This window comes from Gadus morhua, chromosome 23, assembly GCF_902167405.1.
Source record: "Gadus morhua chromosome 23, gadMor3.0, whole genome shotgun sequence".
NCBI classification, from domain to species: domain Eukaryota; kingdom Metazoa; phylum Chordata; class Actinopteri; order Gadiformes; family Gadidae; genus Gadus; species Gadus morhua.
The window spans coordinates 21,532,431-21,601,215 of NC_044070.1; the positions used below are offsets into that span (position 1 = coordinate 21,532,431).

Below are 68,785 nucleotides of genomic sequence, written 5' to 3' on the forward strand. Positions count from 1 at the left end.
AAGTTGTCACTTCACATCGAGCGGCTTCCCGCTGTAAATAGGTCGTTCTCTGGAAGCCGTTGAATTGAAGTGCCGTTGGTCTCTTGGAAAGCCCGCGGATTGATGGAAAGCCGCTGGGCCATCCGTCCCTTTAACTCTCCGATCTATTTGTGTAACGGCCGTGGCGTCCCGTCCTGCTGGTAGCTCGGTCGAGACTTCGTCGGGGATGTGAGAGATGATGTCTCTCGCCGGTGGCTCAGAGATATTCATATCTGTACGGGCTGGAGCACCTTTTCAGGGTGCTCCCCCAGATGTTTGTCTCCACAAATGTGCAGGATCTGTGGGAAGGAAACAGGGGTCAACCTTGTGTTGGCTTTCATATTTTTGCCGATCATTTCTTCGGGGTTATGCATTATGCATCCTATCTGCTAATTATGAAGTGTCCTCAGCAATACTTTTGGAGGGAAACCCTCGCAAGGGAAAGCCCTGCACTGCACTGATGACTAGTGTCATAAGTGGAGTTATTTACCGGCGTTATTTTGATTTACAGTGCTTCCCCATAAATGGGAGAACAATATAGAATTATGATTAACAGTTTGATCCATTTACATTTAGGGCATTTAGCAGTCACTTTTATCCAAAGCTACATACAATAAGTACATTTGTCAGAAGAAGGGGATACAACATATCGCTGTCGGTACAGCAACGATGTTCATAGAAACAAGTGACAAGCGCTAACAATCGCTAGGTTAACCCATTCCCTGTTGTCAACAAAGATAGCTAGGATAAGATGTTAAGTACTTTAACTAAGTACTAAGTAAGATGCACAATAAGTGTGTACATTATGCGCCAGGACATACAACATACAATGTAGGAGGGTAGGAGGGTTTGGAGGGGTTGTCGATGCAGAGTCTGGGTGAACGCTGATCCAAAGGGAATCGCAGTTAATACAGATGCATGTCATTGGGGCGCAAGCAGGGCTGAAGGCATGTTGCTCTCTAGGTAGACGGTTGACAACGGCCATCGCGCCCCCCCCCCCCCCCCCCGACCCCGACACGACACTAACATATCACCATCCTGCCCTCTACCCTCATTATATTATTTTGTTTACGTTCGGTTGAACCACCATTTGCAATTCCCCACCGGATTGCCCAGAAGCAAAGCTCTGAGTAAACCCGTCCATGGAGAGGCAGTGAGAGCTAGCGGCCAACCGCTGCCATTAAAAGATAAAGCCTCATGTTAGCCATCACAACCTCATTCTAACAGCGTGCGATAAGCCAGAGTGGACCGGCGGAAAAAAAGCAAGCCAAATTTCTCCAGACTATACATTAACTCACTGGAATGAGGCGGGGGAAGTGTTTATCTGTTTTTTGAATTTCCATGTCGGGATGGAGTGCTCCCATCATTGTGGAGCGCAGCGAATGGAGATGGAGGACCTGAGTGTGGAGCGATGTGATTGGCTGGGGAGATGGCGGACTGGTGGTAAAGGTTGACCTTGAGATAGGATGATCTCTGCCCCCAGTTCACATGAAACATGAATTGTGTTTTCTAGTTTTGTCATATTGCAGGGGACAGTGAGTGCACCTGGGTCAAATAAAACGATGGAAGGAAGCAGAAGGATTGCAGCGGTTATGTATTGTTTATTTGTCAAGGAAAACGTAACACGGTTCAAACCAGCAGATATGAGTGGAGGAGTGTGCCTTTTATTGTACAACAAACAGTGGTAAGGTTTATAAATCAGGAACGAAGAAATGTTCTGTCTGAGGCAAAGTCTGCTCTGTTCTCCCTTCTGTCGCGTGTAAAGTGTAAACAGGTGATTAGTTAATTCATTCAAATGCTTTCTAATCAGGTCCCAAGAGCCGCGCCCCTCCTACCTCCCTTGTATCTTCAGATAAGTAAGTGTGTGTGTGTGTGTGTGTGTGTGTGTGTGTGTGTGTGTGTGTGTGTGTGTGTGTGTGTGTGTGTGTGTGTGTGTGTGTGTGTGTGTGTGTGTCTGTGTGTTTTTGTGTTTTGTATTGTTTGTGTGTTTTGTAGTGTGTGTGTGTGTGTGTGTGTGTGTGTGTGTGTGTTTGTGTTTTGTATTGTGTATATGTGTGTGTTTGTGTGTCTTTGTTTTGTATTGTGTGTGTTTGTGTGTGTGTGTGTGTGGGGGGGGGGGGGGGGGAGGTGGTGTGTTTTTGTGTTTTGTATTGTGTGTGTGTTTTGTAATGTGTGTGTGTGTGTGTGTGTGTGTGTGTGTTTGTGTTTTGTATTATGTATATGTGCGTGTTTGTGTGTGTTTGTTTTGTATTGTGTGTGTGTGTGCGTGTGATTATAGCGTTATTCTAAGTGATGCATTGTGGGGGATGTCATTTCTTTGCAGGATGGGACATTTGCTTTTTATCTTGGAGTCATCATCTTGTGTGCTGTACTTCTGTGACCTCTAAAACCCATTTCACCGCTATGCTAGACTGGCAAAGGAGGAGGTAAGGTAAGCATTATGGACTGTTTGGCAGTTACTCCCAAAGGAGAGCCTTCTAGGACTTTCTATGAGGCCTCCTGCCAACTCATTTGACATCCTATATCTATCACTGGCGCTTTCTACCGCTCCATAGCAATAATCTCGCTTCTCGGGTGCCTATATTTAGCTTATTCAATGTCATGAAAGGACGGGCAAATATATGTTCTCCGAGTGTAAGCTAATGTAAGAGTCGATTCTTGACATTTAACATTGTGTTGCAATTCTTTTTTAAGTTGTATCGTGATGCAATGCACAATTAATCCGAATATCTTTCTTCATTTCCTCAGCCCATTACCAGTGTCATTATGAAGTCTTATCATATACGTGTGTTTTTTTTGCTTATTTAAATTCAAGCATATATTTTAATGTGCTTTTCAAATGACTATCCGGCACTTGGATATTCCAATTAGTGCTCACAAATAGAGGTAAATGCTAGATATTGTTATGACGCGCATGCAAATATTGATTGTGAAACTAAAGTCAAATCCCAACATGACTGTGCTGCCAGGCTGATGGCTCCAGCATCTAATACAAATGGATTTCACTTCAGAGAAATGAGTGCGGTTACAGTATGATAATTCATCATCATCCAGACTGATAAGGATATGACCTGTTGGTTAATTTTTCATATTTAATATATTCTTTCCATAACACATCATTTGTCAAAATGAAAGGTCCGCTCAAAGTGTATAAGAAACCACAGACTGAGTTTGACGGTTAAACACAAATCGACCGATCAACAGCGTCAATCCTACACTCCATTCACACTCTTTGAAAACAACACATGACATTGAATAATAAATCAACTTGAACAAGGTTGAAGATTCCTAATTGCACTTTAGTGTGGCGGTTTGCCTGCAGCCAATATCCTGGCTGGTAGTTTCATCCGCTTCCATGGCGGTAGAGGACTGCTGACTAATGTCTGCTTGTGCGTGTGGTCTAAACTGCAGCCGTCGTGCCTGCTTCATCCGGGCGGTTGGCTGATCTGAAGCCGTCTGGAAGTCCACCTTGTTGCGCTAAGGTGACATTCGGCTTCTTCACACCTGGCAGGAAGTCAGGATGTAAGAGATTAATTGGAAAAAGGGCCTTGTACTACTTCCTGTGACACAGTGGGGGACATAGGCTTTGGCGTTAAGAAAGAAAAAGCTAAAAGGGGATAAAGGATAAGTGAGGAAGGAGACACCCAAGCTAATACTTTCAAACAAGTGTTGGGTTTATGGGAGATTGTTCTGGAACTGGGTTGACCTCGCTAAATGTAAGCTTATCTGAGTGTTTAGTTCTCCGCAACAACAGCCTATACCGCGGTTCAAATGTTTATTTCAACAAGAAACTGTATTCCCCCTTAATTAGTTCCTGCTAATTATCTATTTGCTACTTTTATTGTACAGCCCATTTTCTTTTCTTTTTTAACCGATTTTCCACTGCTATGAGTCAGCAAAATCCGAAGATACAGGCCACAAGCCCGACTGTTAATGAGTCCGGGGTATGCCTGCTGCTGATTGGCTCTGCCTTTCTATTCCTCATTTCAGATAGAGGGGCCGTTATCAAGCGAAGTGAGTCACTGCACCACTGGGCTCTGCCATCAGATAAAACCTCACTGAAGGTTAATGACAGCGCGCTTTGAGGGGCACGCGAGAAGTGAAGAGCAGCACTGCTAAACACGCGCCACGTTATGTACCCCGACCACGTGTTCTCCTCGAGGGTGGAGTGGGGGGGGGGGGGGGGTTGAACCGGCCTTGGTCTTGGCTCCCTGTGGTGTTCTTTGCCTTGTGAACAGAAGGCACCAGATGCCCACTGTGTAACCTGCTACAACATCATTAATCAGGACAGGTGAAGATGTCGGGAGTTTAAGACGCTTGCTTGGAGATGCTGAGTTGCATTAACACGAGACAGGGATGGAATATTAACTCTGGGCTCGGCTTGATCCAGTCTGAGAGAGAGAGAGAGAGAGAGAGAGAGAGAGAGAGAGAGAGAGAGAGAGAGAGAGAGAGAGAGAGAGAGAGAGTGAGAGTGAGAGTGAGAGAGAGAGAGAGAGAGAGAGAGAGAGAGAGAGAGAATCAGACTGTATCAGAGCAATTGTTATTTTTCCTGCTTTGGTTTAAGACTTGAATCGTCGGCACAAAACTCTTTGCTTCTTTTTGAGGTGAGCAGTTCGGCCTTACATCTGGGTAATATGTTATATGTTTGAAACTCCCTTTATTTAAATGCTTTTGTTATTGGGCTAAGAGGAACCAAACGACAGCTAAGGAGTTTGAGGTCTCTTCTGCGACGAATACAAAAATCCCCCAAAAATAAAGAAATATTTTGCCGTAGGTTAATTGCTATGTTTGACAAGTCGGCCTCCTTTGCCAGTCTTGGCAGAAACCTTTCTACGTCTCCTGTGAGCGAAACATTAAAAGAGAAAAGAAAAGAAGGAAAGGTCTGAATCCTCCAGGGGTTGAAGGGGCCGACCGTCATTGTGGATGGCTTAGTGCCCAGTTTCAAAGGAGATTCTTTCATTTGCAGTCGGCTTTCCTCCCTACAGGGGGATTGACCCAGGATACGTGCTGGATTTTCCTGTATTACAACAGACAAAGCACTCTTTTTTTATATTTTATCAGGCCATTTTTTTAAAACCAGTGTTTTTCGTCTTTTTTTTTTACTTTGGAAACGCAACCAAATATGAAATGAAGGAATTGTTTGAATCATTCATTTTCGACATGTTTATTCTGACAATACAATCATAAAACACTTGCAAGAAGTAAGGCCTCACATGTGTCAGAACTGCCACGCTACTTTCAAACATGACTTTCAACAAAAGGGATTAAATTAAATTAAGCATTTTAAAAGAGATTTTACCATCTGCTGCATGCTTTTTTTTTGTATGCTTAAAAAATGCAGAGAATCCTTTCAGTTTGGTCTGGTTGGACAACATGGCAGAAGACATGCCTCTTTCTCGAGGGCACTGTGGCAGCCTCACAGACGGCCAAGTCTCCAACGGAGGCCCTGGGTTTAACCTTGTGGCCTGATTCTCAACTCGTAAAATAGTCATTTCTCACTGAATAAAAATTCAAAGAATGAATCAATTAAATATCTCAAGTGTTCCGCAGCCTGGTGAAGGCCTGGCGGTTTGCACTTGGCATCCCGGACGCAGCGGTACCGATCGAGGGATGGGTCTGTTTGGGATAAGACCTGCTGGCCGTGCGCCCTCTGAGGCAGGCCGGCTCAGACGGGCGTGCTCAGGAAACACGACATAACAGACGTTCGGCGGCAGATAGTTATTTCATTGTCGCCTTTTTGAATTCCTGCAGATAGTACGGTGGCATACGGCCGAGCGGTGCATAAATGATGATGACTTCTGCCTCGGCCCGGGTGATTAGTATTAATAGCTATTGGCTCCCGGTAGGATGGATCTCCTATCTCTGGCACCTGTAATCCAGAGCTGTGGATTAGGCCTATTGCCGATTGATTGCTTCATCGTCCCACTCGGTGTGACTCCCGTCTGTGATCCTGTCTTGCTGCTCTTCAATAGCACACACAGGAGGGCTGCGGGGTTTGTCTTCTCTCTAAGTTCCTGTCCTCTCCCCCCCCCCCCTTCTTCCCCAATTAGAAATGAATAATTTAGCGCCCCCTCCACGTTCCCCGTCGCCTCGCCAGCCCACACTACTCTCGTTGCCCTTTCGATGCCAGGCTCATCCGTTCGTTAGCTCAACGTTACCGAGTCCCCGGGACAGCCGGGTCGATGTCCCAGAAGACACCCAAAAGAACCCAGAGAGGCTCATGGGTAAGCGTTATGTCACACTTACTTCCTCCCTTGTTTCCTCCCCCCCCCCCCCCCCCCCCCCCCCCTCTTTCACAAAGAAATCGAGAGAGGCTCCTGAACAACCACCCCAGCGCGTCCGACCGGCCGCGTCCCAATGGAGCGCCTGAAAGGCCAGCCCCCACGCCCACAACCAGAAGTCCGGACCCAGAGGTACTGCGGCGGACAGAGCCGTCCTGTTCCATAATTCTGCTTGAGCTTTAACTAGGTTGGGTGTTAAAGGTGACATATTATGCCACCAGGCATGAGTCTCCGGTACAAGCCGTTTTGAAATTCTGCCTTCTTCCGACATCACAAGTGGGCGTGTCCACCTAGGCGTATGACGGATAGATGACCAACGGTTGCTACAGTCCACTGGGTAGGCCGGTGGACCGCTCTATCCAGCACACATCTAGGTGGACACGCCCACCTGTGATGTCAGAAGAGGAGGATTTTCAAAACTGCTTGTAACGCCCAATCACACTCACACCTGGTGGTATAATATTTATCCTTTCACTATCCTCAAGTGTCCTGGTATCACCGTGCTATTCCGTCGCGGGTAAATGTCAGGCTGGTGTTGAGTGGAGGGGGGGGGGGATGGTTCAGTGAGATAACGTTCAGGCAAAACGCATGAGACAACACACACAAACACCGCTAATGATTCATGGACATCTGACCTATTTAGCATACACGCTGTGTGCAATGAATGGTGTCAGTATTATATAACTTACTGTAACTCCAAGGGAGAGGATTGTCAACGGGTGTTGGCGTGTGCATAATGCATAATTGATTCAGTGCAATTATGTGGAATCAAGCGTACGATTCTGGGCCGCTTTTCGACTGGATGCGATATATCCTTTTGGGATGTTTCACCGGCTGTGCTGCAAATCTTGACTCAGTCACACTTTGCTCTTTGTCCGAGACTAATTATTCCTTCACATCTGTCTGTTTATTCTTTCGCTGCAACAAACGATGGTTTAAGTTGGTGCAAAGTCTGCTCCATTGCTGCATTGTGACGCTGCTTGTGATCAGTCTAGGGGAACCCTTACGGATAATAAAAAGTCTGCTGCACGCCAAGAAATGTCGATCCACGTTGATTATAAATGAAGGGCAAGGCAGTGATTCCCAATAAACCACAAAACCAAAAATGTCGGGAGACAGATATCCAAGGGATTGGCTCTGAACTAAGTCGTACATCAAAGCATATCTAGAAGGAAAGATAAAAGAAACACTTGACCCACTAGTGACCCTCACACAACAGACACATCAGAAGGGAGGGAGCCTTGCGCAACTAGAAACCAAAAAGCAATGCACAAAAACAAACATTAGGCCGTGACTCAACAATTCAGAGAGCGCCGTTTTATATATAAACCTTATTAACCTCAGAGTTTACTTCTTCTTAGAGATGGACCGCATGGATTATTGTTTTCAGCACAGTATGCATTTATGAATAAGGCAATAAACGCTGCTGTGTCGGTGTGTGCATCTACCGCTTGCACACGGCACAAGAACACAGTGCACGGCAAAACAATGTCACCGTGGTAACAGCTGACCCGGGGAAACTTTCCAGTCCTCCATCACCAGCGATAGCCAAGGACGGAGCGACAGAGTGTCGGCCCTGCAAGGCCCCAAAATAATTCTTCCACCCTTCTTCCATCTCCGTTCAAAGTTAGGTCGTCCTTCCCCTTCCTTCTGCTGCTACGTTTCCCCTCTGTGTGTGTGTTAATACGACACATCTGTGTGCGTGCGTGCGTGTGTGTGTGTGTGTGTGTGTGTGTTCGAGGGAGGGGGGGGAGGAGGGCAGCTAATGTCAACCTTGGAGAAACATACCTCAGCTCTCTAAACATACATCACCGGGGCCCGTTTAGTATAAATAGCTCCTCCCCGCCCGCGGTCACCGGGGGACAGAGCAGCGATGAGGCTGCCAGCGCAGCAGAGAGCGTCGACCGTAGGGGGGGGCTGAGGGGAGGGGGGGGGGGCTCTGGAGCTGAATGGAGAACAGCTGTGATGAGACTGCATCTGCATAGCCTCCGTCCTGACACCCCCACAACGCCCACACCCCTCATACGCACCTAATGTGTGTTGTACGTCCTGGCACTTAAAAACAGTACTTAGCATAGTGTAGCATCTTATCCTAGCTCTATTTAGTACTTAGCATAGTGTAGCATCTTATCCTAGCTCTATTTAGTACTTAGCATAGTGTAGCATCTTATCCTAGCTCTCTTTAGCACTTAGCATTGTGTAGCACCTTATGCTAGCTATCTCTGTTGTATAGAGGGAATGGGTCAACCTAGCGATTGTTGGTGCTTGGCACTTGGTTCTATGAACATCCTCGCTGTGATATATTGTTGTTTTTCTTTCGTCTGATAAATTGACTTATTGTAAGTCGCTTTCAACCCCTGAATTCACCATCTCTGACCGCCGCTCTTTTTGAATCTAGGTAAAGTTCAAGTGTACAAGGCTGAATGTCTTTATTATTACCAGTTTGTGGCAAAGGTGTACATTCAACACACAGCGAAACGTTGCATTGGTTCGCTGCTTATAGTTGGCGCGGAACATGTTGACCCCTCAAGGGAACCACCCAGAGTCCACTTACAGACAGACTGAGACCCCCGCTTTATAAGCGGGTCGATTTAGTGGTTTGACCCCACCCAGGCCTTTGATGAGACCTCAAACCCTCCCAAACACACACCGTACTAACGGGGAAACAGTCCAGGGTGGACGAAAAACAGACCAAACCACTCCAGTTTGAAAGCCCCCTTGGTCAGATCAGCACCATAAAGTGACTTTGGCAAATTATATTGTTAACGGACGTTCTTGGTAAAGCCAGAAGAAATAATAACAATGGTTTCATTACCAAGACCACTATTGTCCTGGTTTTAACTATGAATTAGCCTTAAAATTAAGTTGAGTCAGGTTCAACTAATTTCCACTTTTTTTGGAGTCTACATTTTAGATTACTGCATGTGTCGTATATCGTTAACATAAATAAAGCTTGAAAATAAAAGTATACTTTCTAATACACCATTTACATTAGTAGTAGTAGTCTAGTATATTTTTATCACACGTAAGTTTGCTATTTTCCCACCTTGGATGACTTACAGAAAATAGAGAATATCTAATGAATGAACTTCCTTTGACCTTTTCTAACTTTTCTCTGTAGTAAAAGTATGTCTGCAATTAGATGCACATCATGTACTCCCATGCATACTTTGTAGATGTACTCATCAGATCGTACAAAAACACTACGCACACACGGTGCAATTTCATGCCTTCCTCGTTTCCTCAGAAATCCCAATTAATTAGAAAGTGCTTGAGTGTGAACAATATAAATAACCTTATTACATGCTTCCATCCATCCATTCGCTCAACCTGTATTTCCCTGATCGGGGTTGAAGGGAATGCAGCATGTATTTACAAAAAGAATATTGTAATAAATGAAAGTCGTTGACCTCTTCGTTGGTATGGTGACGATAACTACAGAGAGGGTCAGAGGTGAAAACAACAGCCGGTTTCAATGTTGCTATGGTTTAAACGTCGACAGCAGACAGAAGCTGAACTGAATCAAACTGCAACGAAAAAAACACAGCGAACCCGGCGGCATTTTCCCTTTTAAAACCTGCTCTCCATAGGGCGCTCGGTTCTGCTGTCTTAAGTACCACCCGGTGACAAATAAATATGCAATCAATAGTCTGTGAGGCCATAATTGAGAAGTCTGAGTTCATTGGAGGAACCGTGCACGGACCTCCGGTGGGAAATCAAGGTTCCATCCCCACTGATTGTGCAGAGAAGCCGTCAGTCGAATCAGGACCACGGACAGAGCCTCCAGTCGCTCCGTAATATGACCGGGACACAGCCCAACACACAGCTTATACTTAACCACTGAGCAGCTATAGCCAGCCCAACATACACACACACACACACACGCGCGCACACACACACACACACACACACACACACACACACACACACACACACACACACACACACACACACACACACACACACACACACACACCACACATACCACACGCACACATATATTTATATATATATATATATATGTTTTTCTTCATACATTGAATTAGCTTATTGCCTCACATAAATCATTGGTGGATTTAGTGATGCACATGCAATTATGTGCAACTATTGGGTAAAAGTGTGTGCGTGTGGTCCCTAGGCACAGATCGGACTAGGCTGAAGATGAAGAGGCCTTTCCCCCCAATTCGATTCCATTAGTTTAGGTCACAATGTTAACTGGGTGGGTCCATGAATTATTTACCGATTGCAATGTTTAAGTGACTATGTTTAAATATTTCAGGGATTTAAATACAATACGCAAGTTTGCAGTTGAAGGATGGAGCAGCATTATAAAGAGCTGATCGAGTACTCAGTCACTTCATTGGTTTAAGCGGTTTCACAAACAGTCTCAGAAAAACGCCGTGCTTTGCGGCCAATGATGGTGAATGATGACTTCTATTAGCGGGCCAATTACAAGAGCATCAGAAGGGAAGGTGGTAGCACTCAGAACGCTATTCATCATTTGGAGCAACAGCAACTTAGGCGTAGGTAGTAATCCAAATAGTTGTTTGTCTTTGGAAGCCTTAAGGGACTGGCAATCTGTGTCAGGCCTGCTCCACCTGTCCTCAAGCCTGGCCCCATTGTTTCCGTCTGTGTTTTGTGTTGACAACGCGCCCAGACTCTAAACTCTTTAGGGTGTGTGGTGGTATTGTGTCGTTAACCGTGGTTTGTTCGTTCTGTTTGGCTTCACCTCCCTCCCTTGGTTTGACGGCATTCAAAGCACGCGGGTTTGACGTTCAAACTAAATGTACACTTCTTAATGAATAAATCAGTGTTATTTATATGCATGTCATGAGTTCTCATACAGAGAGAACTAATTTAGCTTTAACATGCAATGTTTTAAGCAAATATACCGTATTTTCCGGACTATACGTCGCTCCCGAGTATTAGTCGCATCAGTCAAAAAATGCTCCATGACGAGGAAAAAAACATATATACGTCGCATCGGTGTATAAGTCGCATTTATTTTTAAACATTTAAACAAGAACGTTTAGTCTGGAGAGACTGAATAAAATTGCAATAGCAATATAGGCTATATATAAACATAACAAGCCAAAAAGTTAATGAAGACATGAAGACATGAAGGCATGGAGACGCAACTGCACGGTTGATAAGCCCCGGCCAGCAGCACGCTGTTCAATGACCCATCTGTGGACTCGTTCCTCCAGCTCTGGCCATCGGGCTTTCAGCCCCCGGTTAGCTTTCTTTGTTTTTTTCATCGCAATTAGAGTTTCCTCGGCTTTTCGCCAGTCCCGGACAAGTTTTTCACTCACCCCAAACTTTCTTTCTGTTGCTCGATTGCCGTTTTCGGCTGCATACTTTATAATCTGCAGTTTAAATTGTGCAGTATAGCTTTTTCTTTTTGGCGGCATTTTATTTTGTGTTCTCTTTTGTTTTGTCTACGGTCTACTTTATGTATAATTTATTCGGTGGTGCAGTAGGCTTGCAGCGTTCAGTTGTAGGCCTAATGAATGGCGGTGCCATCTTGCGGCCGAAGATTATGTACGCACAATTTTGGCATATAAGTCGCTTCGAAATATAAGTCGCAGGGCAAGCCAAACTACAAAAAAACCGCGACTTATAGTCCGGAAAATACGATACACAGACGTACTGTAACAATATAATATAATAATTACAGTGCACCGTAACTGTGATGTGACCCACTTTGAATGCTACACCACAACCTATATTACTTATGAAAAAGTAATAACAGCCCAGGGGAAATGGAGGTGTTTGAATATCGGCAAATAATAACGGTCAACGGGAATTGACTATTAAAAATAAACATCGTGGCAGCGGTGGAAATAAAGTACACACTGGGAGCTCATGAGCAGAAGCCAGCAGGGTGCGTTGAGATAGAGAACCAGCAGAGTCCAAATTAATTCACCTAACCAGAGACATGCAGACGAGAGACAGTGGGGAGAAGATGGCAGGGAAGACAGAACGCTCCCCAGCCATGGAGAAACAGTTAAACAGCCGTCGGCACGCGCCCGGACGCCACTGCACAGTGAATGTTGTCCCTGCATGTGTGTGTGTGTGTGTGTGTGTGTGTGTGTTGGTGTGTGAATGCATCCTCTCATTCTGTTCATCGCGGGCCCAGTCGTTTTCCCACTGCTTCGCCGTCTGCGTGACTGTACTCTGTTTTCCTGCGGAAGCGAAAACAGGTACGCCAGCGCACGGTGAACGGAAAACACTAATCTTAAAAAGGCACAGCAGCCCCGAGTCAATTTGAGCTGGAGCCTCCTTCTTCGTTGGGTTTTAACTACAGCATCCACAGCCTATTCTTTGGGTTTTCCCTGCCGCTGAGACAAGGACAGTACTTTGGGGAGAATGCTGCTAAGCCGCCCCCCCCACCCCCCCACCCCCTTGTTATTTGAAAAACACATTACACCACCGCTAAGGAAAACACTTCTGTTTTTATGATCCTCTGCGCAGAAACCAGGAGAAAGACAGACGCAAAACATGCCCGGTTAAAACCCGAGCAGATGCCGTTGGGAATCCTGTTTATCTCAGTCGACACACACTTCGCACGGTGAGGTGCCTTTCATGCGCTCGTTGGAGTAACAGGAATTACCCGTCCTCCACCATATAACACTACTTCCAAGCGCATTTCATGAAAAGAAAACACACCCCCCCCCCCCCCCCCCCCCCCCCCGAAAAAAATAATGTTTTGCATCCCTAAATGGCAGTTGGGTTTCTATCTCCCCCAGTGCTTTCTGGGTAATAGGGCATGTTCCCGCCGACGGTCCCAGGGGCTCCTGCGAGTGACAGGAGACCAGTGTTCTCCGAGGCCGGCGGAGCGGCTCAGATGAACGAGGCCTGCTTGTTATTCATGAACTCACTAATTAGCCCTTCTTCCTCTTAACGACGCGGCCCTGAGACCGGAGACGGGACGGGGCGTGCGGACTCACGGGGACGCGAGCGCTCGCTCACCGAGGGGAGGGGGGAAGCGTGCGCGCTCAAAGAACACATCCACACAAACAGCGGCAGAGAAACAGAACAACCGAAGCCCGTTTTTGGCCGCGCTTCAATGGAATGGGAGTATGCTCCCGGAGGAGCCGGGCTGTGGAACTAGGAACGGGAAATGCTTGTGCGGCGGTCAGAGCGTTACACATCCCATAATGGATGGATTATGACTCGGGGTCATAGGCGGGAATGACAAAATACCAGTGTTTCTAAAAATACCGTTGCACACGTCTATGCGTTTCATTTAGCCAAGGAAGGTTCCAAAGGGATGTGGGGTAGGTTGGTGTAGTATGTAGATGGATATGAACACATGCAGTATTTGGAAATACAGAATCACACACACACATGCATGCGCACCCACACACACGTCACACACACACACACACACACACACACACACACACACACACACACACACACACACACACACACACACACTCTCTCTCTCTCTCTCTCTCTCTCTCTCTCTCTCTCTCTCTCTCTCTCTCTCTCTCTCTCTCTCTCTCTCTCTCTCTCTCTCTCTCTCTCTCTCTCTCTCTCTCTCTCTCTCTCTCTCTCACACACTTGCCTTGCAGAGGCACACGTACTCGATGCATAAAACAATGAATCACAAACATGTGAAGTTTCTTTGCATAAAGCTTCAAGCTTCACTTGCAAATGCGATTGCTTGTATGTGTTTGCATCTGTGAATGCATGGTTCTGTGTGGGAGAAAGACTGTGTGTGTGTGTGTGTGTGTGTGTGTGTGTGTGTGTGTGTGTGTGTGTGTGTGTGTGTGTGTGTGTGTGTGTGTGTGTGTGTGTGTGTGTGTGTGTGTGTGTGCCTTGCTGTAAGCAAACAGGACCGGCTTTTCAGCTCCTCCAAGCCAAGCCTTTCAATAATAAGGGAAGTGTCATCGATGGCATGCAGATTGCGAGCCCCTTCTGAGGCAAATGCCTAGGCTACATGAATCCCGATGCCCCCAAGTGTTGACGGACTAGATTGCTGCATAAAGACTGAACAAAGCTAAATAAATAGAAGTTAAAGGGAAATCATTCGGTGGAGGAGCAGAGCAGTGATGCAGAGAGTCGAGGAGATCTGCATTCTCCCTCTGCTGACACAAACATAAGACTTTCTGTTCCACAGAAATGACAAGTGCACTGCAAGCTGTCTCATGCACACCTTGCAGACCCACAGGCAGTCGCACACACACTGGCACACACACACATAATATGCACACACGCATATAAACACACGACACACAAATAATAACACAAACACACAGAAGCACACAAACCTAAAGATAACACACACACAGACAAACACAACACAGACTCAGGCTCACAAACACACACAAGCACACGCACGCACGCACGCACACACTCACACACACACACACGCACGCGCACACACGCATAGTCACACACACACTTAGACACACAGAGCCTTAATAGGCCTCCTATGGCAGGTCATTGTCCAGCAAGGCGATGGCCAGCTCCCTTCTCTCTCTGTCACCCGGTCCATAATGTGAGGCCGGCTCCTTCTTGCCCCTATAATCAACCATCCTTTACACGGCTGCCTGTCGCTGTCCACGCATAGCCCACCGCACAGAGCTGCAATACCTCATAGGATCCACTCCAAGCACGCACGCACATACACGCGCATGCACACAGTTATTTACTGTTCTCCATCTTGACATCCAATCTATTGACACACACACACACACAAACACACACACACACACACACACATGCACGTGTGCACATGTATGTACCGTTATTTACTGTTCTCTATCTTGCCATCCACCTTCTTGCCATATCCCACACACACAAACAGCCACACACATGCCCATACACACACACACACACACACACACACACACACACACACACGTGCACACACAAACAAAGACACACACGCACACACATACACAAGTATGTCTCTAAGGTACTGGAGGTGCCGGCTGCGGCTGGGACACGGATCACTAGCAAAACAAACATCCTGTTTACGGCAGGCGGGCCTGTCACCACACACACACACACACGCACACGCACACACGCACACACGCACACGCACACACACACACACACACACACAAAAATGCGCATCGAGGGACGGCTATAAACAAACAACATAAAAAACAACAACATGGCGCATACTTTTATGATTCTTCTTCTTCATGCGGAGATCACGCCATCACGCAGACACACCGTCCCTCTGACGGCTGCGATCGGAGACATGAGGCATCGGCGGGGGCTTCATCTACATGAGGAGTCAAGGGCATCTCCTGCCCATCTCCGCCCCGTCCTAACTCACGCCGCGCAGGGCGGCGTGATATATCGTACCGCAGCCCAACATGCGAATAATGGAAAACGCATTTTCCCCCTCGATGGGGGTGGGCTGTGGTGGTGTGGGTGGGGCTGTGGGGGGTGGTGGTGGTGGGTGTGGGGGTGTGGGCGTGGGTGGGTTTTGGTATTGCGGGGGTGTGGGTGTGAGCAGGATTGTGTGTGTGTGCACAGTCTCGCGCCGGCAATTCCCTTAAGAGAACTCGGCCGGTAATTGAAAGCGCGGCGGTCCAAATTACGCCACAGCCCCCCTTAGCGGGGGGGCTGTTGGCTGCGGCGTGGAGATTTGAGGGTGTGTGTGTGGGGGGGGGGGGGGGGGAGATTACAGAGGCGTTTGTGTTTCTCCTGAATCCAGCTCTGCTCTGTGGGTGGCCTTCACACCGACAGAATGAATCAATTATTCACGCACGCACACACACACACACACACACACACACACCACACACCACACACACACACACACAAACACACGTAGGCGTCAGCCCTCCTGTACATTGGGGCTGCGAGAGGTGAGCTGAACAGTGCATAATTGGAAGCGCATGTCTACACCCGCACACACGCACGCACGCAAACACACACATACACACAAAAGCAAACACACACACACATACATATACACAGACACACACACACAAGCAAACACACACACACGCACACAAACACAAGCAAACATTCACACACACACACACACACACACACACACACAAGCAAACACACGCACACGTTCGCCATGCTTGTCCTCCATCAAAGTCCCCATGTGACTGTCGCATCTTATACAAGCGGACAGCGTACTCCTTTCATGGCGTGAGGCTGAGCTCCCACTCTCTCTCTCTCTCTGAGAGCGTCACCGTGGCGACGGGCTCAACAAACACAATCCAATTGGATTGAAACGAATTAGAGCCCAACTGCTCGGAATTATTTAGAGGCCAGCATAGGGCCCGCAGCCCCTGACGGCTCTGACGCCGTGTGTACAGTCTCCAGCCCTGACCTAATTGGTCGAATCTCCGTCTCAACAACGCCCGGCACCGGCTCTGCGCAGTGTTCCAGCCCGCGGCCGTCGGCGTAGCGACGGTTCGACAGAGGGGAGCGGAGGGTGACGTCGCTTTAATTGCAGTTTTGCTCTGCTGTGGAGAACGTTCAGTCCCAGCTGGAGGGAGAGAGAGAGAGAGAGAGAGAGAGAGGGAGAGAGGGAGAGAGGGACAGAGAGAGGGAGAGAGGGACAGAGAGAGAGAGAGAGAGAGAGAGAGAGAGAGAGAGAGAGAGAGAGAGAGAGAGAGAGAGAGAGAGAGAGAGGGAGAGAGAGAGGGAGAGAGAGAGAGAGAGAGAGAGAGAGACAGAGAGAGAGAGAGAGAGAGAGAGAGGGAGAGATGGGGAGGATAGAGAACATTGAGCCCAGATTGTGAACGCGCTTTGTTTTATGTTGTACATTTCCAATGGGCTCAATGACCGGTTAGTTTGTCACTATGTGCAGCTATGGAAATTAATTGTGAAGTGTGAAGACAGACATCATGTGCACACAAACACACACAATTGTATACATAAATGCACACACATACGCCTGCGCACACATACCTACACTGTACACGCTCACACACAGGACATGCTGGTACGACAAAACAGCAAGCTGTCCGTTTGACGACTGCAGGTGAAGCAGATGCAGAAACGAAACAGTCAGCCCCCTCTGAACAACTGCCTCTGGAGAGAGAGAGAGAGAGAGAGAGAGAGAGAGAGAGAGAGAGAGAGAGAGAGAGAGAGAGAGAGAGAGAGAGAGAGAGAGAGAGAGAGAGAGAGAGAGAGAGAGAGAGAGAGAGAGAGAGAGAGAGAGGAGAGGGGGGAAGAGGAGAGGGGGGAAGAGGGAAGAGAGAGAGAGAGAGAGAGGAGAGGGGAAGAGAGGAGAGAGGAAGAGAGGGAGAGAGGAAGAGAAAGAGAGAGAATAGGGATGAAGAGAGAGAGAGTATTTAATGAGAGGGAGAAGGGGCGAGGGGATGGATAAAGAGAAAAAACAGAGAGAGAGAGGGGAAAGAGAAAGAGAGAGACAATGGGGAGAGAAAGTCAGAGGAAGAGAAAGAGAAGTAAAGGGAGATAGAGGAGGCGCTGTAAAGGGCATAGCTGGCTCAGCACTCTGCGACTCGTCTTTGTAACTGGTACAGCATGGTGCCTTTACACCGGCAGCCTCACTGCCCCTGACAGACACAGCCATCCCATCAGCGTTACCATGGCTACGTTGTCAGAGCTGTTGAGAGTTGAAAGGAAATCGTTTTATACTTTTAGCAGTTTAAAGAAGTGGATTCGTTTTTTCATTCCCCATATGTTTTTCGAACACTTTTTTTCGTTTGGGAGACAAACTTGGATGCTACACACATAAAACTATCTTTGAGAGTGTTATTTGTCCAAACACATTTGTTTTGAGACAAACTTGGGTTCTTCCTTGTTCGACCACAGAGATCTGCACGGAAATATTGTCACCTTCCGATGAAGTTTTTCAGTAGCCATATGTTGGTCCAGACACTTAATTTGCCATGTGGTCTGTTTTTTTTATCGCTCTAGCAGATGTTCTCGTGGCTATCATCAAAGAGATTTATGCAAGCTGATTCCAGCCAGAGTCACCAGATCTGAATAAATAATAGCCAAGACTGAATCGTATCAAGCCTATTTCAGCGGATAAATAAGCTACAAGGACCCATATTCAGACCTGAAATTCAGACCGATTGAGCAGCAGACCCCTCGTTGCTCACAGCCCACGCTCTGTGTTCGTTCTGTATGGGAAAATTGAATTACTGTTATGAGCTATCTTTTAATTATGTTTTACTATCTGTCTCTGGGCATCTTTTAGCCTTTATACATGTGAGTGTGTGCATGCGTGTGTTTGTTTCTTTGTATGTGTGGCTGTGAGTGTGTGTGTTTGTGTTTGTGTGTGTACATATATATGGTTTTGAGTGTGTGTGTGTGTGTGTGTGTGCGTGTGTGTGTGTGTGTGTGACTGTACTTGTGTCTCTGTGTGTATGAGTGGACGTGTGTGTATTTATGTGTGTGGGTAGATGTACCTATGTGTGATAAAGTCTGTGTGTGTGTGGGTGTGCTGTATGTATACGTGTACATGTGTGTGTGCTTGCACGCATGTCAAGGTCGGACTCTCTGATTGTGAATGGCTGATTGTGAATGGCAAGGTCAAAAGGCTCATGTGACGCATCGCCCTCGACCTTCGAGGCCCCGCTCCTCTCAAGGCCAGGGAATATACGTTGATGCGTTCTGCTGAACACACGCATTGACTCAGGAAGCTGGTCGTGGTAACCGCATGGATGCAAACAATATCCCGATAGACCTCTGGGGACCAGGCATGTGACCCTCTGTAGCCTATTCACTGGAACTAACTGGATCTGTTCATGCGTGGGTGATACCCATGTTTCATTTGATTTTTATGTTACATTTTCCGAAAGGATCGAAGCCATGACAGCGTAATCTACGGACAAATAACCTTTATGAACAAGGTTTTAATGTCCGGTCTAATCGATGATCTGCCGTTACTGGTTTCGTTGTGGTTCACCGGCCTCTCCTCTCCAGTATATTGCCTACCTTACCGTTTCAGCTCAGAATAATTTCTTCAAGGGATATATTCATCAAGGGAATGGAGTTTAGTTTTCCAAACTCCTGAGCATGGATACTTTTACGTAAGGTGTAGATACGTTTTCTACTTCTGCGATGCCTTCCTTGCGATTTTTAGGTTATTTTTTAAATCCAATCTCAGTACGGAGGCTATTTCTCCCCTGCATAGAAGCTCCTTTTGAGGTGTCTGAGTCCTGAGAGGATTGATTAAAACGCAGCGGTACGTGTCAAGGAGCACAATTAAAACCACACATTTTCAAGAGACGAATAAACCGAGATCGATGCGTGTCCGTTCACATTTGTTGCTATAATTCTTGGATTGATTCAAAGGGGTCGTGGTCTGATGAATCTTCCCCGTTGTACATCACAGCACCTCATCAGAAGTGAGAGAGATAGAGATAGATAGATAAATGGATAGCTGGATGGATGGATGGATTGCTCATGGTTAGTTAGGTAGAAGGAGCGGGTCTCAGAAATTGTGGATCGTATGAAGATGATATACTGTGAAAGTAGATTGAATAAAACACAGGGACGAGGTTGTGACGGTGATGAAGACGAAGTTCTTCCTCCATACATTATTTCAGACAACAATATTATCTCAAAGTCATGCTGTCCTCATTATTTCTCATTGGCACACTCACTATGCTCCTAGTTACAGTCAGGTCACATATTTTAACAAAAGCATACTACGACTATCAGTGAATACTGAAAGATACACATAAACATGTTAATAACCGGTGATTTTGTAGAACCTAATACATAGCTTAACAGTGGATACATCTTAAATAATATCCATACAAAGTAACCAAAATACTACAAGTGTCAAAATACTACAGGTGCGAGGAATGGTCGATAGATAGGGAAGATAGAGATAAAGATGGATCGATAAAGCTCCATATAGAAATGGATTGACAGAGTCAGACAGACTGATGGAAAGATGGATGTTATAGTTAGATATGGTGTTATAATTAATATAAATGAATTAATTAATAATTCTTGCTTATAATTAAAAACATCACCTTGCTGCCTCACCTTCTTCCGCGTCAGGCTCCTCCCTCCACCGCTCCCTTCAGCGTTCCTCCTCTCGTGCACTCCTCCTCTGTCGTTCAGTACCCTCCCCTTATCTCCCCTCCCTGCCCCCCCCCCCCTGCCGCCGCCCGGGCGCAGGCTAACACTGAGTTGTTCCACAGCTGCGCGGGCGAGATAATACCAAGAGTCACAACACTATCCCAACTAAAGTTATGGAACGCATCCTCGACTCTGGGAGCCGGCAGGAAGTGCTGCAAAAACCGACTCGCTTTTATTTTATCGATGAATTCCCACTCGGCCTTGGACCGACCGCTGGAGGTTAAGAAGAAGGCCGGCACCACTGCTGTAAACAGCCCCGCTACAAGGAACACAATCAGAGTCGATCTGATCAACGGCGTAGCTTCTAATAGTGCTGTTTCAGTTACACTTTGCAGTTTATGTTTTTCATATTTATGAGGAATCTCCTGACCTGATGGGGGTGATCACTCAGCAACATTAGAAAATAACACATATTTTGTTTTATTTGTTACCACAACAAATAGTACTTGTTTATGTTCCTCAGTATATTAATTATGAGATTATGGCAATGTTGCAAGAGGATCCCTCTGTTAATGAATAATTTAAGTGCCATATTGCACCATTTGGTCACACTCTTGTATCCATGATTCCATGTATTCCTAGGTTCTCACAAACAATTCCTTAATATCATTATTCATTAGATCTGTTTGCTGTTAAAACGTTCCCAAAGGATTTCATCTTTGGGCTTTGTTGTACTAATTTAATAAAGTTTTTATTTGATCTACTGATCAAGTTGATCTTCAAATAATCTCATGTCCCAAATATGCTATTGTCTGTTAGCATAGTGTAGTTTGAGAGGAACAGATCGTAACTCGTTCTTAACCATGATTAATGTGTATCCAGATTCGATTTGTATGCTTTAAAACAGAAGACAGACTGCTTCCACAGTGACATTCAGCTATTCACTTAATGAAGAGAGCTGCACTCTGCAGACATCCCGTCGCCACTTCCCCTCCAGATCGCACTGCAGGTGTTTACTGTTTCAGGAGTAGAAAAGTTTAACTTTTCCCCACAGACGCTTCAGGGCTACTGTACTTCCTGTGACATTTAAACTGAAAAAAAAAAAAACAGCCCACCAAACAGATTTCAACGGTTCTGCTGGTAATCTCAGTGATTGTGTTTGGGGGGTTTGGCCTGAGAGGAATGTACCGTGTTGCACTGCCAATCAGACGGCGGAGAGGGAGAAAACTCAGTCTGTTTAAGAGAGAGAGGATCTGAGAGAAACCGATCCAGCTCCACAAACAGAGAGGCTGGTGCAAAGGTCGGGAAGTACGCACGCACGCACGCACGCACGCACGCACGCACGCACGCACGCACGCACGCACGCACGCACGCACGCACGCACGCACGCACGCACACAAGTCACGCAGACACATGCAGGAACACACACTTGCACGCATGCATGCACACTCAGACACGTACGCTTGCACACGCACACACACACACACTTGCACACAGACACACACATTCTCCCTCCAACACACACATACACATGCAAGCATGCACACACACATTCACACTGGCCAAATTACTCAACAGACACACAGACACACACCCAGAATCTACAAACAGTCCGACATTTGAGCTTAAACTATCTCTCTCCTCTCTGCACCCTGGGACGTGCACTGGGCCTGCAGGACAAACACACTTCAATTGACCACTGCCAAGGTTATATAGACAGGACACAATAGAGAGAACTGTTCAGTGGTCGTACAGTATGCCTCTCAAACACACACATGCACGCACGCACGCACGCACGCATGCACTTGTGTGTATGCATAACATGTAATTTATTTTTCTGTTCTGTGTTGGACAGGAAAATGATGATGGAGTGTGACCACGCATGTTGTCCCAAACTCGTGTGCCTCGTATGGACTGACCCTGGCCGAACTGACTCCCCCGTCAGGGCGTTGGGATCCCGTGGAGTGACACTCTGACATGAGCCAATGACACCCCGGAGGGGGGGCGGAATCACACCCACCAAGTAGCCAATGAGGTCAAATGTTGAATATCATTCGGTTTCCCCCCGGAGATTTTGGGACTCAACACACACAGGCGGGCCGCCGTGTTCCTCGTCTTCCTCATCTGCCTCGTAGGGGCCTTAATAGAGGCAGAGCATACAAATGAAGGGTTTCAAACTGAAGTCGTGACTTCTGCAAATTAGTGATTTTAAAGGCCATGTTCTTTTTTTTTAACTGGATGATCCATCTGCAACTGCATGTCTATAGATCTCTCTATCCATCAATCTCTCTATCTCTCTAACCCTAACCCTATCCATCTATATAGCTATTTTCTAACCATCTACTGCCTAGTCAAAACATCCATCCATCCAGCTATCCAGCAATCTAACCATCTATCTACTGATCAATCTAACATCCAACATGATTCTACTCTCTCTCTCTCTCTCTCTCTCTCTCTCTCTCTCTCTCTCTCTCTCTCTCTCTCTCTCTCTCTCTCTCTCTCTCTCTCTCTCTCTCTCTCTCTCTCTCTCTCTCTCTCTTACCGGTGAAAAAGATCAGACAGAATGTGGCAAAGAAGAGTTGGAGAATAAATAAACATTGACATCCAAACTTTTCAGAAGAACAATAAAATGCTCTAAAACAAACCGCAAATAGACCTTAACCCCACTCAAACCTCACCCGCTGGGTATCGATGGGGTTGTTTAATGGCATTCCACGTCTTGGTAGGATAATTATAAAACTAGCAAAAGCTCCCCAGGCTGAACCGAGCCACAGGTATTTTTGTGCCGTATCATCTGATTCATTTATCCCTTTTATCTCTCTCTCTCTCTCTCTCTCTCTCTCTCTCTCTCTCTCTCTCTCTCTCTCTCTCTCTCTCTCTCTCTCTCTCTCTTCTCTTCTCTCCCGCTACCATTCTCCCACTTCCTCCCTTTCGCTCTCTCCCTTTATCCCTCAGTCATCTCTACCTCTCTCTCTCTCTCTACCTCTTTCTCTCTCTCTACCTCTTTCTCTCTACCTCTCTCCCTCTACCTCTTTTTCCTTCTCCCTATATCTCTATCCTCTCTCTGCCTCTCTTTCTACCTATGTATTTCTCTCTCTCTCTACCCCTCTCGTCTCCTCTCACTCTACCTCTCTCTCTCTCTTCATCTCTCTCTCTACCGCTCTCTCGCTCTCCCTGCTAGCTCCAGGTTTCCCTGAGATGAAGAGGAATCCAGAGTACTATGGAGTCTATCGGCAGAGAGCCAGACTGCAAACGTAGCATAGAGAGAGAGAGAGAGAGAAACAGAGAGAGTGAGAGAGAGAGCAGAGAGAGAGAGAGAGAGAGAGAGAGAGAGAGAGAGAGAGAGAGAGAGAGAGAGAGAGAGAGAGAGAGAGAGAGAGAGAGAGAGAGAGAGAGAGAGAGAGAGAGAGAGAGAGAGAGAGAGAGCAAGAGAGAGAGAGAGAGAGCAAGAGAGAGAGAGAGAGAGAGAGAGAGAGAGAGAGAGAGAGAGAGAGAGAGAGAGAGAGAGAGAGAGAGAGAGAGAGAGAGGGAGAGGCAAGAAGAGAGGAGAGAGAGAGAGAGAGGGAGAGAGAGAGAGCGAGAGAGAGAGAGAGAGAGAGAGGGAGGAAGCGCATCTCTCAAATATTTCTTCAAAGCTTTGGCACAACGCAGCAGCCCTGTGCGTTAACTTAACAGACCCCTTTTAATGTACGCCCAGGTGTCTTGTCACCACATGAATACGTTCCTTAAGAGATGATCATACCGCTGAACACGCGGCTGATGGGCTTCATTAGAGGGGTGCGGTACACTGGCAGGAGAAGACATTAAGAGTGTTTACATATACTGCTCTCTCTCTCTCTCTCTCTCTCTCTCTCTCTCTCTCTCTCTCTCTCTCTCTCTCTCTCTCTCTCTCTCTCTCTCTCTATCTCTCCCTCTCCCTCTCTCATTCTCTTTCTCTCTCTCTCTCCCTCATCTCTCTGATTGAGAAACAGTGGATGTGTCATCATCAGGATAACATAATCCTCAAATTGCCTATCTGCTACGAGACCAAATGAACGATTACATCGCGATTACACAAAAGTTGAGCTGTTGATTTAAAACCAGCCGATTTTATCAGGCCGGTGGTTTAAATGACGGACGGCTTCCTGAATGGCCCGTTTAAACCCGAGTGATTACATATTAGTAATTAAGGCGGAGGCCGCCCCATCATACATGCTTATCTCCGGCATTATGATGAACTCGCGTAATTAAAAGCGGGCCACTTTGAAAAGGATCCGTTGAACTGAATTACCTCTCTGAGACGCTCTCTGTGCAGGCAGTCAAAAGGACTCTCTTTACAAACGCCATGAGTTGTAATCGGGAGCTGCGCGACGCTGGATCCAGCGGGGCTACTGTTGCACAGTGGACCAGATAAGCCTCATTTGAATAATTCCCACACATCTCCCCGGCTTTATCTCTCAAGTTCACCCATGAGAAACGGGCGGCGCCGTGGAAACCAAGAATTCGTACCGCCGCCGTTAACCGCCAACACATACACGCAAAAAAAAAACCCGCTTTGAATGATTGATTTTCGGATGTATCTTATGGGAAGATTAAAATTCCATACCATGCTCGTGGAGGTTGGGACAGTGGTTTTTCCATTGTGGAAGACACTGGCATATGTTGTGGCGTTGTTCAACAATGCTATTGGTGCAGATTTGGCCGAGGTAAAGCATTCTGTCACACTGAACAATTCAGGATTCTCGTCTTCCGGGATCAGGTTTTAACTGCAGCTACGCTGGGATTCACCTCCCGTAAGCTGTGTGTGTGTGTGTGTGTGTGTGTGTGTGTGTGTGTGTGTGTGTGTGTGTGTGTGTGTGTGTGTGTGTGTGTGTGTGTGTGTGTGTGTGTGTGTGTGTGTGTGTGTGTGTGTGTGTGTGTGTGTGTGTGTGTGTGAGTGCATATGGCTGTGTGTATGTGTGTGTATGCTGGAATCGGCATACGTGCATGCTTGAATGTTTACATGCATACATATGTGTGTGTGTTTGTGTGTATGCATTTGACTGTGTGTGCATATGTTTGTATCTGTGTACGTGAATGTGTGAGTGTGTGTGCATGCATGCATACATACGTATGTGTGTGTTTTTACATGTGTGTGTATGTGTATGTTTGTGCGTGTAATGATGAGGTATCATAGATTTCATTTCAGCCTTAAAGCAGGTGGACTGAGGATGATTGAAGATGTCTCTTTTTGTTTTCCGTAAGGCAAGTCTCTGAGTTGAGAGAAGAAATGTGTTAATGGAACGATCACAGGCCCAATCAGCAGAAGTGAACCTCATTAAGGGGAGGATATTAGAGGCAATTGTCATTAGCAAAATACCTTTTATGGTGTTTGTTACAATGGCACAGCGAGGGATCGAGAGAGAGAGAGAGAGAGAGAGAGAGAGAGAGAGAGAGAGAGAGAGAGAGAGAGAGAGAGAGAGAGAGAGAGAGAGAGAGAGAGAGAGAGAGAGAGAGAGAGAGAGTCAGAGATAGATAGAACAAGAGAGAGAGAGAGAACAAGAGAGTACGAGAGAGAGAGAGAGAGAGAGAGAGAGAGAGAGAGAGAGAGAGAACAAGAGAGGGATAGAAAGAGAGCTACAGATGGAGAGAGATGACTTCCCAAGCTTTGATTCATTCAGCATCTTTCCCAGAAATAGCCATTGGAACGGGTCATCTCATAGACCCAGAGTGTTAGAGTGCTTCTGCGTACAGTACGTCTCATGCAGATCAGAGTCCACCAGTGAATGCTAACCAGTGGCATTAGCATGCGTGCAGAGTGCCGACTGGGCCCAGTGTGGACACGGCCCACTGCAGTGGGGTGTCTGAAGATGGATATTATACGCCTGCTGCCAACCCTATTTTGAGCAGCCGGGCAATCTGACTGGTCCCTGGGAAGGCACCAGCCTTCAGCCTCGACAGGTGTGACACCGGGACGCCTCAGTGTCCTCTCCTGTCTTGGTTTCCTACTGACTCTTGTCGTGACGTCTTGTTCCGTAGCGTCTTGTGTCCTAGAGACTTGTTTCCTGAATCCTGTCCTAACGTCTTGCTCCGTAGAATCTTGTTTCCTACTAACTAGTGACCTAACGTCTTATTCCGTAGAATCTTGTTTCCTACTAACTCGTGTCCTAATGTCTTGCGTCCTTCAGACTTGTTTACGAGCAAGTTGCGTCCTAGTGACTTGTTGCCTACTGACTCGTGTTCTAAGATCTTGTTCCCTAGCGCCTTGTGTCCTAACGTCTTGTTCCCTAGCGTCTTGTGTCCTAACGTCTTGTTCCCTAGCGTCCTGTGTCTTAGAGACTTGTTTCTTGTGGCTTGCCTCCTTCAGACTCATACCCTGATACCTTTTATCCCTACGTCTCATAGCCCATGGTCCCTTGTAGCCTAGCTGGCGAGCTGTAGCATGGGGTAGTTCACCTTATGTGGCGGTCCTTGTGCTGTATTTGAAATCTATCTGGTTTGCTTTTTTCCACCTCTCTCTCTCTTACTCCCCCCTAACTCTCTCTCTCTCTCTCTCTCTCTCTCTCTCTCTCTCTCTCTCTCTCTCTCTCTCTCTCTCTCTCTCTCTCTCTCTCTCTCTCTCTCTCTCTCTCTCTCTCTCTCTCTCTCTCTCTCTCTCTCTCTTTCCCTCCCTCTCCGTCTCTCTCCCTATACAGTATATGTCTCTCTCTCTCTCTCTCCCCCTCCCTATCTCTCCCTATATCTCTCCCTCTCTCTAGCTCCCCCCCCCCCTCTCTCTCTCTCTCTCTCTCTCTCTCTCTCTCTCTCTCTCTCTCTCTCTCTCTCTCTCTCTCTCTCTCTCTCTCTCTCTCTCTCTCTCTCTCTCTCTCGCTCCCTTGCTCTCCCCCTCTCTCTCTTTCCCTATATTTCATCCTCTCTGTCGCTGCCTTATTTTCTGCTTACCTTACATTTTCCGTCGCGCATTGACCACAGAGCGGTTGAATCCTGCGTTAAATCCTCGCAGACCACATTGTCGAGACGCACCGCTCCGTTGACTTTTTGTGCGACACTGCGTGAGTTCATTCCACCGTTGTTTTTAAAAAACATTTTTTTGTAAAGGAAGTTTTCATCGCTTTGGGAACATTACGCGGTTTCTTTGCGCAATGGACTGCTGTGTGGCAAACTCGTGTTGAATGAGCGACTAGCCTTTGGAGGAGGAGGAGGAGGAGGAGGAGGAGGAGGAGGGGGAGGAGGAAGATAACACATTAACTCCTGGTTGTTGAAGGAGCCGGGGAACCTTCAGTTTGCAGTAGACTGAAGAATGAAGAAGCTCTCGGAGCACCATCGAGCCATCAGAAATCATTGAGAGGGCGACGAGCAGCAGCGAAATGTGACTTGTTCACCCTTTGACAACCCATCGCCTCAGGCTCTGATTCATCCTTATTCACTCATCAGAAGAGTGGAGGAGAGGAGGAGACGGAACATGCATGCCGTGCTGTTTTACATGCGTTTGAATGCCCTAACCCTGTCCTTCTGCAAGGGCTGAAGAGGAATAAAGAAAAAGGCTATATCCAATCTTAGGACATAATATCCCAAAGGTGGAGCGATCAGGAAAGGCTGATGACGGGAGCATCATTCGTTTCCGTGCATCAGAAGCACCAAAGGGGATTGGAAACGTTTGGATGGAAATCGGGCGAGTGTTTAGACCTGTTTCTGGTTTTATATGAAACTAGTGGCGATTAGTACATTTTTTGTACATTTTCAATTCAACATTTTATCCCAAGGAGTACATTTGCCTTTTGCCTTTTCATTTTATTTTCTATTTATCCGGATCGCATCTCTCCAAAGGTCTTGCAGGAACTCTCATCTTCAATAGTTTTCTCCTGGAGCTTTCCTTCATCTAAATGGAATTAGTGGAGTCTGCAGCCCTCTGTGAAAGGAACAGACATGGTACATGGGAACAGCTTTCTTCACGGTAAGACATCCACCGGGATCCACTGTGTCGTGGGTGAGACCTCTTGTTGCTCTCTTATAATGTTCTGACGACAGGGGCCTGTCTAACCACCATGTCTCTCACTCCACTGTTGCACGGGCCTTTTTTTCCCATCTAATATGTGTGGGGATATCGATCGATATCCCCACAGTTATTAGAGAAAAAAAAAGCTGTGAGCTGTGAGGCTATTCTGACGAAACGAGTCGTCAGAATAGCCTCACAGCTTGAAGATAAAGTTAAAGATGAGCTTTGTAACCAAACGCACTAATTGGATAGTTTTACTTGATTATCTTTCAAAGAAAGAGCACGTGATCCATATCAATGCACTTCATCCACTGTGTGTGTCTGTGTGTGTATATGTGTGCGTGTTTGCTTGTGCTTGCGTGCGTGTATGTATGCGTGCGCATGTCTGTGTGCGCGCGCGCGCTTGTCTGCGTCCGTGTCTGTGTCTGTGTGTGTTTGTGTGCACGTTTCACAGTTGTTGCAAGTCTTCTCCTACTCGGATTGTCTGGGGCAACAAAGAAGGACACGGCAGGTAAACACGCACCACCTTATCACCCAGGTTTATCCCCCTAAGCCTCATATATTAGCCTCTTTGTCGAACTGATCTTTCACTTTGTTTCCTGACTCGATTTCAGGGAAAAACAACTCAGGCGTGAAGCCCGTGGGTCAGTGCGGTACCTGGGTGAAAGAGCCAGACGGAGGGGTCTTCACGTCACCCAATTACCCCAGCAAATACCCCCCCGAGACCGAGTGTGTTTACATCCTAGAAGGTGAGTGCCCACCTGCGGCAGAAGCAACAGTGGAGGAGAAATAAAACGTTTCCCCGTCACTGCTCCCCACTCCCGTTGTCTGATTGGTCGTAAGAGGAAGTGGGCGGGGTTTAGACGTTCCGTTTGGACACAGAGGACAGGTTATTGGATTCATCAGCGTGAAGGGATGAGGTTAACGCATAACAAGATGGCCCTCCATGGCACAACCTCAAATCTGTAGGCTCTTAGCGAACCCCAAGACACTGCATGTCAATACCAGCCGGCGGCTTATTGAATACGTTAAGAATACTGATTAAAAACACAAGCAGATCTGAGTGTTGATCAATGTCAGTGTGTGGGTGATTTACAACTCGGCCAATGACGTTTTGATCCCCGGTAATGGCTTTTTCATTCTTTATTGTTTCTCGCCACATTTCCCGCCCATCGCAGCCCCTCCAAGGCAGTGCATCGACCTCCATTTTGAGGAGAACTACTCCATCGAGTCCTCCTGGGAGTGTAAGTTTGACAACATCGAGGTGCGCGATGGGCCCTTTGGCTTCTCCCCCGTGATGGGCCGGTACTGCGGCCAGCACAGCCCCCCCGACATCAGGAGTAGCGGGCGCTATCTGTGGATAAAGTTTGTCACCGATGGGGAACTCGAGGCGGTGGGATTTTCGGCGCGCTACAACTTCACTGCAGGTAACAGACGATTTTTTTTTGTTTTTTTTCTGTTGTGTGGTGCTCTGATGTCCTGGGTTGAGATGTATGTGTCTGTAGGTAATGCCATAGATGAAGGAACACACCAAAAATAAATCATTCAATCTATAGTTTATCATTTGGCTTTGCAGGTTTTCTGTCAATACTGAAGATGCACTCCAGTAAGAAGCAGTTTGCTCCTAATGGATTGTATTGAAACTGTTATTGACCACATAGGGTTGTCATGCCTCCGTCGGATTGGCTTGTGGCACAGGATGGTCTTCAGTAGTGTATCGGGGTGTTTGGGTCCCAGCTGAAAGGGTTTCAAGGTTTCCATCCCCAATGTCCACCAGTCTACCTGTAGACCTTTGAGCAAGGCGCCCTCATTCCTCCGACTGCTCCTTAATGACCTGGATCTAAAACACCGTCAGGAGCTTCGGGTCCCAGATAGTACACAATAAATGGGTCTTTAGCAGCCGGGGATGGAGTACTGGCACAGCTAATCTCTCAGGTCAAACACAATTCTGGCAATCATGGCAGTAAGTGGAAGCCCTGAAACCTCATCATTTCCATCCCATTTGAGCCCGGATCCCATTAGGGCAGTGGGAGAGTGGGGGGGGCGGGGGTCTGACGGCCGAGGCACTGGGCCGTATCGTGAATCTTATGGTCCTTGGCCTCTCCTTGACCCAGTGTGGCAGGACTGTACGTTTTACTGGGGGGGGTTTGGAGGCTTTTAAGTCCGGGCTGCCAATAAAGCTGACAGGGGTTGTATACGGGAATTAATGGGAGCCCCGCTCATCTCCGGCTTCCACACAGCACCATTGTTTTGTGAAGATAGGAGCCCTTTGAGAGCCTTTATGGTCCCATTAGTCTACTGCGTCAAATAAGCATTACAGCAGCGAGGAACGAGAAGAGAAGGAAGGGGGGAAATATCTATGGTTGTTTTAAGAGCAACGGCAAAAAAAGAAAAGTCTTTGAATGCATATTTTAATATATTTAAGTAAGAGGAGATTAATAATACTGCATTAGAATGCTTAGGATGAAGACCATTTTCATTTAGTTTCTCAGGGATGAAATAAATACATAGGCCGTACTCTATGGCAATAGAGTTAGATAAATACATGGATTGAATATAATTTACATAGCTTACGGAGATAATAGTACCGAAGAATCAGGGGAGAGAGAGAGAGAGAGAGAGAGAGAGAGAGAGAGAGAGAGAGAGAGAGAGAGAGAGAGAGAGAGAGAGAGAGAGAGAGAGAGAGAGAGAGAGAGAGAGAGAGAGAGAGAGAGAGAGAGAGAGGGTCCACCAGTGATGATGTTGTCCTCTAAGGTCTGACGTCAGGGTGACTAACACCACCAGTGTGGTGGCAGCAGCAGGCAGTGAATGAATGAGCCGTGCTTAACCTGAGTCATGGCTTATTTACTATGAGTCTGTTGGGAAAACTCAGGTGCATGTTTTTAGCATTTGCGTCAGCAGCACTGGCGGGAAGTGGTGCCCGTATTGGTCACGAGGCGTACACATATCCAGTCACTAAGGGCGTATTCACACCTGCCTTGTTTGGTTCAAACAAAACCAAAAAGAACGCTGGTGCGGACCTTTTGGGCTGGTGTGAATCAGTGTTTCTGCTAGAAAAAAATATTGGTACTGGTCATGTGACCTGGGAGTTTCATTTTCAAGGCCGACACGACTCGAGCCCGTGCACGTTCTGTCGGAACTTTAATTATGAGCCCGAGCCCGATTTCAACCCAACATTTTTTTTGTGTAACTTTGCACACATTTGTTACTTAGGCCTACTCTGGTCAATACTTATGTAAGGAATAATGTATAGAACGCCGGTCATTATCGGGAAAATAAGCCCTGACAGGGCGAACAGTACACCGACGCGCAGCGGTGGTCTCTTGCTTCGCCCTGAAGCAAGACCTTATTTTCGATAATGACCGGCGACGTTCTATACATTATCCCGCTTATTACCCGGCTACTTGCCAAAACGAAAAAATAACTTCACATGGTGTGTCTTTTCATAATTTATTCGTTACCAGCATTCGTACCGTTGATCAGCAGTAAAATAGTCCGCCAAACTTCGTTGCCGTCGCTTAGCAACCGAAGACGCTGGGGTTGACAAGTTACCGGACTACTACCCATGCAAGTGAACGGAGCGTTCCACGGCATTGAGAAGACCCGTGTAATAAACTTCGCTTGAGATGTGACCGAAAGCGACCGCGCACGGTCCGACCCAGTTCTAAAAATATTATGCATTTTTGGACGCAACAGACTCCCATTGCTGCTTGTTTATTCATTCATATTGTTTGATTTGTGCGGTAAATTCAAAGATCAACGTCACGCAACATCAGACCGGCATCACGTTATCAGGCCAGTTAAAAATGAGCCGTGGCTCAACATGTAGCGAAGAGGAGACGAAATGTCACCAACAAAAAAATTTGCAATGTGAAAAGAAACCGCACCAAACCAAAAAATAATCATTGCGTTTTGGTCCGGACAAAAAGAGATCGAACTAAGGCCTTTCCTGGTGTGAATATGCCCTATGAGAGGATGTTGGTGGGGGTCCTGGGTTTGAATCCCTGGGGTTAGGGGCGAGGGGTCCGTTCCGTCGGGTGGGGAATGTGTACGTTTTCACCCCACGGTCATGTGGGTTGCATCCAGGCTGCTCCAGTGTCGTCCCACAGCAAAAGACGTACAGCTGAGGTTGATAGTTCTGCCCGTGCCCTTGAGCAAGGCACCGGCAGTAGACCTTGAGTTGCCGCTCCTGCTGATGGGTCAAATGCAGAGATCACATTTATCTGTGCGGTGCTCGTGCAATGACTTCTAAAGACTCTTCTTCTAAACGTGTGGCGAGCTCGGGGTTGTGGCGGCTCTACAAGCTCGTTGTTTTAAAGGCGGCTCCCACTCGGGGCACTCAAACAATAAAGAATATTAATTTGATGTAGGAGTTGCAAAAGTGAAAATCGAACCAAAACAAAGCAGAAAGCCAAGGGAGAGGTGTTGACCGGAGCTGTTTTTGTTCAGCATCACCAACAAGGACAGGGCTTTTTTAAACTTTGTACGATCCGTTTGTTTCAGAGTGTACCCTCTCATACACAAGGGAATGAAAGAATGTTTGTGTGTCTGTGTGTGTGTGTGTGTGTGCGCGCGTGAGTATGTGTGTCTATTCGTTTGTGCTACGTAGTTGTTGTTGTCGTGTTTTTCGATCATTCTGGGGTACAGTGATCTCGGGGACTTCTGGACTGATAGATTAGCTTCACGCCAAGCACCACAAGCCCACCCCCCCCCCCCCCCCACACACACACACACACACACATACACTCCCAAACCCCCCAACCCTGACCCTACTCACCAGGGCAAGGAACGGAAGGGGGGAACAAACACCCTCCCCCACCCATCCTCCCAGTCCACCCCCCTCCCCTCCGACTCCCCCCCCCATCCTCCCAGTCGCCCCCCTCCCCTCTGACTCCCCCCCCCCCCCCCCCCCCCCCGTTTGGTAGCCTGTGTTCAGAGCTGTTTAAGGAGGCGAGGAGTGTCAGAAGCAGCAGATGCTGCTTCGTCCACCCGGGGATTGTCAGCATGTTTCCCCTTCTGATCCCGGGATGCGGCCTTGTTCACTGGTGGAGAGGAAATGAAAAGGGAATAGGATGGATTTGAAAGAAAATACACAAGTTAAGGGGTTTCACAATGCTCATGTGGATGTGAAGGAATAAAGTTTGCATTTTCTCTTGAGTTGAACCACCTGTGGGTTTTTAATTAGTGAGCTTGTTTGTTTTGTGCGGCTGGATTTAGTAGGGTGAAATTAAATAAACGGTCCGAGATTGGAGATGGATATTCATTTGCTGTTGTGTTTGTAATTATAATTGGGGGTATTTTCCACCACTTTTAATTTATTGTTAAAGTGTGATTTTAGCACATCACGATTTTTCTTTGAAGCTGTTGATAACGTTTTTCTGTTCAGGCAAATATACAGGGAGGAATACTAATAGTCTACATTAACTGTTTAGAACCAGTGCAGATAAAGAGGTTGAATGATCTTAATGAGTTTTCAACTAATTGTGAAAACTATGGGCTTTGTTAGCAAGGGATATTCTTGTTCCTGTTGATTCTCTTGATGCACAGTCTGACTTTCAGTTTAATAAAGAAATGTGTAAGTGTTTTGCAGTTCTTTTGAGGAAATTCAAAAGAGCTCATATGTACTGACAGCTTGAACCAGCCCAAGACGTAATAACCATCTATCTATATCTCAATCAAACTATTTATGGTTCTGTTGCAAGACAAGGGCTTTTAGCCCCAGTATTAGCCATGTGTCATGAAAGCATGACGATGATGATATTTCCTTCTTTCGCTCTTGAATATCTTTCACTATCATAACCATGTGACACGGCACTATATCCATCACTTTCAGTGTCACAGCCACATTCCCCACCATGGGCCATTTCAGCCATTAATAACAAAACCATAATCTTTATGAGACGTTGAGTGATCTCAGTCACCAGGCAACCTCCAACTGTGCTACAAATCTCAAATTACTTTAATGGTGTTTGAGATTAGAACCAAAATGGGCTTTCGGGGGGTCAAACGCACAGGAAGAAAGTCTGCGAGATGGAGCTGAAATGGCTTCATACTGGAAATGGGAAATTGAACGGAAAGGATCGACCCCTGGAATCCAGAGGGTGAAGTGACAAAGTCAGCAGCGCCCAAACTGCTATCGCTTTGGTTTCTCCTCAAAGTTTTTCATATCTCTCTCTCTCTCTCTCTCTCTCTCTCTCTCTCTCTCTCTCTCTCTCTCTCTCTCTCTCTCTCTCTCTCTCTCTCTCCCAAAGTCATTCACTGAAGAAGACCACAGACATTTAAATGGCCAGAGACTCCTTTTGTTGTTCAATTCGACTACTCCATCTTCTGTAATTATGCTTCTAAAGATAGTCAGGTTGGCAGAATAAGAGAGGCAATCTTTCAAGATTATTTCCATTTATTTTAAGACACATTGGGGACAGGGAGGGAGGGGGCTAGTAAATAGTGAATTAGGCCAACCGATGGACTGAGACAAATAAAGATACTGTTGAAGGAAAGTAGTTAGACTTGATTAGAGTATTTTGACTTTGGGGAGGAGAATGCTCAAGGAGAAAATTAGAAAATAATCTGTGGTTAGACATGGAATTGCATTGTGGTTAAGCGATCGTTATTTTCCTGATTCAAAATAGGATCGCGGTTTAGCTCTCCCCTTTATAGATGATCCCCACGTCTCTAGAGATGTGACGAGGCAATAGTTATCTAGTCGGGAATTTAATCACTGAAAACAAAGTCTTCTGACCTGAAAGTGTCCATTTGTTAATTGCTTAAATTACAAGAAAGACAGAAGGTAGATTAACTACTGAAATATGAAGATAATCTGTTGGCTTCCATCATGGTTGCATTAAATGGCAGAAATCTTCGGTGTTGTGAATCTTTCTCAATCCTTTTGTTCGGCCTGGATTTGCGACGGCTAAGTTCTGTTGAATTGATTTGTATAGAAGCAGCAAGACGCTAATTCTCCAGCTCATGAATTTAGTTTGGCTGACAAACGCAGAGTAGAAAGGCTGCACAAAGACTGCCGTTCCCCATTAACTTGATTCTGTACACTGGTCGCTTTGAGCTGTGCTTTTCCCATTCCCGGAATAAACAAAGCTGGTCAGAGCCAGACGTGATGTCATCTGCGGTTATCTGTGCTTTATTGAGTTTTGTTTTATACGTTACTAAATCCAAATCTAAGTCACTCTCTTTCCCAGAAATTAAATGCAGTAGAAACAGTGTCCTTCAATTCTAAACTTCCTTAGGCACTGGCACTTTCATTTAATTTTCTCTGTCAGACTGGTGTGTGAGTGTGTGTGTGTGTGCGTGTGTGCGTGTGTGTGTGTGTGTGTGTTTGTGTTAAACCCACTTCAAAACACAGAATGTACCACTACAGTGTTGTAATCCCCTAGTGCAGTGTGTTTTTGGACTCTTCCAACGATTGCGTTCATCCAATCACCATCGTCATGAATCACATGCGGCAACAGGAAATTGTAGCCCTGCTAATGTTTGACGTGTCATAGTGACTATCCTCATAAAGCCCCCTCCAACACCCCTGCTGTTCTGGGGTCCCTTCTCTTGCAGTGCTGCCGATTCACACTCTCCCTGTAATGACTGACCCTTCTTAGCTCTACAGGGGGGGAACGGGAGTGTGTGTGTGTGTGTGTGTGTGTGTGTGTGAGTGTGTGTTACGAACACAGGGCAGGATTCTCACAGTCAGTAAAATGAGATGTCGGATCAGGTTGAGTCATGAGTCAAGCCTTCAACTCAAAGCGCTCTTCGGTGAAAGTAAAATGCAAGGCGAAGGCCGTCCATCCTGTTCCATTACATGTGTAACATCGTTAATAGCGGTCTAAATTTGACCCGCGAGTGCGCTGAACCATGTCGGCAGTACAGCGTGTATGTGGCGTCCCCGGTTCGATTCCCACCTGTGGTCGTACACTACACGCCCTTACTCTCTCCTCTCCGAGCACTGTCCCTGAATCGACCAAAAAAGCCCCCCTCAAAAATAAAGTATAAAACAGAATTACTGCGGTCGAATAATGAGAGATAACCCGAGGCTGGAGTCCGGGTTCTACTCATTTGGGTTTTCCAGGAGTTATATTCCGACGGAGTGCATTCCTTATCGGTCTTATCGCTTCTTTTATTGCTTGCACAACACAGTACACACAACATCTAATCTTATCGCCGGTCTTCAATCTGATCTCCGAAGAGACGCCTGACTGCTCATATCTGCTGAACGAGGAGCAGGAGGAGGAGGAGGAGGAGGAGGAGGAGGAGGAGGAGGAGGAAGAGGAGGAGGAAGAGGAGGAGGAGAAGGAGGAGGAGGAGGAGGAGGAGGTGTAGGGGGAGGAGGAGGAGGAGGAGGAGGAGGAGGAAGAGGAGGAGGAGGAGGGGGAGGAGGAGGAGGAGGAGGAGGGGGAGGGGGAGGAGGAGGAAGAGGAGGAGGAGCTGTGTTTGCTCATGGGTGACGGGCGATAGCCGCGTCTCGTTATCTCTCCGTTGGCTCTGTGAGGCAGTGGGAGGCGGCAGATGGATGCGGGTATGTTTGCATTGCGGGCGAACACCTCTCTCTCTCTCTCTCTCTCTCTCTCTGCTGCTGCAGCTCTTTCCTTCTCCCCTCCCGAGATCCCTCGCCTTCCTTCTAGTCAGGTCGGTTGTGGCTTGGGCGGTTGTGTCGCCGTGGAGGTCGTGTTCGCTCCCCGACTGACTCCTCCCCCTTCGCGGTACCATTTACATTCAGGGGAACTTAGCGGACGCTTTATCCGAAGCAACTTCGGAGTCGACCACGCAGAGCGGCAGCCAGCTCTTGGGGAGCGGTCAGGGTGAGGTGCCTTGCTCAGGGACACCTCGACACCGTGTTGCAAGTCGACACGGGTTGACTTGCAAACTTCTGGTCAACCTTCTTGCAACCAGAAGGTTACACGGGTTGTAACCAGAAGGTTACAACCCGTGTAACCTTCTGGTTACAAGAAGGTTACCAGAAGGTTGAGAGTCAACCCGCTCTACCTCCTGAGCCGAGCCGTTGTACCCCCCTATACCACCCCCCCCCACACACCACCCCACCCCAGAGGTCCCCGGGAACACGAGAACCGACCAGCTTATCCGGCGTGCCCGGGCCCCCCCATTCCGGGGGACCTCTGAGCGGGGGCTTCGTCGCCCAGTCCTGCTGAAATCCCTCTTCAGCAGGACTGGGCGACGAAGCCCCCGCTCAGAGGCCCCCCCATTCCGGGGGACCTCTGAGCGGGGGCTTCGTCGCCCAGTCCTGCTGAAATCCCTCTTCAGCAGGGCTGCGGTTATTTATTTCCCTCTCTGCGCCGCAGTTCCTCCCACCATCGCCCACCCCCCACCGCACCTCCCCCCGGACTCACCCCCCAAACCCCCCCAAACAATAGTGTTGTTTATGGGAGTGTGTCAGCGGTGCCGCGTTCGTCCGCTGCCTGCGTCAGTCGCTCGGTACGCACGCGTTTTGGCTTTGTTTGGTTTTATTTCCTCCCAAGATAATGCTGGAAGCGTTCCGACTCAAACCTGTGTGCGTTGGCTCCCACGCCGTGTACACCGTACCGCTTCCCGCCATTGTCTCTCGCTCCTTCTGTTTCTCGCTCGTGTTCTCGTTTTTTGTCATTCTCTCTCTCTCTCTCTCTCTCTCTCTCTCTCTCTCTCTCTCTCTCTCTCTCTCTCTCTCTCTCTCTCTCTCATATATATATTTATTGCTGTCTTACTCACGATGCATCCCGATGTCCCACACCATTAAGAGCCTCCTCAGAAATGAGCAGGCTTGCCCCCCCCCCCCCCCCCACAAACACACACACTATATCCTGTGAGGACTCGCCCCCGGTAGGATAGGGTAGGGGGGGGCAGGGTTTGTTTCATTAGCCCAGGGTGGCAGAGTGATTCCTCTGCTGCCATGCAGAGAGGCTGACTCACTTTATTATGGCCGATTAGGCTGCAGTGAGTCCTACCTGTGTGTGGGTGTGTCTGTGTGTGTGTGTGTGTGTGTATGTGTGTGTAGGTGTGTGTGTGTGTGTGTGTGTGTGTGTGTGTGTGTGTAGGTGTGTGTGTGTGCGCGTGTGTGCGTGTGTTTGTTTCGCTGCAGTTTTTCACCTCGTGCAATCTCTTCGGCGGGGTGCGTTCTGTCACAGTGCCAGCGTTTGTCCCCAAGGTCCCCCGTGAAGCTTGAGTGTTTGTGTACACTCGTCGTCGGTCTCGCTCGTATATTTGGTTTCGTGGCAGTAAGAGGTTACGACGGAAATTGACGGCTGACATTTTCTTTTCACATAAAACTAATGTTTTTAACGGTACGACCCTCAGGTCACAAAGTATTGTAGCCGCTTTTTTGGCAGGAGATTAGGCTCCTGCGTTTACATCCCATCCGCTAAAAGCAAAGCCCTGATTCCCAGAGAAGCACAATCACATTTCCCATCAGGCTAATCTAATGGATAATGGCAAGATTGCATTTGTGATCGAGGACAATCCTATCATGGCATCGCTCATAACGACCATATAGGGCAAAACCATGATGGGGTTACGGAGAAAATTATCTTACGGAAACGCTTAGAATGACGTGTGTCAACGTCAATAAAGCGTCAGCCCGTGCCTCCTCACAAAGGTAACCACCCTGCGATGAGTTCAAGGTACGTTTCAAGACACAGCGCTTTAGGTGTAACGGCATGGTACACCACTAGTGACCGGCGTGACTATTCCCGCTGCGTTTTAGCTACGGGGGACACTAATCGAATGTATTTCATTCCAATTTGGAAGGCTTTCAGAACTCCCCCACGACAATTCATTCATGGTGCACAGCTAATAATGATTTCTTGGGCTTGTCTCATCCGATTATGTCAGTCCCCCCCTCCCAGATTTCCAAGGCTTGTGCCGTTGCAACAGGGCACACAGAGGTGCTTAGGAGAGGAGGCACAACCAAACGCTGGCTCCCTATTCTCCTTCTGCTGCCTCGTGTTGTGTTGTTGTGTGGAAGGCAGACCATGTGGAACAGCATGTGTTTGAGACGCTCCCACCACCACATGACCTTGATACTGAATAACGGCTTAAGGAAGAAACACACGAAATCGAGTCGGTTTTGAATAGTTCATCTTTCCAAGAGAAATAACGTTGGTGGGTTATGAGGAATCAGGAGCTGTGCTAAGTAGCTGTTTTAACTACCTTGTTGAGGTGGTCAAACATGCCCTTTATAAGTACATTCAAAGAAGGATTGCACACAGAAAGATGGGAGTGTAAGATGACATCACGAAATGGTATTGTGAAGCGAACCTGCGAAAGAAGCAAAAGATTTTTTTTCAAATTGGCTTCCCACAGAGTCCTCCTTTCAGCAATCCCCTGGACTCAAATTGCTTCTCCATCCATGATTACTGAGGGCCAGGGATGCAGAATAACGTTTTCATTTCCTTGGACCATTGAACCAATGGCCATGCTGGCCAATGGGTTCAATGTGTCAATTAAGTTCTAAGAAGGTCCTATATTGAACGTTTTAAATGCCTTTCTGTAAATCGCTGTCGGGCCAAAGGCAGAAACATTCAGAAAGTCAATTTGGTGTTCATTTGCTTGGATGTTGTTGTCCCCTGTCAAATAAACCAGCAGAAGTCTCCTCGCATTGCTGAAGTTTTATGTATATTTTTTCCCATCTTGCAAGCTCAATTAATCACGCACATCACCGCCTGCTGTTGCTGGCTACTGCCAGAACCTCAGCCCCGAAAGATGCAGAGCCAGGGAAATGTTTGAGAGAGAGAGAGAGAGAGAGAGAGAGAGAGAGAGAGAGAGAGAGAGAGAGAGAGAGAGAGAGAGAGAGAGAGAGAGAGAGAGAGAGAGAGAGAGAGAGAGAGAGAGAGAGAGAGAGAGAGAGAGAGAGAATATACAGTATATCTGTATGTTATATGGTAAGGACTTGGTTCGGGTTTCGGATGGTGAGGGGATGCACAGGGACTTTGTAATCAGAGCCGTGGCCATGGCCGTGTTTCTACCTGTGATTCTACTCTATCTAATATCCATTGAGCAGAAACTCTTTTTTTTCTAGACACCGTTGGGTAGAATTGAGGCGAATTTGTCTTCCACTGGGCAGACAGGCTTTCATTTAGTGTCCAGCTCACATCTAGTTCAGGCTCACACAGTCAGAGTAAACGGACTAAACACACTGGAGCTGATGAGCTGTGCGTTCGTGGCTAAACACATGAAATGAATGAAGATACATCTCTGTGACAGTTAATGGCTTGACCTTCCCAGGAGTAGATTGAGTCATGCTCACATTATCTTCTATCCATATTCATTATTCAATTAATTAAATTATTAAAACAAGTGGCAACATGTTGAATCAACCAATCATCAACGTAGTTCAATTTGAAACATTATTTCTTCTTTCACTAAAAGATATAGATAGCATATGATTTTGAAGAGTAACATTTGGTTCACGCTAAAATATACATATGTAATGGGTGCATGTGTGTGTGTGTGTGTCTGTGTGCACATATGTGTGTAGTAAACAAACAGACTAGTATATTTACAAAAAAGTATATTTATTTGTTATCTTCTGCAGTGTCACAGAGTGTCTGTAGAGAGGCACTTTGTAGATGCCACTGTGTGTGTGTGTGTGTGTGTGTGTGTGTGTGTGTGTGTGTGTGTGTGTGTGTGTGTGTGTGTGTGTGTGGGTGTATGTGTGGGTGTGGGCGTGGGCGTGGGCGTGTGTAATTGTTGGCGTCGTGCCTACCCAAAACGAGACTCTTGTGTTACTGCAGCCATTCTCTCCCAATCCACATTTGTTGATTATCTGTATTCATAAAATGTCAATGGTCTGTGGACATGCATACAAGGGCACCAGCAGAGAGAGAGAGAGAGAGAGAGAGAGAGAGAGAGAGAGAGAGAGAGAGAGAGAGAGAGAGAGAGAGAGAGAGAGAGAGAGAGAGAGAGAGAGAGAGAGAGAGAGAGAGAGAGAGAGAGAGAGAGAGAGAGAGAGATGCATACACACAGACACACACTCAGATACAGTCACACAAAGATAAAGACACATGAACACGCACACTGCTAATTACTGCCGGTGCAGGGACAAACACACAGCGAAGAGCAGCACCGCTCCGTCAAGGGCTGGGACTGAACCTTCGAGTGTCAGGACTGGAACAACTACTGAATAGGACCACCCGCCCCCCCCCCTCCGCCCCCATTCATCCTTCTGTACTGCCTCCACTGTTCTGTGGAGAGAGACGGGAGGTTTGTTTGCGATTTGCATGTAGAATAAAGACTGAGTCGGCGGCGGGGGTAATGGTGGCTCGCCCGCGGCCTGCGACGCAGAACAAACGCCGCTCGGACAACCGAGACGTCGGCGTTGAACGGAGACAGCCGTGCCCCCCTTTGGTCACGGAGAGAGTAGGCTGCGTGCGTGGGCGTACGTCATCGCGGGACGCTTGACCTGGAGGCCGCCGGGGCCGGCGATGTGGCGTCGACTGGTGGGGGGGGATCGACAGGATACGGGGGAACGTTGAGGCGCTTCCCAAGCGTCAGCGTGGCTCCGGAGGGAAGCGGCGCATGCAGGTGAACGAAAAGGAAGCGCAATGTCTATAATTCATCTCTTTGGCCCTCGTGGAAAAGGTGTGTTCCGTCCGACGCCATGGCTTATTCTGAAACATTTAGCGGCGATTGCATTCATAATGCAGCCGCATCGGGAATCAATACCGAGGTCCACACCGCCTGGTCTCAATCACCCTCGGAAAACGACTTTATTTCTTCTTCTTTGGTCCTTTGTCCGCGCCGCCTGCTCCACCTCCCGCCGTTTGAAGTGAGAGTCTCTCTGTCTGCGTCTCACCTCATGACTTCTCCCCCCTCGGATGCCATCCTCAAAGAGCCGCCAGCCTCTGGTCTTAAAAAACTAATCCCTAGCCCCCTCACCAACCACACCGTGTGTGTGTGTGTGTGTGTGTGTGTGTGTGTGTGTGTGTGTGTGTGTGTGTGTGTGTGTGTGTGTGTGTGTGTGTGTGTGTGTGTGTGTGTGTGTGTGTGTCTGTCTGAATGTGGGGCGTTCGTGCGTGTGTCTATATCCGTGCGTGTGTGTGTATGTTTGCGTATGCGTGTCTGTGTGTGCGCGTGTGTGTGTGTCTGCATGCGTCTTTGTGTGAATGCGTGCGTGCACGCGCGTGTGTGTGTGAAAGCATGCCCTCGGGGGGGGGTGCAGTCTGGTAGCAGAAGGGCTGTGGAAAAAAAAAGCAAAACGCAGCATCGCTGATCAAACCCGGGCTATAACGTCTCAGGTTATTACTTTGTTTACGACTCCGGCTTCTCCTGGCGTCGGGGAGATTGGTGCACCCTATCCCACCCCTGTATATTCACTCTGAAGAACATCAAGTCTGCAGGAAATCTGTTGACGTCAGGGGAGCTGCTGGGACAACAGCGCTGCCACCTGTCGCCGTTCGCCAGCACAACAGATAAAGGAGGAGCTGTGCTGCGGCTCGGTAGGTGCTGCTACACTCTGTTCCCCCCCGGGGGAAGAAGCCTCGCAGCGTCGCAGTCCACCCGACTATACCTCAGCACCACCAAGTCACCCCAGGCCCGACGCGCTCTGGCTCAGTGACCCGCCTGTAGTATGGTCCTACCAGGCTCATGATGCCGATTGGCATTCACACGTTCATGTCTCATTCTCCCTCTTCTGACAAATGTACTTATTGTAAGTCGCTTTATCAAAAGCGACTTACAATAAGTACATTTGTTAGAAGAGAGAGAATCAGTCGGTACAGTAAGGATCTTCATATAAATTAGGGCCAAGGGCGCACATCCACTAGGTTAACCCATTCCCCCTAGAAGACAAAGATAGCTAGGATAGGATGTTACCCAGTTCTAAGTACCATTTTTAATTGCACATTTCGTACATTAAAATAGCTATTGCTGGTGTAAGACTTCAGATTGCCCTTCCCTTCATCATTGTGAGAAAGTGAGGAAGATGCTGGTTCTTAGAAGTCTGTGAAAACCTTGAAGTCAACCACCCTGCGTCTCCCCGTCACATGAACAGAGAGACTCCACTCCGTTAGACCAACTAATAATCCCAATCTCTGTCATGACCAAGACTCGCCTCCCTCCCCAAACGGTGTGTGTGGAGGAACGCACTGCACCATGAGAGAGAGAGAGGGGGAGAGAGAGAGAGGGAGAGAGAGAGAGAGGGAGGGAGGGAGGGAGGGAGGGAGAGAGAGAGAGAGAGAGAGAGAGAGAGAGAGAGAGAGAGAGAGAGAGAGAGAGAGAGAGAGAGAGAGAGAGAGAGAGAGAGAGAGAGAGAGAGAGAGAGAGAGAGAGAGAGAGAGAGAGAGAGAGAGAGGGATGGTTGCACCGTGTGCTTTCAGCTTACATGAATGATAGACAGTAGTAAAGGGGGGCGTGCGACCGTATGACTCATCCCAACGCCCCGACTGCTCGTCCAACAGCCCGGGGAAAGGCTCGGTGAAGGAGTTGTTCTTTTTTTGCCTTTCCTAGGCGACGGAGAGCTTGCAAATATAACCCTGAATGTAGACGGAGGAGGAGGCGTGGAGGGATCGGGTTCTGGGCTTAGATATGTATTAACTGATGACACTGGCAGCGGGGCTCAGGCTATCGCTCGCGCTAGGTGTTGGCCCAGGGCTATGGATACCTCCTGAAGCGATGCCTGGCAGACTGCTGGGGCTCCTCGCCCCTGACGCAGTGCTGAGGCGCGCCAGAGCCGTGCGCTGCGATGCAGTGCAGCAGAGGAACCCTCGCTGCCCGGTCTCAAAAGGGGGATGAGGATCTTCGTAAGGCAGGGAGAAGGGTTTGGGTGCTGAAGCGAGGGGGTTTATCAGGTCGTATTAAAGGCTTTACCTGGTGGTGGGACTGACCAGCTGACCTAGGGGTAGGGATGGAGACATCACAGGCTGGCCTCAGTGGATGCAGCGTGCGTACCAATCGTTCTGTTTATCATGTGATTAAATACAGAATACAGGCTTCTGCTGCCTTAGTGATCACTCTCTATTTCACTGATTTGGTTTTTATATTTTATACTTTATGTGATGTTTTTCAGAACCCTGTATGAACCCTCTCCTTGTCCTATTGGCCAAGTCCAGATGGAGCCTTTTTAGCGGTGCATTTGATACATTTAATAATGAATAATTTACAATGACGTCACCAGCATTAGCTCAATATGTGCTTATACTTTTAGTGAAGGACAGCAATGATCAGTGCCTCACGGCAGTAAATGAGCAATAAGTGCTAGCAACCAAGGACACAGCCCAAATATTCAGGCACATTTGTTTACAAGATGTCTCCTCTCGGAGTGGTGTTAATGTGGTATTAAGCCCGCAGTAATTACCCTTCACTTTATCTGTGCTGCAAATGTGGAATTTGGAAGCGTTGGTTATTTATTTCATTCAGTACGTTCGGGGGCCTTTTCAGAGTGACACTGTTTAATACTGGTTTACTACATTCCAACACTGAAACTGTAACACTGAGTCACTCTGATTCACTGAAGACTGAATAGTAAATTCAACCGAATAGTGCTGAAAAAAACTGTTCTGGCTTTTCTGCATACGGTATTTATTGTGTAGTTTGTATCTCTGTATCCAAAATGTACAATATTGTGGTCGGGAATCAATTCAGATTGTACCATGTGCTTATTGTATGTTGTACGTCCTAGCACTTAAAAATAGAACTAAGCATCTTGTAGCATCTTATCCTAGCTATCTTGTACATGGAGAACGGGTTAACCTAGTGATTGTTAGTGCCTGGTACTGGGTCCTATGAACATCCTTACTGTACCGACAGCGATATATTGATTCTCTTTCTTCTGACCAATGTGCTTATTGTAAGTCACGATGGATAAAAGCATCTGCTAAAACGCCCTTAATGTAAATGTAAATGGATTCTACTCAAAGTCGATTTTTCCGAACATTTACTTTTTTTATTATATTCCCAACATCGAATCGAGCCCATTCATCCATTCACCCATTCACCCATCAAGCCCTTGAAGGGTGCGTCGTCACGAGACCGGGCCGAGCCAACGGAACGCACGCAACATTACAGCGGCCCGGCCAGAGAGCCAACTCTCTGACGTCCCCCATTGTGATTACGGATTGAGCTCGGAGCAATCTTAGCCCAAGCAATCTGCAGAAGTTGGCGGGGATGATTAGCCTAGCGCGCCAGCGGGCGGCGCTTCATTACAGCCGGGTGAGATCTTCATTTGATCCAGCTCTCCCCACACATCGCCCCGCTAATGCCCCCTTCTGATGTCTGATTAACCCCCCCCGCGCGCGCGACACGCCCCCAACCCCGCCGACAGCAACACCACCAGTGGCGGCATGCCCGTATATGTAGGCACGCACATGCAGACGTACACGCACACACGCACACACACACCCACGCATGCTCTCAAGCACACACATGCACACGCACACAAATACACACACCAACACACACACACACACACACACACACACACAACCGCTCTCACACACACACACGCACACACACACACACACACAAACACACACACACACACGATCTCATGCATACACATGCACACACGCACGCTCTCACGCATACACACGCACACAAACACACACACCAACACACACACACACTCACGCATACACATGCACACACACACATACGCACGCACGCACACCAACACGCACGCACACGCACGCACACACACACACACACACACACACACGTGTGTGACGCTCGACACTGACGCAAAAAGAGCAATTTGAGAAAATTAAAAATCTTTTAAAGAGGGACGCAGTTATCTTCCCAACCTTTTTTCCGACTGACATTTTTATGTAACTCAATTGATGCATGACCGCCTCCATTAGCTTCTGATCCCCAGGTTGGTATAAATACGCTTTTCAATTTAGATAGTGGCGAGCAGCGGCTAGCGAGCTGTTCCGTTGGCAGCCCTGTGAAGCAGCGACCTTCCTCTGCGATTTCCTGACAAATCGTTCATTCGGCGGTGCGATTAAAGCCTCTGCTTCGTTCCGTCGGTGCCGACCAGCCCCTCTCCACTCCACACTTTATCGGCGGCTGGAGGTACGTCCTCCAGGTTGAAGGTAGGCCGATGCGTGTCAACCTACGTGTTGCCTAATTGATTGAAGGCTTGGATTCAAGATGTAATTTGCATATATTTCCCCCGCTGCCGTTCCATCAACGCCGTCCTCGTTTTGTTTTGTCAGGAGCGCCTTTGTGTCTGAGAGAGAGAGAGAGAGAGAGAGAGAGAGAGAGAGAGAGAGAGAGAGAGAGAGAGAGAGAGAGAGAGAGAGAGAGAGAGAGAGAGAGAGAGAGAGAGAGAGAGAGAGAGAGAGAGAGAGAGAGAGAGAGAGAGAGAGAGAGAGAGAGACTATCAGGATAACAGGAGTATGTTTGTGTGCGTGTGCGTGTGCGCATTTGCGGGGGCACAGAGAGCGAGAGAGTGAGAAAGGAAGTACGGAAAGCGAGACGGAAAAGAGATAACGAGAAACTATAATGGGGCTTTATCAAAGTCAACCTGAATACTTTAACGGGCTGCCTCTGAACATCAAAGTGCTGCCTTCTCCCATTCTGCCGAGTCCCCCGGACACCATCAAACACCCGGGCCAGGGCTCGCCCAAATTGGCTAAATTGGACGACCGGCTCCCTTTGTATTGTGAGCACGGACACGAGAGATGAATCTCTTCCCCGCACTGACGCCTAGTGGGACTTTAAATAACCCTGGCATTTTGGGCACTGAGTCTCTGCCCTGTTCATCTCGCTATCGGAGCGGGGGGGGGGGGGGGGGGGGGGGGGGGGTGGAGAAGGGTGTAGCGGGGAGGTGGGATGGGGGATGGTGTAGGGGGGGGCTGGGGGAGGTTTGAGAACAACCTGACTCATGGCTCGGGACACCTCTGGGTCTGCCTCATGTTCTCCTCCTCCTTCTCCTCCTCTTCCTCCTCCTCTTCCTCCTCCTCCTCCCCCTCTTCCTCCTTCTCCTCCCCCTCTTCCTCCTTCTCCTCCTCCTCTTCCTCCTCCTCCTCCTCCTCCTCCTCCTCCTCCTCCTCCTCCTCTTCCTCCTTCTCCTCCTCCTCTTCCTCCTCCTCCTCCAGTCCCTCTTCCTCCTCCTCCTCCTCCTCACGCCCGTTCCCCACGCGTTATCGATTTCCGGGGGTTGGTTCTGAGCCGGTGCAGGGAGGTTCTGGCTCTCATGCGTGGTCTTGGTTCCACCTCCCCTCCTTGAGGAGCTGGCTGTTCTTCTGACTCTCAAGGATCCAGACCGACCGAACCACGGAATGAAGTGAGGCAGCTTTTCTGCAGATATACTTCACTTCAATGGTTCTATATATATATATATATATATATATATATATATATATATATATATATACTGTATATATATATATATATATTTAACTGTTTGCTTGAACACCATCGTCATCAATCTTGATATTCTATACATACAAATTGTATTGATGCAGTTTAAAAACAGCCAAACTATTATTGCTACCATTTGCTTTTTCTGCTTATTCACATGTTTTCCAGCGTGTCATCGAGTGTTCCCTTTGCACACTCATTTCAAACGTTTTCCCTCCATGGGACCGCCGCACTTGCTAAGGGATCCGAGAGGCAATATCTCAAAATCACAAATGTGCTGAGATCAGGTATTTCTCCCAATCGCGCGGCCACTTGAGGTTACCACAATCAATATCTGCGCTCAATCTATACTTTAAAAGGTGTCTGGGGAAGAGATTGTCTCTTCACTCAAACGGCCTGTCTTACGTTGACCTCGGAGGTATCCCCCGTCCAGCGGCCAACAGATTGGGGGCCAGAGACCTGGGTACAGTGAAGGTACAGTGAAGGCCAAACATAGAAGGGCTGCAGTATGACCTACGCTGCAATAATTACACCGCGCTGACACACACACTCACACAAAGTAAGGGTATTGCTATTGATCACCCCCGCTCTCTGTTTTGCTGAGGCAGATTTTGTGCGTCTCCCCCCCCCACCCTGACACCCCCTACCCTGACACCCCCCACCCTGACACCCCCCACCCTGACACCCCCCACCCTGACACCCCCCACCATGATACCCCCCACCATGATACCCCCCACCCTGACACCCCAGGGGGATAGCGGATCTCCTGGGTGGGGGCATTTTGTCAGCTCACCCCTGACTGACTATCACACGCACACAAACACACGCACACGCACGCACGCACGCACGCACGCACGCACGCACACACACACAGCCACACACACACACACACACACACACACACACACACACACACACACAGTCACTCAAACAGACACACACACACACAGTCAACACACACACACACACACACACACACACACACACACACACACACACACACACACACACACGCAGTCACTCAAACAGACAGACACACACACAGTCACCACACACAGTCACCACACACACAAACACACTCTAACACACACATCAAGATGTACACTCAAACACAGATACGCACACAAACATGCACACCACACACGTGCTCACACACATACATGCACACACTGTCACTCTTGTTCAAACACATACACACATGCATGGGAATATATTTACTCACGCAAATTCACATGCACACATTCATTCTCACTCAACAACTTTGGTTTGTGCACTCACACGCACACGCATGCACACACACACGCACGCACGCACGCACACACACACACACACACACACACACACACACACACACACACACACACACACACACACACACACACACACACACCAGACACACACACACAAAGATGACTTTGATTCATCTTCCATCGTTCTTTCATGGCTGTAGAGGGAGCGAGACTCAATCATTCGAAGCTCTCTTACCTCCATCTTTCGCTCTGTCTTATTTATTTCTTTAGCTCTCACAGCCGCTGGCTTCCTGTGACCCTTCCATTCCTAGTATTTTACCCGTGCCTAACTCTTTCTGACACACCGGCTCACCTTCAGACTTCAGTTATTGACTTGTTATCCCAGCCTCAATCAGGGAGTGTGAATCCAGGAGGATTTGATTCCAGGAAAAAAAGTAAAAAAACAAGTGGCAAGTGGTTTGGTTTGTTACACACCCAAACGTATGAATGTGAGAGCAGTCGATTGTAATCAGGAGAACTCAAAAATGTGAATGTAGAAAAGAATATAAATACTGCAAAGTAGCTGTGTGTGCAGTGGACTGATTAGATCATAACATCAGCGCAGAGTAATATATGGCCAACATTATAGAGTGTTGTAATGAATGTACACAGAAGGGACTCAAATCTAATCCTCCACGATCCAGACAACACCTCAGAGGTTCGTCTTTTAACTAATTTCTAATCGAGGCAAATGAGCAGTTCCAATATCGTCAAGCTAGACCAATTTGTGGTGTGAACAAAAAGACAATGCCGTTCTAGGTGGAAACTGTGACGCTGCCTTGCAGTAATCCTGTGTGCTGAGATCTGTCAATACTCTGGGGACGGACATTTTACTGCCACCGGGCAGCGGGACGAGGCTGGGATAAACCAGAGGATTGTGGGTAAGACCTGTGGGCATCATGGGCTCTGAGAGGCAAAGGGGCTTCTCCTAGTATCCTATTTGAACGTCTCTCCGGATGACGAATCCAGGTCAGCAGGTTAGAGCGGGAAAAACTAAAATGGAGGGAGATATTTTTCTATTGCATCCCCTTGGGGGGGGAAAACTCCCCGGGTACTGGCAATTTAAATCGGGGTACTCCTGTGGGAATCCAGGGTAGGCATTCGCAAGTGTGTAAACCCCCCCGTGCTCTGTATCTCTCTGCGGTGAATGCGACCTCACTGCTGTGTCAGTGTGTTATCTGTGTGTCAGTGTGTTATTCAGAGCGCTGTGGAGTCGTCGTGCTGAAGCAGGTCTTTGTCACAGGAGCTCCATGCTGCTCCACTTTGCAGTCACAGCTGAAGCCCACCGTACCGACCTGCCCAGCCCGTCGTTAAAGCCCTCCACAGCGGTCTATCTGTAAGCCGCTGACACGGAGAGACCCTTTCCTCGGTAGCTAAAGTCTAAAACTACTTTTGAGTGACCTTGGGGGAAAAACATGCCGGGCTTCTCGAAATAGCGAGCCTGAACATTTTTGGCGGTGTTTCTAAAATAAGACCGCCGTTGGGAGAACACAGGTGTAGAATCCCATGCGTCTGCAGCTCTGAAGTTATGTTGTTTTGGTGACGTCATAAAGACACCGGTGGCGAGGCGTGTGTGGTGGGCGGAGCTTCGTCCGGGTAACAGTCGGTGATGGCTGCATCCGAGAGGAGGGGCAGCTTTCCGGACACTTATACGTTTGTGTCTCAAAACTCAGCAAAGTTTGGGTTCCGGAGCATTTGAAACAGCGCCACCCAAGTAAGACCGGAAATAAACCGGGTATTCAATGGAGATAATAGGAAACACCACAACAATATTCATCTGTAGCCTTTTCATGTTTATTAATACCTGTGTTGTTGCTCTTTGAATAATGCATACTACATAAAAATACATATTTCGTGACAATTGCAAGTGACAGTATATCTTGAAAAAAGATTCTAGAGACCCCCCCAACATTTTCCTTGGGTCTCAATTTCCAATCAGTGGACTTCTGACCCCTGGAGACCCCATAATACACACCCTTTGGAAAAGCAAGACTACCATATAGATATATATATGTTGTTACTGTGCATGTTCATGCTCATTATCAGCACATTGAAATGTCGTCAGATGAATGGCATAATGAGATAACAGGATGTCAACACACTGTCATCACTCGTAGACGTGTTCTTGGCAGGAAACTGACAAGAGCCCTGATTTTAAATGTAAATCGATACAGTAGTTTATGCTTGTGATATTCATGCATTAACGTTTACTTGTCAATGTTGAATGTATCCAATCTACTGTCCGGCAAGACCTGAGTCAATTGGCTGATATTCACCCGGCAACAAAGCGTGTTTAGTGGATAAGTTCTCATTACCAGTTCACATCGATATATGATCAAGGAGGCCAGACAGTCGTTCTGGGATCCGACGTTTAACGATAAGATATGCTCGGTTTGGTTGGATTCAAAATAAGAATAGCCCATCAGTATTGAGCAGTAATGTTCGAACCCCGATACACATGATCTGCATGGTATGCAGCCCACATAACTCAGACTCACACACTCTCGAGGCTAGAGGAATATATGAGGACATCTGCCCACAGCCTTGTCACACAAACAACCTTCACAGTGGGCGCACACACACACACACACACACACACATACACACAGAGACACACAGGAACACACGCACACACACAGACACAGACATAGACACACACACAGACACACACACACACGTGCAGGCAGGGAGGAGAATCTGTCGCCTCTCTCTCCTAATGGAATCAACACTTGTCGAGCAGGTGTTGCTTGTGCTGGTATTAAATCAGCGTATGAATGTCTTTGTAGGGAGAGGGGGGGAGAAAGAGACATAGAGGGAGAGGGAGGGAGGGAGAGAGAGAGAGGACATTTTGTGCCTCCACGTGGTTCGTAGAACTAGGACAGGAGAGATGACTCTGCTCACCGCCGGCCTCTGGTTTTACTGTGTCCTCACGATGGTGTCAGCAGCGCCGGATTTACACACCCCGTTCCGGACCTCATGCGGTCTCGGGCGCAGCATATATTTCTATGGATATATATTTAAGCATTGAGATCACGTTTGCATGAAGTGTGCAGTGATGCATAGCACGGCTACGTTCACCTGCGCGCACGTACACACACACACAGCTCAACGGCAGCGAGTCACGGCTCATACTCCTGACAGTCTCTTCAACGGAGAGGAAAAGCAAGGGTGGGGGAATGGTCTTCTGGTGTTTGGGGTTTGACACATGAGGTACTGGGTTCCAACCCCAATGTCCGTAGTCTACCTGCGATCATACCTGAGTAGGGTGGAACCCTCGCCTCCATGAATCATCTGATAGATGAACAAAATAATAATGATAATGAACACATTAACACTATTTTTAGGAAAATGTTGAGGTTTAAGCGGCTTCCCTTAAGATTTAAGATCCACACTGAAGAGGACGAGAGCATGAGCGGGATTCCGTGTCTTCTGGGATGGCTAAGAGGGCTTTTGGTGCCAGATGGGCAGCATAAAAATGATACAAACCGAGGCAAAGATGTGCAATAAAAGACAAGTGCAGGTTGAGGTACAGTCATATATATATAGTTGTTCCATCTGTCCACTGAAGTAGCACTCCATCGACATTGAGTTATTTAGGAAACGCTTTCATCCCAAACGACTTCCACCTGGGACTTAAGAGGACTCAACCAGATCATAAACCTTGAGTGGGTGGTGTCACTCACTGCCTGTTTGAGATGTGCTGTGTACCGTGCTTTGGATTCCATGTAAACTGTAATACACCCTGGAATGCGTGTGTGTGTGTGTGTGTGTGTGTGTGTGTGTGTGTGTGTGTGTGTGTGTGCGTGTGCGTGTGTGTGCGTGTGCGTGCTAACGTGTGTTTGTGCTTGTGCCGTCTGACTGCTGAGTCTCACCGGGCAAATCTGTCTCTGTCAACCGCCGCCTAAATTTAAAATAAAAAACGTTCTCTTTCATCCTCGTGGTTGACCTTCGTGCGTTCCCCTGCGTCTGTATACGTCACGTTTACGCGTCGTTTCAATGGGGACTCTCAGTGAGTTTGGCGAAATCCTGCAGTTGTTCATCCCGCCGTCAGCCCTATAGCCCATCTGCTGCAGTCACTTCTTCCATTAATGGTTGAGTGCTTCCTGCTACTCGTCGTAAGGACGCTCTCGGTGGGAACATGAAACACAATCCTGCCGTCTCCCTCACCTTTCATGTTTTTTCTGATGAACGTCAGATGCTGAGAGATCCTGTATTTTCTTTATTATTGTGCTTTAAAACTTTTCTGGGAATATTTTTGGGGCAACTTCTTAGATTTTGCATCTCCACACAGACCACATGAAAGTAACTACGGAAAATCCCACACTAATTGCACAAATGTGTTTGTCAATAAAACAAACGCATCAGACTCTTCAATGTTTGCAATATTGTCTTGCACGGATGTACAGTAGCATTCCACCCACACAGGATTATTAACAACAGCATCTACAACTTCTTATTTGCATATTAATCTGGGCCAGCCTCACTGATGGAAAAGCCTCTTCCATCAGGGAGTGTGTAGCCAAATATCTAGTTCACACATTATTAATGTTAACACATGATTACAAATCAACAAGATGTTTTAAATACAAAATCCATCCGTCTGATATTACCCCATATCTAATGAATCATTGCATCTTGGTCAGCATAAACCAATCATCTCCGATTGTGGTATGTGTGTGTGTATGCCAGTGCCTGTGTGTGTGTGTGTGTCTGTGTGTCAGTGTGTGTGTCTGTGTTTATGTGTATGTCAGTGCCTGTGTGTGTGTGTTTGTGTATATGTCACTGCCTGTGTGTGTGCGGGTGTTTGTGTTTGTGTGTTTGTCAGTTCCTGTTTCTGTGTGTGTCAGTGTGTGTGTGTGTGTGTGTGTGTGTGTCAGTGCCTGTGTGTGTGTGTGTGTGTCTTTGTATGACAGTTCCTGTGTGTGTGTGTGTGTGTGTGTGTGTCTGCGGTCTCTAAGCACACCACATACACATCCTCGCTCCTCACTTTAAAGCCTTCTCTTATCTTTACCGCTGAGACCTGAGTCCCTGACACGAGCGTCACGCTTCGACCCGGCCGCGCGTTCGGCCTCGCTGACGCGCGGAGCCGCGCTGTAGCTGCGCCGAGCGTACAAAACAACAGAGGTCCTGACCACTGTCACCACGGCCGCTCACACACACCCACACCGCCGTCTCCCCCCTGGCTTCATCCCGTTGACAGCCAGAGGCGCCCGCCACCTCCGTCACACGGCCTCGGACCCAGCGGCCCCCGGCGACGCCGTGTTTCCCACGCATCTCGTTCACGCGTCCGTCACGCCGGCGATGCCGACGGCTCGTCTGGTCCGAGCACCGCGGAGCCGACCGTCGTTGGAAGCCGTCCACGGGCTGTCCGGCGATGATATCGTGCGGCTGGTGTGGTGTCAGTTTGACTCTTCTAACTTGGGAACGACGGGTCAAAGAGAGGTGGACCGAGAGGTGATGGATGGATAGATAGATGGATGATGGGGGGGGGGGGGGAGGACGGGGTCTCTGTTCTGCACCAGGGGTTAGAGAGCAGAACCATCCAACAGGACGGATAAAAGACGTGCTGTCACATCCTCTGCTGGATGCCTTCCCCTTCACTCCTCCCTCTTTGTCTCTTGCTTTGAGTTCGGTCTCATCTCCTGCAGTCGGCTGCACCAGCAGCACGTAAAGCCGATCATAAGTTCGGGTGTAAAGTCTGCCGTAACCCTACGCTCGACGTAGCTAGTGTCAAACTAAAGGTCTTCTAAATTTTGGTTGCACCACCATTACTTAAGTTGTAACGTTACTGGTTGTGCGTAAATTGTACCAGTGTCGCTTTTAATGACGTTTAGATAATTTCAAGCCAATCATTGACAGCTAACAATGTAAACAGGAAATACCGGCAAGTTTCCACCTTATCCGAGTGAAGACGCGTTAGCACCCAAATGAGAGGGCAAACAAAACAGTTTCAGTCATTTATTCTCTAAAATTTGCTTGGACGGTATAGGCGTGAGGTTAAGCTATTTGATGGCGGATTTTATAATAAATAAATAAATATAATATTCCGCCCGGCAAAACCGAAATCGCACATATATTTCAACATCATCATAATAAAGAAATGGATCGATACGGTCACGGACAATCCGTCCCCGGCGCAAACCGCATTGAAACTCCTCTTCCCATTGCTCAAAACGAATAGCCATCTTTACCCTGCGTTAGTGTTGAAATCTGTTTACGTTTTTTTCTTTTAACAGTTCTTTATCGTTAGTATTGAACCAGCTAGAGGGGAGGTGTAAAAGCAAAGTTATAACTTAGTGTTACGTTGAAACTATCAGCTTGGTGCAACTGCTATTTTTTTAGTGGAGTGTAAAGTCAAACGTTTGGGTGATAAACGTTCAACGTAGCCTAAGTGGGACCTTACGTTCTGCTGGTGCAACCAGCTGCTGTTCTCTAATCTGCTCTCGGTATCAATGGTGTCGCTCCTCTCTCTGGTGCTGTATCACACAACCTCCTGCGTACACATGACGCAGAGGTGAGGGAAATAGCAGTGGGTTTAAACTTGGTGTTCCCCTCTCCTTGTTGAACTTATGGTTAATGTTGTTCCTACATTGTAAAAAAATAAAGACAGTTGGTTTCGAGTTCAAACGCAGACTTTGTTCATTCGAGTGAGGGCGTATTCAATCCTGTTTTTGTATTCACATACCAGGGCGTCATTTGCTGAGACGTACGACCTTGCAAAACTCAAGACTACGAACGGAGGCAGGTTTTGAATGTGTTTAGCCTTGAGGACTCTCCCTGAGGGCAGTTTATGAAGTCTTTTGGCAGGCTGACGATGCTTAAGTGTATTTTATGAAGCAACAGATGACAAGGTGCAATATCTGAAAAGCACAGCACGCACATTGTGAGGATTTGAATAGGATTATTACTTTCTTCTGCGTTCACGGATTTAACTCAAGTAAACGTTTGCTCCAATGTGTTGGGGGCTGAGTGTTGTTGCTAATGGTCAAGGTAATAAACGAATGCATCTGGGATGACTTAAGCTCGGTCCCTCTCTGCTTTGTGTTTCGTTGGGGACGTTTCCCAGAGCTAGCTCCACAAAGGTTCTTAGGGTGACCTATCTGCGCGCGTCAGCCTCGGTAGGCTGTGAAACCCTCGGTACATTCATCCTCACAAGAAACCACCATGATTGGCCTTGCTGCGTTTAGCACGTCAGCAAGGCCAATCACACACGCACGCACGCACGCACGCACACACGCAAACACAAACACACACACACACACACACACACACACACACACACACACACACACGCACACAAACAAACACACAGTCATCCTGATAGGGAGAGAGGTAGTGGGAAGTAAAGATGGTAAATAAAAGGACAGAGGATATGAACTGGCTCCAACACAAACCTCTCTCTTTGTTTGGCTCTTAAGCCAAGCACTCAAACCCACAGAGAGACCGGGGGGGGGGGGGGGGGGGTTGCCTTGGCGACATTCCATAGCTATCCGTGAGCACTGCGGACTCGTAGATTAGCCTTGAAGGGCAGCCTCCGACAGGGGTCCATTGGTGGAGTCTGATTATGTATGCAGCCATCTCCTCTGCTTCGGGATTTACCAGTTTGTGGAAATGGGACACGCACTATAACGCTGGTAACTGAAAGCCAGGATCAGAGCGTACCGCATACTAATCCTGAACATACCGAGGCTCGGGCCTGCAGCAGGCAGCTTCAGCTCAGCACCAGCTCCCGATGAGTCGCTCGCCGGCTGATTGTGAGCTAAACCTGCGACAAAAGGTGCTACTGCATTAATTAGGATTTTTTTGGCATAATATACCATTTTTTAATAAATGTGTAGAATATAAAATGCAGTACAGATACACTTTTTTGACGCATTTTCATTTGACTTACGGAACTCGATTCCCTCGTTTCAGCTCCACTGGTTTGATCAGGGAGGTAAAGGGCTGGTGACGTGGTGGTGGAGCCGGCTGAGCCGAGTATTCTCCCGGCTCCCTGATGTTACCTAATTAAAGAGCACTGCGCCCAGGTTGTGGATAGGGAGAGTTTAGTGGCTCGTTAACGGGGAATACAGCCGGCACGGTGGGCCGGCATGGAGAACATTTTATCGTGCTGATCAAAAGGGAATCTGACGATGCAGCATTTCTTCGCTTTTTTTATTTTACAATTTATCCGCATGGATTCTAAACAACGTTACAAAGAATTCGAACTTCGTTCCCGCGCACTTTCATGACACCACTCAAAGTTCCCATATGGAAATGGGGAAACTATGCCTCAACCGAAAAGTATTCAAGGTTGACATAATTCAATCTTTCAGCACCCTTTAAAACGCAACCAAACCGCACAAGACAATCCACGGAGGTGAACTCCGTTTGCGATTGCAGTCTCGGTCCGCACAGCGATGAATCATGATGTTTGATAATCGGACGCCGTTTCCGTGGGGTCGTCTTCTCGTTGCACTGTTCATGCGAGGGAGAATCTCCCGCACGACGGTCTTCTCCTACCGCCCACAGATACAACGTTCTCCCGTCTCACCCTAACAATGGGCAGAACACACTTGGCATGGCAGAAAAAGAAGCTGTGTGTGTGATTGTGTTCACCCCCGGGGGGTCGTTCAGGGTTCAAGAGGGTGGGGGCGATGAGGGAGGGAGGGCGGGGTGTTATAAAGTGGCTGGCTGGTGTCAGAAGGTCACGCTGCAGGGATTGATTTGATTGGTTGATTCGAGGTGCGTGCTGATCTTGGTCTCAGATCCGGTCTGTTCCGGTCTCAGGGTCGACGGTAGACTTGGGTTCAGACTCCTTAGACTTGGGTCCAGATTGGGTTTGAACCCCAATCTCCATAGCCCTAACCCTCATCCTCATCCTAACCCTCACCCTAACCCCCTCACCTTAACCCTAAACCTCACCCTAACCCTGACACCTTCACCTTAACCCTAACCCTAACCCTAAACCTCTACCTAACCCTAACCCCCTCACCTTAACCCTAAACCTCACCCTAACACCCTCACCTTAACCCTAACCCTAACCCTAAACCTCACCCTAACCCCCTCACCTTAACCCTAAACCTCACCCTAACACCCTCACCTTAACCCTAACCCTAACCCTAAACCTCACCCTAACCCTAACACCCTCACCTTAACCCTAACCCTAACCCTAAACCTCACCCTAACCCTAACCCCCTCACCTTGACCCTAAACCTCACCCTAACCCTAACCCCCTCACCTTAACCCTAACCCTAACCCTAAACCTCACCCTAACCCTAACCCCCTCACCTTCACCCTAAACCTCACCCTAACCCCCTCAACTTAACCCTAACCCTAACCCTAAACCTCACCCTAACCCTAACCCTAACTCAAACCGGTTGAATATCAGCATGAATACAGAATGTAATCGCTTCAGATAGAAGCGACCGATAAAGGCCTGAATAACAAACAGGTATAATGGTCTTTACCTTCGGTACCGTCTCTATGTGAGGGACGCGTTGGTTTGTGTGCTCAGCGCTATTAAGGCAACGAGCGTCGCGCGGCCTTTCTCTGCAGTCCCTCAGCGATCCTTAACACCAACACAGAGGGGAGGGTTGGGGGGGGGGGCATACAATCATAAACATTATGTCCACAGGGCACAGTCAGACCACAAGCAAGGTATAACACTTACCTCCAATGGGGGCTAAAACAATCTGTGGGGGGTGGAGAGACCAGCAATGATGTGTCTTACTTCCTATTCCAATATGTTTCCATTTCCATGGATGTATACCCATCAGTGGCGGCTGGTGGTTTTTAAAGTGAGGGAGGAAGGACTGCGCGCTTGGTTGCCATTGGCCTGCTTGCACTGTTGGTGTATGGTGGCATAAGAATGTGAGACTCAAGTTGTTTCAGGGTGTTTTGGTGAACTACAAAATAGCAGGGAGGGAGTTATGTGAACAAAATGTATACAAAGCCACCAGTGGCATCACTGTAATTTGAGAAGGAAAGGATGCAAAGCATATTAGTCAAATCAGGCCTACTATTGATTTCTAAAAGTAAATAAAAAAATCTGGGCCTATTATTGGGCCTATTTTTGCCCTCACTGACTGAAGTTATTTAGCTATGTTTATTTTCAGTTACAATTGCTTGTAATGCTACCAGTAAGTCATGCGTACCTAGCAAACCATGTAGCACTCACAACACTGACGTTGCCATTACTTCTGATGACCTTGATTTTGGGAAGTGGTCTACCTCTTTCTGAACGAATGGAATGTTTTTTGTAATAAGACGTTAACAATGTCCTCCGTTTCCAATGTTTCCATTGTGCATTTAGGATCTCGCTATCGCAGATTTCACTTGCTCTGCGTCTCTCAGACTGAGCACCGCGGCAATGCAGACCGGGTTTGTTATCGACAGCGTTGCCAGATTGGGCAGATTTCCCGCCCAATGATAATTTTTCCAGCCTAACATGGTTAAAAGTAGCCCAATTGGGTGGGAAATCGGACCAATCACTGCTCAACATCCAGGGATCCTGCTTATTGGTTCATAGCGCAGACGGATCGATTTTTGCGCGAATCAGACCCCTTAAGGTCCCACCCACTCAGAGGAGGATTTTCCTCCTCTCTCCCATTGAAACCCATGTTATCCACCGGCCGCCAGTACTTTCGAGAAAATGAATGGGAGTGGACGGCGGCGAAGGGAGGACGTTCCTCCCTGAAGTAATTGTCAATAGGCGATAGGGGGTGCTAATGTCCCTTTACCTAGGGAAACGAACATTATATATTCAAAGGCAATAAAGTAGTCATATTTAAGGGCATTAATTCATTACAATAGTCGGGGCAATCTACATTTTTTATTCTCAACAATTTTAGGGAGGATCTTCCTCCCTCTCCTCAATGGAGAAGCCTCCACTGATACCCATGTGTCTCTGTATCTTTACCCTTGGGTGCTAATGGAATCCACCAGAATCCACTGGGGCTCAATCAGTCATGGAGGGAGGGGGGGGGGATGTTTGGAGACAATCAGTATCAATGGCCATCCCGTGTGTGTGTGTGTGTGTGTGTGTGTGTGTGTGTGTGTGTGTGTGTGTGTGTGTGTGTGTGTGTGTGTGTGTGTGTGTGTGTGTGTGTGTGTGTGTGTGTGTGTGGCGCGTGTGTGTGTGTGTGTGTGTGTGAGAGATAGACCATGTTGACACTAACACACTCACCAAATGGGAAGTGTGTGAATCAAATCCTTACATATTTATTTAGTAACTCTGATACAATTTCAAGCAGGAGATGAACTAACAACACATTATTATTATTAGCTAAACAGATTCAGGCATTTTCTATGATTGGATTATTTTATTCTACTAGTTTATTCAGTTTGTCATGATGTCCCAGAATGCAGATATTTACATTAGAGAGCATTTAATTTCCCGTATTTCTTTGCATGCTGGCTTGTTTAGGTAACTCTGTGTCTTTCTAAAGCAATAAATGAAATGCCACTTCAGGCAAAATACAACCCAAGAGTGTTATCTAGGGAGCGCTTCAGCTGTTTGAAGTGTAATGCGATCAGTATCATTTTGTAATTTGCATTTTCCTCAAACTTGTAAAGGTAAACTCCGAGCAAAGAGTGTTGGAAAGGTGGCTCAGCAATGAACACAAAGAACCCCAGAACGTCCTGCATGGGTAATTCTGCATCGATTGAACCGCAATTAAACCGCTTTCATTCATTTCTGAAAGGCTTGTTTTCCTCTCCTCTCACACAAAGGCTCGCCTGATGCTGTGTTTCTGATATGTTTCCCAAGAGGAAATGATGGATGATGAAAAAATGTAGTTTCATCCGCTCTGTAAAGGTAACCGTAATTCTTGACGCTATTATGGCTTGTTTTCGACGCGTGGTGCTTTGAATTGCACTTCTGGTTGTTGCATGGTTACCAAACCAGTCGGCACAAACATGCCGTTAAATGCTAACTGAAGAGCGCCTTATACATGAATGGTTGTAGCGTATGACTAACAGGAGGATAATAGAGAGCCCAATCTGTACTGCACACCCACACATGCATTCTTAAGCAATGTAGCATTCCCGATAATCTCCCAGCAGTTTGACGTCGCATTGTTGTCCGCATTGTTGGTTTAAATTCATACTGGTACGGGCGAATAAATCTGAGGGAGGCCATTAAAGGAGACTGGGATGCCACTACTTAGGCTCTGTATTGACCCCCACCATTCAGTGTCCTTCACTGGGAGAGGCTCGAGCCCCCTTTACCGGGAACGGTGGTCATTGCTGAGCCACCTCAATTAAGGTGGAGGGCTTAATGGAGAAATGGATGGACCACTAAAAGGATTGTTGTAGGATGAGTGAGTGGATGGATGGATGATGGATTGTTGGAAAGGACCAAGAGATGGATGGATGGATGGATGGATGGATGGATGGATTAATGGATGGATTCATTGATCGCGTAGTGGTGTCATGCAGCATTGCTACATGTACTTTGTTATGAGGGCCAGATGTTAGAATTAAATATATAGGAGGGCCGAAAAGCACTTAACTGTGAACAAACACCAAAAAAATACACCTTAATACTATACGTTTTGTTACTGCGATAGCCTCGTCGCAGATCAAACGTACGGGCATAGGTCAAACGTAACGCGGTTTATATTTCCCAGTCCAGTCCTCAAGGAAATGTCGGCTTTCATTGCCTACCTTTTACCTTTCCAATGTGTAAAACGACATTTCAGCCCTCAAAACTCATACTTTCCTTTGCCACAGCGGAGGCAGACGTTGCCGCGTGAAAGTCGATTGCAATTCTGATTGTCTACGTTGTAATAAATAATCCAGATGATCTCAACGATCCGTATTTCAGTGGCACAGGCCTGTCTTCTGAGCGATGCTTCCGTCTGCGTCTGAGCGCGCTATATATTCCTCCACATGAAACGGGGTAGAGGGGGGGAGGGCGGGATGGAGGGTGGAGGGAGGGGGGGCAGGTTGTTAGGCAGCTCTCTCTACATCCTTTCGCCGTATCTCAGCAGCGATGTGGCCGTTAAACCCGACTGATGGCCGCTTCGGCTCAAACCACTGAGTCCGTGACCGAGTCCGTCTTGACGTACGGACAGATAAAAGTGTTCTCAAGCAGGTGACCTTGGGACGGTGACGTTCAGCCCCGATCTATCATTCATACTACGCAGGCAACCCCCCCCCCCCCCCCCCACCATAAGTTCAGCGACTGGTGGAAGATATTGTTGGAGTTTCTTGTATTATTATTTCCTCTGCGACACTGAACTTGTTACTCTGATGCCTTCAGAGACGTATAATGTGTCAAGCAAGGTCAAAAATAAGATTAAGCACACACACACACACACACACACACACACACACACACACACACACACACACACACACACACACACACACACACACACACACACACACACACAAACTAGCTTGGTGTTCAAAGTCCTGTGGTTGATGTGAATGTGTTCCCCATCCAAACTTATCACCGCCCTTGCTTAAGAAAAGGGAATGAATTACACGGGTTATAAGGTAACAGAACTAAACAACCAACAGCCTCTTGTGTTCCGACAGAAGTGAGGATAGAAGTAGCGGTAGTATTGTTTCTCCTTTCTCACAAATGTACTTATGCAAGTCGCTTCGGATAAAAGTGTGTTCTAAATGTAAATGTAATGTTCTAACCCTAAATGTAGATTTAAATGCAGTGGAATGTAAATGGACTGCATTTAAACTGAGCTTTTCTTACCAGTGGCCACTCAAAGCGCTTTTCAATACTGCCTAACATTCACCCATTCATGCACACATTCACACACCGACAGCGTTCTCGGCCACACAAGGCGACAGCCAGCTCGTCGGAGCAGTGAGGGTGAGGCGTCTCGCTCAGGGACACCTCGACACTCGGTGTGTTTGTCCCGTGACCACAGCCTCCGTCACGGTCTTCCCCCAACACCAAACCTCCCTCACATGGCTCCGATACAGACAGCGTTAAAACACCCTTACCCCTTAACACTCATTTCCCCGTTTTGCTACCCGGGTGATTTCGAGGCCCCAATATTTTAACAGTTGATCAACAAACTGCATTGCAGCAGATGTCGAGGTCTTCCTCCATAACGTTATAGGTTGGCAGTTGGCAAATGTGCGCAGAAGGGAAATGTTCGCAAGGGATGGTCTTACGTTTTGTGTGAGTTTGTGTTTTTGGAAGGGGAATATGGTATGTCAATATCATAACGCACGCACATTAACAGTAATCCCACAATCCACCCTCAAGTAGTCTATGATTTTGTCATTAGGTTCAGTTATGGATATTGAATATAATTACAGGCTGGAGAATCATTTACAGTGCAGAGAATGCGCTTGGAACTTATATCACTGTAGATATTAAATTACAAGCATCTTTATTGCCTCACTGACTTAATTTAATCCTGGTGTAAACTGCAATTAAACCATACCTGTTACGGGGATAAGAACTCCACTATTTAATTACATAGATTACATTTCCAATTAATACAGAAACAAATCTTTTAGCCTCGCTTTAGCCTTGATCTGACAATATAATTTGTCTTATTCAAGTGGCGATCGTAAATGTGATTTCCAAGAAACCAGAGTGTGATTTCATACCGCAAAGAAAGCACACACAGAGTATTGAATGTATATATTGACTGGAATATATATCTGGTTCCTGTGTGGACAGTTTGTATGTGCCTTTCATCTGTGGCTCTCAGTTGAGCTGCTGAATTGTGTTTCTCCCCAGAAAAAAGGCTTTGCTTCTTCCTCAAATGTTGACAATGCCTCGGCTGTAGCTGCTCGCTCTTTCTCCCCCTGTTTCTCTTTGTCTCTCCCTCTGCGTAAATACTTGTCCACCATTAGCGACCCTCTCCTCTGTTCCACGCAAGCAAGCATGTTTAATTCCTTTTGCATGACATGCATTAGCATATTCTCCCGCTGAATTGGATCCCTCGAATAACCCAAGCATTATAATATTTTGGAATGCATCGACGTCTTCTATTTTTCGTGGTGGAAGAGAAGACAACAACTCAGAGATGGCAGGGGTCCAAGAAAGAAACGCAGGACAAACAAGAGGATGAAACATTAATGCATGCGTGGCACGATCACCCCCTGAACAACATGTTTACTACGATCACCCCCTGTACAACCTGTTTACTACGATCACCCCCTGTACAACCTGTTTACTATGATCAACCCCTGAACAACCTGTTTTCTCTGAGCTTCTAATGGCTATAAATACTGGAGCGTGAGATGACTCGTCCTGCAGAGGCAGAGGCGACCACATAGGCTCTGCAGTCATTGTCAACCTGCTGATGCAGGATGCAGCAACAGACCCCCCCCCCCATTCCAGTCCGGTATGACACATCCTGTTGTGTTCGGTAACCTCTCTCCCCCCCCCCCCCCCCCCCCCCGGCTGGTTAGCCAATTTTTAGATTCATCCAATTGTCACGATACACTGGGCAGAGATAGCAAGCCTCTTAGTAAAACAGGCTTTGTGGTCTAACAAGGCATTGAGCTCTCCAGACTTAGGGGGTGGCATGCAGCGAGAGATAAACGTACACCAACAGGAAACGGATAGACGGCGTTCCCCTCGTGCGGTCGCGGCTAACCGCTACAAAATTAAAACTAAACTACTTCTACAACTAAAATGTTCCCCGGCAATTGTCCGGTTTCAGGTGGTGCCGTGTGGCTGAAGGTTTACTTTGTCTGAGGTGAAACGGTGGGGAGCCTTGCTTGGAGTCTACTGTCACGCTTTCCGCAGGGTGCCGCCATCTTGGTGCTTGATGCGGAGGAAGCCTCCTCCTTTCCGTCAGAGAGCGGTAAACAAGGAGACTACCACCGTCACATCCCACCATACATTGGACGGGCATCATTTAATTGCACAACAAGCCAGCCGGAGCAAGCAAGGTCCTCGTAGTCCTCAAGTGGGATTTTACAAAAGATCCAACTAGAAATAAAAGCGAATAGCAACAGGCTTATTGAGGCCCCGAGACCACATGTCTCTCTGACTGGATAGTGTGGTGATCCCTTAAAGCATAGGCCGTGTCCGCGACGCAATCGAACACTCACAAGCAGCTCGAGGTGGGGGGCGACGGGGCGGTGGGGGTTAAGAGCCTAGGAAGGCCGCCGATCGAAGCTCGCGGATTTGTTTCGGCTGCCTGACTTTGTTGATCGGCCGCACACCCTCTGTCGACCCTCGTCCAGCCCTCCCTCCCTCACTCATTTCCTGCCTTGTGCCTCAGAAGAACACCTCCTGGCATGTGTTGTCGGGGGGGTTCTCCACACGTCGAGGACGTAGGAGAGTCGTAGTACCGTAGAATCCTTAATCGACGTAATTAAACGGTAACCCAGACTAATGAAAACCCTGTTTTGCGACGTCTCGCATGAGAAACGCGGTGGCAGCTTTTAAACACAACGATGTCGCGCCGTAATGAGAAAAATAATTTCATGATTAATGACTAAACAATGACAAAAGACTATTACTGACAGGGTAGCTAGCATTCTAATGTTCCTTTTCTTATAAAATGAGGCCGTTCTTTGCGGTGTAACAAGGTGATATACTACAGCCCTGTGAGTGCAATCCAGGGAGAAGGAGGGGGTTGATGATATTGCTGATTAGGGCCGTTACAGTAATGGCAGTACGCTATTGGTTTGCTGACACGTGCGCTTTGAAAGCATGCCTCTGCCCGTATTACCGGCGAGCCACCGAAGGCTTAAACGCTAACCATTTATTCCCCGAAGGGACGACCTCACACCTAGGAAGCGAGGGTAGGTTACCGGAGTGCGGGGGCAGGGCGAGGATGAGATGGATGTTCAACCCTAGCAGGGGCTGATGGAGGGGGGATTACTGACGGATGACTCCCAGGATCCTGCAGTGCGGCAGGCGAGCGCTCAGCATCAAAGCCCCAAACAGCCCTTCCACCAGGCGAGCCTTTTGAACCCCAAGGCTGATGTGGAAGGATCTGAAGTGAGGTGTTATGCGGGGTGGTTAACGACGCAACCCAATCAAAGACGCTGTAGCATGAAAGTGGCTACGAGGTGCTCCTCTAAACGATTCCGGTCGTTGCGGACGTGGTCATCTGTTCTCGTTTTGCTCCCGTTTCTACCGGTTGCTTTGGTGCAGTAAGCCTCCGATGAGAGCTCGGGGAAGGGGACTCGCAGTGGGGGGAGGGGGGTGTAAATGAACCGCTGGTATTAAAGCTCATTCATTAGCGTGCACATTGGTTCTGCCTCAGGTATCTGTGGGTCTTTAAGGGAGGGCAGGATAGCGTAGCCGTTAGCGCCGGCGGCTACCGCCCAAAACGACCAGGTTCGATGCCCGGGTTGTACCCCACTTCACCTGTAGGCGTCCTGGAGCAGGATGGTTACCTGGGCCGCGACGGCATCTGTCTGAATCCACAGCATCCCCCTCTGGATGAAAGCGTCTGCTGAAGTGACTCAACGGCAGAGCAGTTGGCAGGTTGTCCTCATTCAGCACCATGCAGAGCTCTTGTTTAGCCTGCCTTGATGCTGCTAGCGAGACGGAGGCCATCCTGTCTTTATTGTCGCTATCACGTCTTTATTCTTCAGATTTTAAATGCGTCAGTAATGCAAACTGCTGGCTGGAACCCTTAGTTGGAGTTTGCATCCTGGTTATTGCCTCGTAGCGTTCTGGTATATCCTGTCATGCTGCACAACTGATGCGAGGCTGCGATGTTGTTAATGTAGACACACACACACACACAGTCCTCTAAATGACTCTCAGGGAATGCTTTGCAATCCTACTTTAGCGATGAAGAGGGCTATTTTTTTTTTCAGCCTGGATTTTATTTAGCTCCCAACCTCTTAATCTTTTTCTCAAACAGCTTAAAAGGGGTCGGTAAATACGATACTTTAAAACTGAAAGTTGAGATTGTCCTTGAGACCGAATAGCAAATTGTAAAAGATTTAATTTTTGATGGATTGGATTTTTTAAGCATACTATATATATATGTGATTACTGCAGGTTTTTTAAGTGACATTTTAAGTGGCGATGAAAAAGTGAACCGCAGTACGATAATTCCCTTGATTCAATGAAAGGCTGGATCAAGAATCCATAAACTCTGTCTGTCTGTGTCTTTGTCTGTCTGTCTCTCTGTCTCTCTATATCTGTATCCCTCTTTGACTCTCGCTGCCTGTCTGTCTGTCCTATCTATCTTTCCTATTCTCCCTCCTTCATCTTCCCTCGCTTCTCTCCTTCATCATGGCCTCCCTCGTTGTTCTCTCCTTCTCTGCCTCCTTTCTGCTCTCCTTCTCTCCTCCTCCCTTTCCCTGCTGTCCTCGCCTGTGATCCTGCCTGGCTGCGGTAATGAGAGGAGGGGGTGGCTGTTGATTTATTGCACGCTAGGCTGGGCTGGATGGAGCCTGTCTGTCAGCGGCCGTCACTTAGAGAGACACACCTGGGCGTCTGGGACGGGTACCACTCCACCGGGACCGGCTCCACCTCGGAGACACCGGCTCGTCTCATACACACGCACGCACACGCACCCCCACCACTCACACACACATACATACATACACATACACAAACATACATACACACACGCACGCACGCACGCACAAACGAACGCACACGCTCGGCCGCACGCATACATACACACACACACACACACACACACACACATACATACGTACACAAACACAAACATACATACACACACGCACGCACAAACGAACGCACACGCTCGGCCGCACGCATACACACTTATATGCATACACACATGCACACACACAAACTGACATATGCCCATACACATAGACACTGTACGCACACATGCACATACACACATGCACACACACACACACAACTTTATGCACATGTATAGAGCCAAACACACATCTTTATGTAAACGTATATAGAGAGACACACGCACAAACACACACACACACACATACACGCACACAAACACAAACACGCATTATGTTGAGAAGGAACGTCGTCAGATACGGTCCCTCTTGCTCAACCGCACGCACACACACACACACACACACACACAGTGCACACACATGCCTGTGTGATGGTGAGACGAGTTAGATGAACGCCCCTACACACACACTTAGACCTAGTGTGAGAACAACACTAGTGCACACACACACACACTCACACACACACGCTCACGTGCACAGCCAGGTGTGCCACACCTGATTGGGAGTCGCAGTGAGTGGAGTGCTTTGGCACACAGGCCCCGCCTCGGTATCGGGTACTTGTTCCTCCAGTGGCCCCCAGGGCCCCCGGTAGTAGAGCGGGGGGGGAGGGGGGGGGGGGGGGGGGGGGGGGGGGCAGTTAACGGTTTGATCAATGGACGAGATGGAAACACGCACGCACGCACAACCACGCACAAACGCACACACACACAAGCGCAAATGCACACACACACACACACACACACACTCAAACAGACACAAACCCATACTCATATACGCACGCACTTGCACACACACACACACACACACACACACACACACACACACACACACACACACACACACACGGTCAAACAGACACAAACCCATACTCATAGATACACAAAGAATCCATTTCGTCAATGGGTTTATTCACACAACTTTGCATTATCCATTATTGGATGTCCCAAAATAGCTTAATATACTATATATATATATATATATATATATATATATATATATATATATATACTGTCTATGTATGGCCTAAATTAATGCTGCTCCAAAAAGGTCTCCTTTGTGTGGATGTGGTTAACAGGCGGAGCGATTAGTCCCCAGGTTGAGTTATCACCGGGCTAATGGACAGAGAGCAGCACCGCGCGGCCAGCGGCCAGAGGATATATTAACCTGGGATTGGTTCCTTTTGGTACCTTTTAATGTACTGGAAAGTCCCGCGCCTACGGGAGTGTAAGTGATGCTGACAGATATTCAGCCGTCCCGTTCAACGGATAAACGGGCGGCTAACACTCTGGTGGTTTCCCCGGATTAATCCTACCCCCCCCCCCCCCCCCAAC

The 68,785-nt window shown here is 47.7% G+C and overlaps 1 protein-coding gene across 1 annotated transcript; it reads left to right on the top strand.

Moving 5' to 3' along the window:
* Positions 1 to 27,490: 27,490 nt before the first annotated feature.
* LOC115537190 (neuropilin and tolloid-like protein 1) lies at positions 27,491 to 54,501 on the top strand. Its single transcript, XM_030348915.1, has 7 exons — positions 27,491 to 28,209; positions 28,706 to 28,762; positions 28,866 to 29,000; positions 29,430 to 29,698; positions 42,563 to 42,677; positions 54,031 to 54,228; positions 54,479 to 54,501. Exons 1-7 carry the CDS (start codon positions 28,182 to 28,184, stop codon positions 54,499 to 54,501), a joined length of 825 nt encoding a protein of 274 aa, XP_030204775.1. The 5' UTR covers positions 27,491 to 28,181.
* The last annotated feature ends 14,284 nt before the right edge of the window (positions 54,502 to 68,785 follow it).

Excerpts from the sequence above, each read along its gene's own strand:
- LOC115537190 (XM_030348915.1), top strand. The coding sequence starts at position 28,182 with ATGGTACATGGGAACAGCTTTCTTCACG. Across the intron at positions 29,699-42,562 it reads GTAACAGACGATTTTTTTTT|AACATCAAGTCTGCAGGAAA; the intron begins GTTTTTTTTCTG and ends TTCACTCTGAAG. Across the intron at positions 42,678-54,030 it reads AGGAGCTGTGCTGCGGCTCG|CCAGAGGCGCCCGCCACCTC; the intron begins GTAGGTGCTGCT and ends TCCCGTTGACAG.